The sequence below is a fragment of the Pinus tabuliformis genome, chromosome 1_1, assembly GCF_031772625.1.
Source record: "Pinus tabuliformis cultivar Carrire ecotype Pingquan chromosome 1_1, CPIR1, whole genome shotgun sequence".
Taxonomy (NCBI): domain Eukaryota; kingdom Viridiplantae; phylum Streptophyta; class Pinopsida; order Pinales; family Pinaceae; genus Pinus; species Pinus tabuliformis.
This window is the reverse complement of record NC_142297.1, coordinates 891,995,521-892,067,609: the sequence shown is the minus strand read 5'-3', so window position 1 is coordinate 892,067,609 and position 72,089 is coordinate 891,995,521. Positions and strand designations below refer to the sequence as shown.

Here is a 72,089-nt window from a genome sequence, read left to right as displayed (position 1 = left end):
AAATCAAAATTTTTCATCTTCCAAAATACATTGTGAAAAAATATCAAAAATTTATGGTGCATTATGTTGGCCTGTCATCTTTAATGGAAAGTTTTTAGATTTTTAGTTTTTAACTAATATGATGAGAAACGTGGTGCTTTGTTAAACATATTCAAAATATGTAGTTTTTTCATATTGTTTTAATTCAAAAAATTCTTGTAATAATGATATGCATATGTTGGTTTTGTAAATATAGCCATACCGAATTAGAGTTTGTCTAGATTATTGCAACACTTTGTTTTTTCAAAAATGGAAGGTTAACAAAGAATACATTGGGCAAAAAAACATGACTTTTTATCAATCCATTGATTTTTTAAAAACACAGTCAAACAATTGCTAAGCTCACATATCAAATGTGAATAAAAAATTTCTAAAAAATAAGCAATAGAAAGTTAATAAAATTTATGTCAAGTTTTCTTTGAAAATTTTATTTTTCTTACTAAAATTTGAAAAAGTTCTAAAAATGATATTTTTTTCTCAAAAAAGGGCCAAAGTGTAACCCACCTTCACATTTTCACCCTCAAACCCAAATACCGCGGACAACATCGAAAGGAAAGAAGTGCAAAGGGTTTGTTAATACTTTTTCCTCCTGAAGATCAAATAAATTAAAGGAAAAAGGCTTCCAGGTATACAATTTTTTTCATGGCTTTTTTTATTAATGCAACACCTTTATCCATAAGGCCATTGTTTTTGAATCTTATGTAAAAGGAAGCTTGAGAATGTTGTTGGGAAAGAATAGGTCATTTTTGGATAGAAGTAGCAGAAGAGATGAGTCCTTCCCTCCTTTCCTTGGTCACATAAAATGTTATAAATGTGATAATTAAGGCCACAAAGCATTATATTGCAGTTATGGAATGTTTAGATCTCACTTTCATTTCAAGAAACCAAAAGAGGAAGCATTGTCCATGAAGGATAAGAATCAAAAGAAGAATTCATACCATTTTTTTGTTACCCCCATCATAGTATGTCAAAGCAGCTTGCCAAGGGAATGTAAGAGAATTTGGAAAAGGAAAGAGGAGCTAGAAAAATGTGCACATATCAGAGTTAAAACCATTAAAGTTTGGAAGGAAAAGTTGCAGCAAGTGGCTTCAAAGAAAAATTGAAGCCAAATTGTTCTAAGGGGGAGCAAAGAGTAGAAGGTGCATGAGCTCAGGGGGAGCTGCATAAGGACTTAGAGGTTTGCATTTCATTTTTTCCTCATCTTGATCTCAATCTATTATCATATGTCTATTTTCAGTAGTATATGGTTCGAATTCATCTACATCATGGGTATCAAGAGAGTAATCACTAAAGACCTAATGCTATTATATGTGATCTGGCCTACATTGTGAAATAATTCATTGATCTTCTCTTATTTAATGTCAATCTAAGTGATGGTCAATGGTGATGATCATCAAACTGGTGCAAATTGATGCGATCAATTCTGATGTGGATCCATGATCGATATGTTGTTAAGTGTTGGCCAATGGTAATGTTCTAATCTAATGTAGTGTGATCTATGTGATATTTCATCCTTGTTCTGATGTAATGCATGGTAGCAATTGGATGGGAGAAATTTTGACTGATTTTACTCATGGTTCGAGAAATGATGTGAAGCAAACAGTGATGAACAAGTTCTTAGTTAGTGATCCTGCAATCGATGGAACTTTTTACAGTAGGTATCTATGGAATCGATGCCTATGCCTGTGCAATCACATTGTTTTAATATCTACCTATTAGTTTTGGTGTGTTGACAAAAAATTGTGATCAATTGGTGTGTTTGATCCAAAGCATAGTGCATTCATAAATATGATGGTCATCGGCCAATAAATGAGCATGACGGCATTGATCTAGTGTCTAAAACATTTAATAAATATTTTTTTAAGTTTGTAATTGGCATTTTTGTACAATGCAAAAATGCTCTACATCTTCTGGAGCATCTTGATTCGGTTAAGTTTAACTTGTTGATTTGGTCCCATGAGAATAATTCAACGAGTTGATTACCTAACACTCTGATTGATCTGAAAATTGTTTGTTGAATCATTTTTCTAGAGGTATGGATGCAATGAATGTAGTAAATATCTTTTATGTGGTTTAGAATTGCGGGGGCTTAGTGGTTGGTGTGTTCGTGTTGATAATCAAAGATTTGGCTTCATAATTGTATAAAATCCATTAATCATTGGGGTGTTTAATTGATCTAGTCTCAAACTTGAAGCATTATTGATCCTATCTATGGTTCAACGCCTTCCATAGTGTAAACACATTAATTTTGGTCATGTAGTAACACATTAATCATCGACCTAGTATTCAATGTATAATTGATTTGGTATTTCCTGCTCAACACTTTGTTTTGGTCATTGAAATTAGTCATTGAGAAATGAATGAATATGTGGATTTGGTCAATACATAGAGATGGTTGGTTGGCCCAATGTGAGTATTGGGCATCGCTTGTAAATATCGTTTTTTGTGGATCGATCTAGTTTTTAGTGTGTAAGAGATTGGAACCAATGGAAATATTTTTGAGAAATGATATAATGGATGAAGGATCGTCATACAGAGTTTTTTGATCGAGTGTGTCTACATATGGAGTGAGAAAAAGAGATTGTGGTGTGCACCTCAGTAACAAAAACATAACATGTTTGAATTTTTTACGCATCGCTTAAGGAGTGAGTTGATCAGATGCATTCAGTAATCTGGTTTGTATAAAAAAAAGGTTCAAAAAGAATGGTTTAAGGGCAATAAGTGAAACTTTTAATGGAATATGTAGATGTTGATAATAATGGCATGTTAGATTACAGTGAATTTGTAGTTGTCAATTCATTTGTAGTGGATGGACAATGATGATCATTTGCATAAGGAATTTAAATTCTTTGTGAAGAATGATAGTGGCTATATTGAAGTTGATGAGCTTAAATAAGCCTTGATTGATGACAAAAAATGTTTTAAGGGTGTTGAATGACATTGTCTGGGAAGTACATACAGACAAGGATGGCCACATCAGCTATGAAGAGTTCGTTGTAATGATGAAAACTGGTACTGAATGAAGAAAAGTCTCCCAAAATTATTCACGGAACAAGTTCAGTAGTATCAATATGAGATTGGTGAAGGACGACTCGTTGCAACTGGATAATGAAGATAAAATATAAATGTAGCTCTAGAAGGATTGTATAGCATAAGGGTTCCAAGGATACTAGTAGTTTCCATGAGCATTATTAATCATGATTTGATGTTAGAATTGTATTTCATTTTGTGCCTCAACAATCATGTTCTTGATATTGTTGTGAGGTTTTTGTGGTGCCAAGGCTTTGCGTAAGTTCTAATGCAACTTGTGTCTACAAGGCACATGACAAACAATTTCATGTTTAAAGGTTGTCCATTTATCCATACCAAGCCAATCCTTGTGCAATTGGAAGCCAATAATTCAACATGAAAGTTTGTGATATGCAAGGAGAATGTAGTCATGGAAATTGACCCACTATGTGCATGAGGCTATAGGAGTGACCAATTCCATTGACAAGGTGAACTAAATTTGTTGTATGCATATTGAGTTAATGTGAACACCTGCAACAGACTAGAGGTTGAGCTATTAGCTGATTGTCGAGATTCAATTGATGGTAGAACAGTGTGCTAGTGTGAGTGAAGTTCAAGCATTAGAGTAAAGATATATTTTTGGTGCAATTAACATGAGAACCACTGTGCATTCAACAAAGAATGAAGTGATGTGTTATAATGCTCAAATGGTGATTGGTCTGTGTTGAATTTGGGCAAAGTATGTGGCTTGATCTTAAGGAGACAGAGTAATTTGTGTACCCTTGCACATGTTGTGGAGTGCATCCCTTGTATGGTGTTCCATAAGAATGAATTTGATGGAAAAGTTGAAAATAGAGGCCCTCCCATGATTATGGGTCTAGTTGTTTGGCTTAAGAAGTATGAAGATGTTGAATTGAAAGCTTGGCAATATTTTTTTGATGGGGGTGATTCTATTGAAGAACCAGAACCATTTGTAATTAAAATGTCAAAAGGGGTGAAAAGGAAATCCATATTTTATCAACTCGCATATGAGAAGGATCTATTAATAGAGAACCTATTAGATTCCATTCACATCTTCAAAAATGTCCCAGATCCAATTTTTCGATATATAACGGGCAAAGAGAAGGAAACCTTGTCTTCAAGGAGAGATATTGCTCTTTCATGTACCAAATTGAATAGAAAACATTTATGGCCAAACAGGGAAAACGAAAAATATGCATAAGCTCCATGGAATTTGAAAAAGAAAGAGTTAGACCAACTAAAAAATGTCATACGTTTAATAAGGACACCTACTCGATATGAATCATCATTAATAAACGATTTTACAGTTGATGAACATATCACAGGATTTAAAACACATGCTTTTCATAATTTTATGAAGGTATTACATATCATCATTTAAAATTTATTGGTAAAATTGATTAAGTACTAAATATATTATGATATTCTATTGTGTGACAAAAATAACTAATGATGATCTTTGATAAATGTGTTTGACAACATATCATGCAATTGGAAATTTGGGGGATCCATGTCTTACCGTCGACATGAGGAATGTCATATGTCGATTGTGAGCATTTGCAAGGTATGTGATATGGAATGTTCATGTGTGAGAGACATAGAGATATTGTATTTCATTTTATTTTTTTCCTAAAGGTTCATACTAATTTACTATTCTTATATTAGGTGGGCGACATCCAAGGATATCTGGGAATGTGAAGTGCGAAAATGGAAGAAGGAAATTACATAAAGTGTATGTGTATTTTAGAAAGAGCTCCCTACAAGTTTCATGGACCTACAAATCCATTTACTTATTCACCTAGACGATGACATTGAATTGGCAGGGATCATATTGACGAGCTGGATGTTTTTCTTTGAGAGGTATACGAAAACTCTAAAATGATATGTCCGACAAAAGGCACATCCAGAGGGTTGCATGGCTAAAGGGTATGTATTGAATGAAGAATTTTTCTTCGTATGTGAATTATTTGGTAAGGAATTCGAAGATGGGCCATGCTTTTGGGATGAATAAATAGCATTAGATATTATTGATGGAGAAAAACCACAATCTAATGGTGTTCAAGTAGAAATTAGTAAGTAAACTCATGATCATTGTGGTTTTCTTTTTATTGTGATTATTAATTCCCTATAATTTATTTGTCAAATTAACAACATGGCCTTTGGAGTTTGAAATAAGCATGTTGATATGTAATAGGTGCAAACAAAAGTGCGATACTCCACAAGTTCATTTTGTACCACATGGACTTTATGAACAAATGAATTGATTTGTTCAATAAAAAGAGAGAAGAAGTGTTAGAATCAAGGAGACAATTTAAGACACTGAACCCAAGGAACACCCCATTTCCTATTGATCTGCAAGGGTAATGGGCCAAAGATTGCAAACTAGAATGGGTTACTAAACCAATTCAAAATCAAATAGAAGATGCACATATAGATTCAAACATAACAGAGGATGAAATCAACATGTCTAGAGAATGTGAAAGAAAGGTACAGTTGGAATTTTACAGAATGTTGTTTCCTTACATTTTTGACACTATTAACTATCTTAATATTCGTTATTACATTTGTTTTAACCGAAATAAATGGTCTTTCATAAGAAAGGAAATATCCAACAATCGGGGCATATGCTCTACATTATTGTGTAGAATGTGTAGAAGTAAAGAGACAATCCTTCGATTGTGGCATCATGGTTGACTTCAAGCAATCCAGTCAATCAAGCTCAAAAGATAAGAATATTATTGAAGGGAATCTACAATATATTGGGAAAATAGAAGAAATTATTGAGTTGGATTGTCTCTGTTTTAAAGGTTGTATTTTTAAGTGTAGATGGTATGAATCATTTGAGAGGACACGAAGACATGATACCCATAGTGGATTTTTTTCTATAGATTCCTCAAAGTTCCTATCAGAGGATAAGGAGCCTTATGTTCTACCAATTCATTGCGAGTAGGTACTTCTTTAACTCAATGAATTAGAAGTTGTAGTGATCAATAATATATTAATACATTGTTTATTGAAAATATATACATGTGTTTATTAATCAATAAAATTGTTATAACATATATCTAATATATGTATGTACTCATTCATGTGAAAGTATTTTTCTATGAAGATATTCTGGACCCGAAATGGATATTTTTCATATATTATGATCTAAGATTAAGCCATGTATTTGATGATGCATTAGTGGATACTGAGAAAAAAAATGATGGCCAATAAAATGAGAGAGATGGAGTAGATAACATCTAAGAAATTCATGTGTTTATTAATCAATAAAATTGTTATAACATACATCTAATATATGTATGTACTCGCTCATGTGCAAGTATTTTTCTATGAAGATATTCTGGACCCGAAATGATATTTTTCATACATTATGATCTAAGATTAAGCCATGTATTTGATGATGCATTAGTGGATACTGAGAACAACAATGATGGCCAACAAAATGAGAGAGATGGATTAGATAACATCTAAGAAATTTACATCCATGATGATGCTGAAGATCATTATGTTCAGGCACAAGAAGACAACATTAATACAAACTTAGTTATATGATGTTACAGAAGACAACAATATGGATGGTATAGAAAATGATGATTCAAATATGTATCTGGTAACAATATGGATGGTCTACAGTTAGATTTCAATGACGATGAATATGATGCAAGTCAAGATGAGGATGATGATAATATTAACCACTTGAGAGATCATATGTAGATTGACAATGATACACTGGATAACGTTTTTGTAGGCAATGATGTTAATGACCAAGGTTTCTAAATTTTTAGAATTATTTGTAATCCGTGTTTAAAAAATGATGATTCTTATAGCCTAAAATTTGAAATGCTTTAGTATTATTTGTGTCAATACAAATTACCTATTGCAATAGCATTAAAATGTTCAAGATATGGTATGAATTGTTGGTAGAAAAAATTAGGATTACTTGAATGCTTCTTCAATTCATTTGTATCAACATATGTTCGTGAAGACATAAAAGTTAATAAAATATTAATACTTCTATCTCACAATGATTTGAATAAGCAACTTTGTTAATTTCAGTGTTTTTATATTGTTTGCATTTTAATGTTGGTCTACCCACTCTTACATTTAATTATTGATCCAGGTAGGCTTTAATTTTTACAAGATTGTTGCATAAAGTCTATGCTAAGGCAAATGATGACTAGCATAAAATAATCTCAACCCAAAATTGTTACACGCACACTCTCAGCAATCAACAAAGTTGTTACACACTCCACACATATTTAATGAGAAAAAATACAATAGAATAAGCTACTTTGTCATTCAGCCACTCTCATAGAAATCCTGGAATTCAATCTGCACACGTAAAAGGAAGTGAAATCCATACTATAACAACAAAGAAAATAATTCACTGCCACACTAAACTGAAGGATCGACCCAGGGCTTTAGTTGTCACACCATCCAAAGCTTCTACAATTAATTAAATTACACAGAATTAAATATAATAGTAGCAGTAACAACAATCACATAAATGAGAAATATTTACGCAATTTGTCATTCAACCACTCTCATAGCACTCCTAAAAACCATCACTCATTCAATCTGCACACATAAAAGGAAGTGCAAAGAAAATAATTCACTACCACACTAAACTCAGGGAATGATCCAAGACTGAAGTTGTCACACCATTTAAATATTAATGCAAATAATTAAATTACACACAAAATTAACTGTAACAACAATAGTAACAAGAATCACATAACTGAGAAATATTATGAAATTTTTCATTCAACAACTCTCACAGCACTTCTGAAACCATCACTAATTCAATCTGCACACATCAAAGGAAGTGCAATCCAAAATTTAACAACAAATCAAATAATTCAGTGTCACACTAAACGTAGGGACCAATCGAGGAATTAAGCTATCACTCCATCCAAACTTTACTTCAATTAATTAAGTTACACATATAATTAACTATAACAGTAGCAGTGCTAACAATCAAATAACTGAGAAATATTTATGCAATTTTGTATTCCACTATAACTAACCAGTTATCCCTACAAAGAAGGAGGGCCCTTCCTCCTCAATAGGGGCTGGTGTACTAAAAATCACACAAACTACTCAAAGAAAATCATTGAACCACAAAGTTGAGATTTGCATTAATAAAAGTATTAGGATTACAAAGCTGTGTTGTTTCCCCTTTCCAATCCTATAATCCAATTCTTTACTATAGCCCTCGTGGGAAAACAATCTTCTCTTTTAGAGATCTTAATTACAATGAGAATATCATCATGAGAATCTTTCGATTCTCATGTGATCTTAAAATAAAATGATATCTTAACACTTACACAACGATTTCCATGGAAGTTGTAAAACTATAACAATTTCCTCTAATTACAAATAGAGTTATAAAAGATCTAAAACATATGATCGGGATGCTCCACAAATATCTCAAAGTGATGAGCTATTTCTTTTGACTTTGACGCACTCATAGATCTAGTATGATTAGGAAAGAAACACCTGCTTCAACAAATATTTGTGTATCAACAACAACTCCCGAAACCTTAATTAATCCAAATCGGTAAAGGAACTGAAATGTAACCCTATAACAACAACCTTTGATAGACCATCAAAACCTAAAACAAACCATACATTAATTTTATGATAAAAAGAAACCTAAGAAAGTAGTTCTAATGTCAAGTTATAAGTAAAATTGGACTAAGAAAGTGACAAGTGAAAAAGGACATACTTAGGTGAATAAGGGTTGTTACAGTAATAATATACGGTCCTGTTGTTCAAAAAGCGATAAGAGAAATAGGAAGACAAGTAGGAAAAAAATGACAATTTTGTGACCCAACATCTCCCCCCAGCTTAAGCTTCTGCATGTCCTCATGCAAACTCATGTCACTGATGCTTGACATGTTGAGAGTGAAGTTGTGTGAGGTTGTATTTTCCTGCAATGTCTTCACCTTTGACCCTGTATCCTAAAAAATAAACCAATTATGCCTCCCAAAATTTATCAGTAATATTGTATGGATTTTGATACCGATAGGTGGGTAGCCAAACAAGAGGGAACTTCAATCTAAGCCTTATCTAGCTTGCACCAATCCTCTTAATACAATCAACATACTAATGAACTCTAGAAAGGGCTTGGTCAAAATTCTTATAACAATAGGGGTCTCCCTTCTTCAATTATTGTCGGGAAAGATCCCATCTCAACTTGCTTCCTTCTAAGGCATCAGTTCTCATTCCTTCTATATTTATCTTGCATCTTTGTAGAACTAATTCTCGATGGTCCATTAGTAGTGTCTTAATGGCTGGAAGATACCATATTTTATTGTATTTGTGTGCAACAACTTCAACTAAACCAGGTTCTTCTCTAATAAATAGTTCTTCCTATTTTTCATTAATTGTTATGTAGTATCATGGGAAACTTTCTAGCCTATTTGATTTTACATAAAAGAAACAAAAGCCCTAAGTTGCACATCTCCCACATAGGGTGTCAGATTGAATGAGTTTCCCCCAACACAAGTGAGATCATGCAGGTACAACTCGCACAATAAATGTTGTTCTAAGAAATTAGCAATTTTAAATGTTTTTAGGAATTTGTGTATCTCCCTTGTCTTCTATGGTTGCTTTTCCTTCAGGGCTGTTAATTGGAAGAGATAATGTTTTTCTTGAAAATATAAAGGATAAAAAGGAGAAGGAATCCTATCACACAATAAGCCATTAATGATCTCATAAATGAGATCCTTTTCTTGTTTTAACAACTTAACCTCTCCTTGCAGTTCCTTCACCTGTTTCATTGCTTGATTCTTCTCCTTCTGAATTTTCACAAATTCTGCGATTCTTAATTTTTCAGCCCACTCCTTCTTAAGATTATTAACCATTTCTTCTTGCTACTTTAGGAATATGACTTCATCTTTGGGAAAGAGTGTTAACTTCTCCCACTACTCTAGTACCCTCATCAAATCTTCAAATTTAATTTGAGTTGTTTCAGAATCCTCCTTTTGATCCCTTTTCTCCTCCCACTACACTATCTCAACTGTTGGTTCTTGTGTAATAACATCATCATCGATAGGTTCTTATTTTACAACAATATTTTTATTTTCAGCCCTATTTGTTTCAACTGATGGTTGTTGTGTAACAACAACATCGTAAACATGTTTTTGTGGATTAGCAGACTATTGTTTTCTTCCTACTCTGCTTTGACTTATAGTTCTTTTGTAACAACAATGTCATCAACAGGTTCTTGTGGAATAACAAGTTGAACTTATTTATCCTATTCCCCCACTTGTACCCCAAATAAAATAGTAACAGTCTCCATGATTTTAGCCTCCTCAAGGATTTTTCGGAAGCCCTTACAAAGTTTTTATGAGACAGTAGAAGATGCCATTTCTATAGCCTCTGCTAAAATGTCTAATCTAGTTTCATTCTTAAAATGACATTGTTCTTTAACCAAGGCAAGTTTTTTCTTCAAGTCCTCATTTTCCTTTCTTAGATTATCAATTTGAATAAGAGGGTCAATTTTTGTCTTACATGGTGAAGTAACAACATCTTGTTCTTTTGTCTGTTTTTCGTGTTACTAGTCCTTCTATCTCCCGTTGTTTCTCTAGTTCTTGTTAAGGCTTTGGTGTAACAACCATGATTTCATATGTAGAGGGGCCTTCCTTTGTAGACTTCTCCTACTTTTCTTTGTCCTATTTCTCCTCAAACCCATCAAGTCTAGCCATATCAGCACATTCCCCCTCAGCTATAGCAATAGGTTTTTGAGTCTCTTATGGTATAACATCTTCTCACACCCTTTTCCTAGGGGTTCTTCCACCAATTCGATTTATCAATTTCATTTTTATTACCTTCATTGATACTCCTGGCCTAGTCCCTTTAGGTGTATTCACTTCCTCAGCTCCAGTTTCAGGCATAGTTGTTGTTCCAACAATTTCTTCCTCCAACACATCCTCTAGAATCAAGCACCCACACTAGCTTTCCTCTGATGAGTCACTAGACACCACCACAGGTTCTTCTATTTGTGTCTCCTTTCCTTGTGAAGATGAACTAGGGGCCTTTCTAATGGAACTCCAACTCTTACGGTCCTTTAGAGCAATCATAGGAGGTGTATCAACCCTACTTCGCTTAGAGCCTGCGGTTGTATTTCTCTTGGAAGATGTAGCAGTTTTAGCAACAGGTGTTGTTTTAATGCTAGGTGTTGTTTTAGCGTTAGGGGTTTCTTTAACACTATGTGCTACTTCAACACTCTCTTCATGATCCTCATTCACACCAGCACAAGGTCTCACTATTAAAGAATGCCACAATCTTCCTTGTCTTTATAATGAATGCATTATGATTAATTTAATGAGTGCATGGTTAGTGATGCAAGTTTCTCAATGTTTTTCCCCTTTTACAACCTCTTCCATGTATTGTAATGAATTCAACAAGTAGTATGGTAAATTAATCAACTGCTTTGTCCTCAGGTGTGCCAACAATTGAAAGTGATAATTGAAAATAATCCCAAAACGACCCTCAAAAGTAATGAATTTTTGGATGAAGAGGGCTACACCTACCCAAGGGTGAGGAAGATATGTTCTATCAAAACCCCTATGCTTGGACATCAATTATTCTCCCTCTTGCAAGAATAGATCCTTAGATCGAAGATTGGCCACATTCCTTGGGAACCACCGTTCTCCTGTTCTAGTTAGCCCTGTCACTTTTGTAATAACTTCTTTTGTAGTAGAAATTCTAAAGCCCTTGGCCATAGATTGTTGTTCAACTAAGGCTTGGGAAAATTCTAAAGCGACCAATTCATTGAAAACTTATCATTTTTCAAAGTAACTAAGTCATCCATCCCTTCAAAAAATTTCCATTGCTTCCGGATGTTGTAACAACACATTAATAGAGTTAGGTTCGTGTCTCATCATTGATCCACCCATAGCTTCTCACAAACACACTACTCAACAATGTTAGTAACTTTTTATAGAGTTTCTTCAGTGCACACACATGATTTCCTAGGGGAGAATGTCAAAGTGTTGCAATTATAGGCAGTTACTCCTCCTTATTACCTATTCAGAAATTTTAAATCAAAATGATTTTTTGAACATTTGCACTGATCTATAGATGTAACAACACAAATAATAAAGAAAAAAAGTAATAATGATGGAGGAAGTTACATCAGTTTAATTGTAAAATTTAATGGTGTCAAAACAATTTAATCACGCATTATTATTGTAGGGTGAGGTATGTATTAATTAGACGAATAATTGGATTTCTTAGATCTGGTCTCATTAGGAAAGGAAACACATGTTTAAGAAACTGCTTGTGTAACAACAACAACTCCCCAAACTTTAATTGATCCAAATCAGTAAAGAACCTAAAAATGTAATCTTGTAAAAACAAGCTTCAATAGACCATCCAAACTTGAAACAACCCAAACATTAACCATTAAACTACCTAACCCATAAGCACCAAATCCCTTATCTCTTTACCCCTAATCCCGTAGACCCTAACCCCTAAACCCTTAACCCTTAATCCATGTACCCTAAATCCCTAAATCCCATAATCCTCTAAGCCCCTATCCACTTAACCTGCAACACCTCAATTAATTAACTATTTAGGCACATTCGATGCTAATTTAGGGGCTAAAAAGGGAGTTAACCAAGGAGGTATTGTAGGTGAAAAAAATGAGCTAAATTTGATGTTATCACTAGATCTATTTATGGGAAAACTGATGGCACCATTTTCAGTGTTATTTAAGATGCTACTTTCGGTACTAATTTTTGACGCTATTATTTCCTGAATTAATGCCTAAATGTTTTGCTCGAGAAAAGTAACACCAAAAATTGTGCCACCCCAATAAATAGCACCGACTTTTTCAAAAAATTGGGGAAAAATACACTAAAACGGTCCTTGGAAGCAAAAAAAAGGAGGTAATCACAAGGATTTGTTATAGTAAAGCCTCATGGATTTCATAGCAGGATATCATTAGAGTTATGCTCTCCCTGAATTCTTTTAGTCCTAATATTCTTGTATGTTTGCTCAATTATTCATCTTGACCATCTAAGAGCCTAATGGCCTCCATTTTTTCTTGTTCCCTTCTCTGCTTGTGCATATGAGTCATGGGTATTTTCCACAGTCCTTTTAATCTCTTATTCTTCTTTCTTCAACATGAGCCTTTTGACCTCCTCAATTCATTTTTCTTTCATATGTTCATCTTGTCTCTTCCTTCAACGTGTGAGAGAATGTGCATAGGCAGAGTACCCCCACTCCTCCCGTCATTTTTCTTTATAACTTCTTGAAGGAGTCTGCCTTACATGCTCTACCCAGACCAATAATGCTAGGCAACGTGACCCATACTCCCCATTAATTTTTGTCATTTTTTTCTTGTACTGTTTCTTGAAGAGAACACGAGAATGTCCTTGTTTTTGTAGCTGAGTTAATACATAGTTAGCTCATTCAAAACCACTCAATCAACCCATGACTGATATTTAAAGAAACCAAGTCCTCAAGCAATGGAATCTATGTTCCTCTCTCAACCATTTAAAATTTTATTTTTACATAATTACAAAGAATTAATTTAAATGTTTACAAGGAGTATTAACCTGTAAGGGATGTCACAAAAGGAAATGATGTCATTTTTTGGTCATACAAGTGGAAGGCCATTCACAAGAAACAAAAACTAAATCCTTGGATGATTTGGAAGTTATTCAAGATTACCAAGATGTATTCCCAAATGAGATTCATGGTTTTCCACCTAAGAGAGACATAATTTTTTCTACAAAATTAATACCAGGAGCTGCACCGATATCAAAAGCACCTTACCAGATGAGTACTAGAATTAGTAGAGTTAAAAATGGAGTTACAAGAGTTATTAAATAATTGGTACATTGGACCGAGTGTTTCACCTTGGGGTGCACTAATCTTATTTGTTAAAAGGAAGGATGGAACATTCAGATTATGCATTTATTAATGTCAACTGAATCAATTGTCAATTAAGAATCAGTTCCCATTGCCTAGAATCGACGATTTATTTGACTAATTAAGGGGAGAAACTATTTTTTCTAAAATAGAGCTAACGTTTGGTTATCACCAGCTAAGGCTTAAAGAAAAATATATTCCTAAAATAGATTTTTGAACTTGATATGGGCATTATGATTTTACATTGCTTCCCTTCGAACTTACAAATGCACTTGTTACCTTTATATGCTTGAATGATAGTGTTTTTAGCAAATTTATGGATAAACTCATACTAATTTTTATCGATGATATATTGATTTATTTGAAGACACTGGAGGAGTACAAACAACATTTAGAAATAGTATTACATAATTTAAAGGAACATCATTTTTATGCTAAGTTCAGCAAGTGCAAATTTTATCAAGATAAAATATAATATTTAGAACATGTGATATCTTAGGGATGGAATAGTGGTGGATACCAAAAAGGTAAAATCCATTCTTAACTGGCCAACACCTAAACATCTGGTAGATGTTAGATTGTTCATGGGTATCACATGATACTATCAAAAATTTATAGAGGGGTTTTTTAAATTGGCTTACCTCATAACCTCTCTACAAATGAAAGGGGTTAAATTTGAGTGGACTCCAAAATTTCAAGAGAGCTTTGAACTGTTAAAACATTTACTTACTATTGCACTTGTGCTAAAAATAACATACCCTAATAAAAACTTTATAATGTGTATTGACACTTGTTTGGAAGGTTTGGGAGGAGTACTCATGTAGGAAAATCATGTGGTAGCTTATGAATCTCGTAAATTAAAGGATCATGAAATAAATTATGTAGTTTATGACCTTGAATTAGTTGCAGTCATTCACACACTCAAGATGTGGAGGAACTAATTAATTGGTAAGAAATTTACCTTAATCACTGATTTTGTGTTCAATTTTTTTTTTAGCCAACCTAACATGAATTCTAGGCAAGCTAGATGGATGGATGTCCCGAGTGAATATGACTTTGATATTAAGCATATTAAAGGGAAAGAAAACAAAGTAGAAGACAAAATAAGTTGAAGTCTAAATCAGATTTGTGAGGTAACAATAAGTAGTGCTAAAACAAATTTCCTAGAATGGATTAAGGCAACAACATTAGAAGATAAAGATTATAATGAGATTTGTGAAAGACAAAAAAATAGAATTGATCATGGATAATAGTTAGATTATGCAATTAATGAAAATGGATTAATAACATTTAAAAACAAAATCTATGTCCTTGATGTGGCTAGGGTTAAACAATTGATATTAGGTGAGCATCATAAAAGACACTTTTCAACCCACCCAGGTTATCAGAAAATCATTACAAGTCTTAAAAAGGAGTTCTTCTAGCCTGGTATGAAGAAGGAGGTAGTCGAGTACTTGGAAAAATTCCAAGAATGTCATCAAGTAAAAGTAGAGCATCAACACCTAGCATGATTATTGAACCCCCTGTGTATACCATAATGGAAATGGGAGGTATTTTCGTTAGAATTTATTACTGGTTTAACAAAAACTAGAAATCAACATGATTCAATTATGGTTGTTGTAGAAAAAATGTCAAAGGATGCTCATTTTACACATGTTCAATCTACTTATAGATCTGCATAGGTGGCAGAAGCTTTAATGAAGGAAATTTTCAGACTTCATAGGATACCAAAGACTGTCATATCAGATAAGGATACAAAATTCACTTCTAACTTTTGGAAGGAATTTGTTACTAGAATGGGCACATCGTTGAATTTCAACACTGTGTATCACCCACAAATATATGGGAAAACTGAAAGGATCAATCAGGTCCTTGAAGGCATGCTACACATGTATGTAATGAACTAACCCATTAAATGGGAGGACTATCTACATTTAGTTGAGTATGCCTATCAAAATAGTTATCAGACATCACTCAAGACGAGTCCTTTTGAAGTTATGTATTGAAGGAAATGCCATATCCCCTTAAGTTAGAGTTTACCTTAAGAGAGGATTATGTTAGGACCATATCCGCTACAAGAAATGGAGAAAATGGTGAAGAAAATTAGACAGAACCTAAAATAAATGTAGGATAAACAAAAGAGTTACGCATATTTAAAAAGGACACATAGAGAATTTCAGGTGGGGGAACATGTATATATTAAAGTATGATCGAAAAATAGTTTTTTAAAATTGGAAAATTGTGCAAAACTAGCTCCTCAGTTCTATGGGTAGTTTGAAATACGAATCAGGGTAGGGCCAATGGCCTACCAACTAGCATTACCAACCCACATTAGGGTTCATAATGTATTTCATGTGTCTCTTTTGAAAATAAATATTCATGATCCTACTCATATTATCGATTGGAATGTTTTACAGGTCGAACTGGATAGCGAGTTCCAGCTTGAGCCTCTACAAATTTTGGACCGGAGAGAAATTGCACTCCGATATCGAGCCATTATCGAGGTAAAATTGCAATGGAAGCACTTTGGCTTGAGGAAGCCACCTAGGAGATGCATGATGAAATTAGAGAATATTTTCGTATGCTATTTCAAAGGAAATGAGAGTGTGAAAACACTGAGGATGGTGTTCCCTTTTAACGGAGGGGAGATGTAATACCCCTGGTAAATTAGTTTTTAAATCAATTTATGATTTTTAATTGGACAAGTGGCTAAAAAAACAAACAGTAAAAAGTAAATATTTATTTTGTGAATAAAAAGGAATTGTTTTACTTATTATTATTTTCGAAAATACATTAGAAGCTATCATGTGAGAGATTAGACTCCTAACCATTAGGGAAAGAATTGGAATTAGTTATCTTCTAAGAAGGGATAAGAAAGAAAGGCAGTGAAAATAAAAAATCATCCATTTTGGCCACAAAGGGTACTATTGGCTAAGAAAACCACCAAAAAATACATGACTATAGATAAATGTCATGGATGGAAGCTATATGAAAAATAGCTATGGGAGATAAAGGTAGTTTGAACAAAAAAAAGTGCTAGTGGGAGAGAAAGACTGGACTTGAACCTAGAATTAGCAGGATGTTACTTGTGTTAAGGAGGTGTAAGTTGTGAAAGGCTACTGAGTTTCTTTCCTGGAAGGAATGAGCCTAAATCTCAGGGGAACTACTAGAATTGTAGTTCAATGGTTGGGAGGAACATGGCATCCTCTAATCTATTTCTAGGAATTCTATATAAGTATATGAGTATTTTGGATCTTTATTTACTATGTTTAGTTTAAAGTTTAGAAATAAGAGTGTATAACTTTTTATGTGTTACCATTATGTGTGTTAATGAATTAGAATGGTTAAGATAAACAATGATTTTTGTGGATTATATATATATATATATATATTCTTATGTAGGGTTCTATGGAAGAGTGTAGATTTTCCTGTAGATTCACAAGCTCGTGCAATTTACTAAAGCATAGGACAAGAATCTACTTCTACTTTCAACCAACATAAGCCAATAGATCGATGAAAACAATATGAAAAAGAAGAAGACAAGCAATGGCACATAACACAATAAGTTTTCTTGGGGAAAGCCACAACTCAAAATCCCACGTATCTATATTGCATTAAATTAGAAATATGAGTGAAGATACAAAGCTTGTTCTTACAAGAACAATTCCGCACAAGTATGCTCAACTCTCTACCTCACAATCCTGCTATTAGCCAACACTTAGCCAATTTCCACTTCCTACCAAGCCCCTATTTCCTTGCACAATTCCTAGGATGAATAGCCTATATTTAAAGGGAATTCATGCTTCCAAAACTGCTCAATCAAAACATAAGTCCTTCTCTGATTGCATGCATGATATTTACAACTCAGTAAATCATACAACTGATAATACATTGTCCTTGCACTCTAGTCTCAACTAGGTATTTCTCTATATTGACATGCATGAGTTTCTCATGAGGGAATCTTCAGTTAACTGGAGTAACACTTGTGGATGCACTTGTGCACCAACTGGCCGTTAGTCCTCTATTAGTTCCACAAACAGTTATAACTAATTTAACTGACCATAACTCGATAAACTAATCTAATCTAATTACAACTCAAATAAACTCATCCTGGACCCCTAAAACTTAGGGAGAACATATACATGACTACCAAAATAATTCCGAATCGAAATTCCTAAGCTAATTAAGTCAATTAAACTTAATTAACTATTTACAAGTTGTTATGAGAACATAATTCTATTTTAATTCACAATTTAATTCAAGGACACATTAAAGCATAATTTCTTATTTCCATTTCTGAACACTCCCTCTCAGCAAGAAAGGGATTATCTGCTACCACAATCTTGTTGTTTTGAAACTCGAATTTACATCTTGACAATACCTTTGTCAAAATGTCAGTGTCTTTCTCCTCCATGGGAATGTACTCTAACAACATGATCCACCTCAATACACAATCTCTAAGATGATGATATCGGATATCAATGTGCTTAGACCTATCAAGAAAAACTGGATTTTTAGAGAGTTTGATACAACTTTGATTATCGCAATAAATCACAGTCGGATCCATCTACTATCCAAACAAACCAACCAAAATCTTCCTCATCGAGATGGCCTCACATGTTGCCTCACTTGCAACTATGTACTCTACCTTTGCCGAACTAAGCGCAATCAATCTTTGTTTTCTACTGTACTAAGAAATTGTCGATGACCCAATATTGAATATCCCTCCTGATGCACTCTTCATGTCAGATGGACTCCCTTCCCAATCTGCATTGGTGAAGCCTTGAAGCTTCACTCCCCTTTTCCGTTTGTACAACAATCCGTACTGAGTAGTGCCCCTGAGGTATCTCAATACATGCTTTGTCGCCTTCCAATACAGCTTGGTAGGCCTAACCATCGCTTGACTAAGCTGGCTAACTGCATAGCATAAATCCGGTCATGTGTTCACCAAGTACATGAGTGAACCCACAAGCTACCTATAAATAATAGATTCCACTACATCTCTCAAAGTAGTATCCTCCTTCCTCCAGTTACTAGCTAGAGGAGTTTCCATAAGCTTTCAACTCTCCATGTGAAACCTCCTGAGTATCTCATTGGCATACTTTCCTTGAGACAAAAACAACTCCCCATCACCCTGATATACTTACATGCCTAGAAAGTAATGCATGAGCCCAAAGTCCTTCATCTCAAACTCTCTTCCAAGGTCCTCCTTGCAATATTTGATCAGATGATCATCACCGGTCAATATGAGATCATCAACATAAAGTACAATGATCAACAATTTACCTTCCACCACTATGTGGGTACAAGTTTGCATCCTCTTCACTCTTCGTGAAGCCCAACCTCGTGAAGTAGCTATCTAACCTGGTGTACCAAGCATGAGGTTCTTTCTTCATCCCATACAATTCTCTCTTGACCCGATACACATGCGAATCACGATCGAAGGTTTCAAAACCTTCAGGATGCTCTATGTGCACCTCTTCTTCAATCCTGCCATTAAGGAAGGTTTTATTTACATCCATTTGATGTATCTTCCAACCCATTTGCACTGACAGTGCTAATATAGATCTGATCGACGAGTACCTTGCAACAAGAGAAAATGCCTCATCATAGTCAATCCCCGCTACCTGTGAAAAGCCACAGACCACAAATCTATCCTTATACTTATCCATACTACCATCTACAACTTGCTTTACCTTGTAAGTCCAATGGGAGCTCACCATGGACTTATCCTCTGGTCTCGGGACCACATTCCAAACATTGTTACGAACTATGGAGTCATACTCCAACACCATGGCATCAACCCAAATCAGTTGTTGCACTACCTCCTCAAAGGAAGATGGCTCTGCCACAACACATCCGCTCATAAGAGCCATGTATCCAGTGTACATGTTAGGTGACCTCCTCTCTCTGTGTTGTGATGTGGGTGCTCCCACATTCTCTATAGCATCCGACAAAAATCTATCTACCTCTCTCCTGCACTTTCTCCCATCTCTGGAAGACTATGCCTGAGTGAATGTCTCCACTCCCAGATCCTCTGGATGTGGCTCCTCAACATTAGGAGCTAAAAGCTCCCCAATTGCATGTATCTGAAGCTCCCTCTCAAGGGAAACTTGCATAACATTCTCCTCATCGAATCTAACATCCCTGCAAACCACTATCATCCTGTTGGTCAAGGATAATTTTAGGGGCGAATGTTCGCCCTTTGGCTAAATTAAGGGGTTTTAAATTTTTAGTGGGCGAATATTTTGTATCATAGTACATTTTTACAAATCACCTCAAATAGCCCACCTTATTTCAAGGGAGAGGGTAAAAAAGGTAAATTTAGCCCTTGAAATTAGGACTTACAACCTTCCATTCGCCCATTTTCAAGAATAGGTTTTATTTAAGTGAATCCATTCGCGCATTTTCAAGAATAGGTATTATTTAAGTGAATCCTATGGGCCAAATACCATATTTATGAAATAGGTATGGTAAATTAATAAAAATATAAATAAATGAGAGGTATGGTAAATAAATAAAACATTTTTTTATATTTACTCCATAAGTCACCTTATATACATGTAAGGGTGTAAACAAATAAAAATATAAGTAAAGTGGAGGTATGGTAAATAAATAAAACGTCTTTTTATACTTACTCAAAAGGTATGGTAAATAAATAAAAATATAAATAAACTAGACGTATCGTAAATAAATAAAACCTCTTTTTATATTTAGTCCATAACCTTCGTTCTATTTATGAAGGCTCAAGAAAGAGGTTTTATTTAAGTGAATCCTATGGGCCAAATACCATATTTGTAAAAGAGGTATGGTAAATTAATAAAAATATAAATAAACGAGAGGTATGGTAAACAAATAAAACATTTTTTTATATTTACTCCATAAGTCACCTTATATTTACGAACACTCAAAAAATGGGTTATATTTAGGTGAAACCTATGGCCAAAATACTATGGGACAAATACCATGGACTAGATTGTTATTAATACCATGCAAAAAACCATTATTAACCCTAATATTAGAATTAATAAAAATAAAAATGGCACATGGTATTGACCCATGGTATTCACCAAAATGGCATATGGTATTGACCCATGGTATTCATGCCTATTTAAATGGGGGAATTAAACCAGCATGTAGCCTATGCTAAGATTCACTAGGACTTTACAAAGTTTTATTATTTAGTGAAAGACTCGCCAAGATCTTACAAGATTTTATAATTGAGTAAAATATTCGCCATGCCTGGTGAGAGATTCGCCAAAAAATTATATATACATATTATATTATTGATAAAATTGCCTTCCATTTTTCCTATATACCATGGAGATTCGCCCATTTATTATATTTATAAATTTAGGGGGGGTTCTTAAATTTTCCCTGCTGTTGGTCGGCAAGTACACCCGATAGTTGTGAGGTGTATCAGTGTACCCCACAAATATCCCAAACTATGTTGTGGACTCAAGCTTCTTCTGTGGATCTTTGGTCACATGGAAATATACTGATGACCCAAAAATCTTGAAGTAACCAACATCTAGCCTCTTACCAAAATAAGCCTCCTCTCGTGTCTTCATCCCAAGTATCCAATGTGGGCTACGACTCTGAACATATACTGTTGTGTTACATGCCTCGACCCGCAAGTGTAGTGGTAGACCTTGATCATGCAACATCACCCTCACTACCCATACTATGCTTATTTTCTTCCTCTTGTCCACCCCATTCTACTGAGGGTTATGGGGTGTCATCAACTCTCATTTAATCCTTTCCGCTGCATAGAAGTTCTTCAACTCATTTGAAACATACTCACCACCATTATCAAGAAAAGTCATCAAAAAATATAACATAATACCTGTGTTTGGCTATGGATGCTGTCGAGAATGGTCCACATACATCTGAATGGACTCGCTCTAGAATAGCCTCTACTCAATTGCCTTTATCGTTAAAAAAAGACTTGGTGTATTTACCAAAAGTACACCCCTTGCATGGATCAACTTGCTCTAGTGTACCTTTGGGCAAACCGGTGGAGATCTGTTGCATGATCTTCAAATCCCCATGATGCAAGTGGCCCAATTGCCTGTACCACAACTCGCTAATGTCTCGGCTCTACACCATCTCTTCTTTCTTTCTCAAAGCCGCACAATCTTCTACCTCCAACTTATAGAGATTCTTAAGCCGAATCCTTATCTTCTTTACTTCACCCATGGCTATGTGTCGAAGGAACGCCTTTCCTTTTGATAAGATCACATCATAGCCTCTATCCTCAAGCATGGAAACAGATACCAAGCTCTTCTTCAGCCCGAGAACATACATAACATTATTCAAGGTGAGTGGAGGCCCATGCTCCCTCTAAAACGTAACCATGCCCAATCTAGTAGCATTATACCTCCCGTCATCACCCATCTCGATATGCATCGGGAGATCTTTCTCCTCCAAGTCACTGAATAACTCCTTTTTGCCAGTCATGTGGAATGAAGCTCCACTATCTAAGTATCATACACTTCCCATCATTTATGACACCATGCATGCAATGAGGGAAAAGTCAAATTTGAATTGAGAGGCCAAAGCCTCACCCGTCACTCCTCTTGGGGACTTCTTCTTAGACTTCTTGAGTGGAAAATTTGTAGCAAAATGGCTCAACTCATGACAATGAAAGCATTTCACTTTCGTCATGTCTTTCTTCTTACCTCCATGGAAAGAATCTTATTTGTAATGGGAAGCTTTCCCTTTCCCCTTATTTTCCTTAATCACTAAGACATGGTTCTCTTCATCATCAGTCTTTGATGAAGAGCCATCCTTGGTGTTTCTCCTGATCTCCTCTTGCATCAAGTTCGACCACGGTCATTCCCAATCTGGAAACTTCTCTCGACCATTGAAAGGGTCTTGATAAGTATGCCAACTCTTTGGGAGTCCCAGAAGAGAAAGACTCACCATATCATCCTTGGCAACCATGGTTCCAACACTTCCAATTTCATCACGACATTGAGTGAACTTGGTCAAGTATTTTGGAATAGTCTCGCCTTTCTCCCTTTTGATTTTTCGAAGTTTGTCCTTTGGTGCCAATTTCCTTTGGTCACTGTTGTTCTGATACAATTCCATCAATGATTTCCACATAGCATACGAAGTTTCCTTGCCATGGAGACTCGAGACAATGTGGTCTCGAGCTCCCTCAAGGATTATCTGCCTCACCTTCACCACACACTTCTTCCATTCAGCGAGACTCTGTGCATTTGATGTTGCTAGCTTAGGAATGTCTTGATCAACGAATTCCATCTGAAGTATGTATTACAAACTCGAACTTCACCTGTAAACTAAAACTCAAAACTTCGAATTCTCCTCTAGTATATTGAATTCAGCTCCCATACCATGTATATTTTCCGGTAGATTCACAAGCTCATGCAATTTACTAAAGAATAGGACAAGAATCTACTTCTACTTTCAAGCAGCGGAAGTCAATAGATCGATGAAAACAATATGAACAAGAAGAAGACAAATCAATGGCACATAACACGATAAGTTTTCCTGGGGAAAGACACAGCTCAAAACCCCGCCTATCTGTATTGCATTAAATCATAAATATGAGTGAAGATACAAAGCTTTTTCTCACAAGAACAATGTCACACAAGTATGCTCAACTCTCTACCTCACAAGCCCGCTATTAGCCAACACTTAGCCAATTTCCACTGTCTTCCAAGCCCCTATTTCCTTATGCAATTCCTAGGATGAATGTCTTGTATTTAAAGGGAATTCATGCTTACAAAATTGTGCAATCCAAACATAGGTCCTTCTCTGATTGCATGCATGATATTTACAACTCAGTAAATCATACAACTGATAGTACAATGTTCTTGCACTCTAGTCTCAACTGGATATTTCTCTGAATTGACATGCATGAGTTTCTCACAAGAGAATCTTTAGTTAACTAGAGTAACACTTGTAGATGCACAAGTGCACCAAATAACTGTTAGTCCTCTATTAGTTCCACAAATAGTTAGAACTAATTTAACTGATCATAACTCAGTAAACTGAGTTAATCTAATTACAAGTCAAATAAACTCATCCTGGACCCCTAAAACTTAGGGAGAACATATACATGACTACAGAAAAACTTCCAAATTGGAATTCCTAAGCTAATTAAGTTAATTAAACTTAATTAACTATTTACAAGTTGCTGTGAGAATAGAATTCGATTTTAATTCACGGTTTAATTCAAGGACAAATTAAACTAGAATTTCTTGTCGTCATTTCTCAACAAAGAGAACTGATAGTTGGTGACAGAAGATTTAAAATGGGGTATCTGAAAATTTAATCTCTAAATGTTCCTCTTACTATAGAAATTTGAGTGAGGGAACACCACCCAGGAGCCAAGCAATGACATCTATTGTATAGGTAAATATTAGAGTAGGAAAGCCAAATCAACCTGGATGGATTAGGTGTTACCCATAAAACAATAAAATAAATACATGTGAACAATTAGCACTAGATGGTTATCATTCCACTTGCTTATGAACTAATCTGCATATCTAAGTTGTAGAGAAAGAGAAAGATTAGAGAACAAAAAAACTATAGCGAAGGTTGTCATATCTTGGGCTATTAACGAGGAAATAAAAACCTCATCAACCTACCAATAACATGCATTCATTGAATATAATAATATTAAGGCTCTAAATAAAACCCTAAGTAGAAACCCTTGACAGGATTCTATGAGACCTTTCGACCTATAAACTTACTTCTAAACCAAGATAATAATCGTACTCTCTGTATAGGTATGTGATGCATAAAAAGACTGTAACTATTTATATTGACAAAATGGCATAATAAAATCTTAGTGCATGATGAAAGCGTCTTAGAAAAGGTCATTTTACACATGAATAGACAAAAGTAAAGAACTATCAAATATTTCCATAAAACTCATAGTCCTTACGATATTAAAGTTTACATTAGAATAAAATAAATGTGTACAATATAGTCATTCTTGAAAAAGGAGTTATAATAGTTGGCAATAAAAGTCTCAGTCGTAACCAAAACTAAAAATATATAAGAAATTTTGTCAACATTAAAGTGGAAACCCTTATTTAAAAATTATAGCCACTCTAGCTATCAAAGTTGGGTTCTCTTCCCTGTGTCCAAATGGAACCCTCAAGGGATTTACACAAATTAAATAAGAATTAACCTTTATAAAAATAATGCAGTTTGACGGGACAAAGCTGAACACATGAGTAATTGCCTCGAGACCTGCGAGAAGCACAAAGAAAAATGAGTACCCAGAAGAGCTAGGATGAAAATGAGCAACCTCAAAAGCAAATGAACCCTGTATGCACCTTTTGAATGAAACCCAAAATATGGGTCAAGGGCTAACCTATAAGCATAAACCCTTAGTCAAACTTTGGGCCATGAAGAAATCTATACAAGAATAATTATAAATGAAGTTTTTTTTCAAAACCAGTGCCTTACCTTGGAGAGGGGTAAGTGAAAATCCCAAGATTACTTCCAAATCTGAAGGGGAATCACACCCAATTAACATAAAAAAAAATAGAGGGAAACCCAACTGGTAAGAAGGCTGAGCTATCTTTAAAGATTTAAGTTGTCGGTTAGAGTGTTTACCTACCATGAAGCCATGAGAAAGGGGAGGTGAGGCCAGAATGCCATAGAAGGCCTAGATTCTACAACTGAACCCCAAAAAGAAGTCACGATTTTTCCCTGCCAAGAATAAAAATGTCAATAATTAGAAGTTCGACTCTATGCTAAAATTCATGCCAAGAAATTAAAAAGAAAACCAACTAAAAGAGGAAGCACAAAGTCGGTATGGACATGGTTCGAAAAACCTGTTTTTGTCGGTGGACATAAACTTGGTCTTCGTCGAAAATCTTTCAAAACAAATGAAACCATGGAGGTAACCTTGAAAGCGTGTGGCTTTACCTTCTATTTTCCCATGTTTCCTCCAGAGTTGCAGAGACCAGCTCTCGTGTAGGAAAATGCAAATGACACAATGCAGAGAGAGCAGAGGGTATGTGATTTACCCTAATGGTACCAAATTTCATCCCTATCACCAATTAACACTAAGTTGACCGTTGCCATCAAGAGTACGAGATCATGTGGATGGGCGTGGTCCAGCATTCGATCTCCTAGCACATGGCTCCTTCACATCGACTATGAACCATAGTTACCAAGTTCGGTCGTTCCGACAATTTTTTGTTTGTAAATTCATTGATTCGGTTTGGTATAGTGAATAATTCATCCCATTCGGATTTGATATTGTGTGTTGCCGCCCATAGATTCCAATTTCAATGGGCTCAAAGCTTTCCACCAGCTGGAGTGGGTTGTCACCTCCGACATTCACAATTCTAGCGGCCACTACAATTCGTGCCTCTGCCAGTTTGAACTCAGAAAAGAGAAAAGGCAAAGATCCAACATTTTAATGGAACTCGGTAGCCTTCATGAAAAATTAAAATAATGGAAAGACAAAGTTAATGTAACTCCATAGCCTTCATGAAAAATTAAAATAATGGAAAGACAAGTTAATGGCAGGATTAGTAAATTAGTAATTCTAATATGAAATTACAAAAACATGGTAATTTTTATAAGGGAAAAATTAAAAACAATGATTTCTATATTAGGAAAAATTATAAAATGGCAAATTGCTAAAAAAAAGATAATTCCTAATTTATCAAAAATTATAAAATAGCAAATTAGTTGCAAGTCAGTAACTTTTCTATAAAAATTAAAGAATGGTAACTTTTATATTGGAAAAAATAATAAAATGACAAATTTTAGTGCAATATTAGAAAAAATTATAAAATGGAAAACCTTAACTGCAAATCCATATCTTTGTTGAGGAAAATTTAATGAATTTTCATTAAAGTTTGAAATATAATGATTTTTCATATAAATTAATATATATATATATATATATATATATATATATATATATATATATATATATATGAGATGTAATATCGATTTTTTTTTATTAAATTTTATAAAGTCAAAATCAGATTTTTATCTTATCTTGAATTGGAATTTTGTCCCTAAATAACTGGGTGGAAAATTATACAATTGAGTAAATAGTAATTTTTAAAAAAGAGTTAACAATCAGTTCAAAAACTGATTCTTGATTTCCTCTAATTCAGAATAAGGATGCATATAGGCTTAACCGCTACTAAGAACGCGGGGGAAGTTATGAACATTCAGCATGGTATCCAGTGAGGACTGGCGGGAGGTTGCAGTGGTTTTTACTTATGAAGCGTTAACCTATTATTATTTCTCTGCCATATTTTCGCATGCCTAGGTTGCCGACCCAACCTTTTGGGTGCACGTTACTTATCCCCTTGCTCTGCTGGTTTAGAGGTTCAGGGATCGATCCTGTGTGAGGGACTGTCAATGTCTTCATGGGCAAAGATTGACAGTGATAACATGACAAAGATCGAGGGCACTGCTGCGGATAGCGGCGACGACTCTTCTTTAAGAAATACTGTCAAGAACAAGGGTTCTAGACGAATGAGAAATAGGGTCAAGAAGGAGCGTTGTTTTTGTTTTGATAGCAAAGACACCAGGCATGCCGAGAGTTATTCATGTCTCTGTCACAGCTCTTTACTACCATAATTTTCTTAGTTTAGCTGATGGTGTTACCATGAATTCGCCCATCCACTGGCACGCTAATATAGTGGTCAAGCAAAGAGAGTACCTTCCAGGGCAGTATCGTTGGCAATTGGTTTAATGCCGCATAACCTGAAGTATAAATGGCGGTGGGCGACAATTCTGGCGAGGGTTTTCATAGCCCGCAGAAGCCCCTGTTGCGAAGAGGGCAGGTGAAGGCTGCCATTGCCGCAGCTCTTGTGCGCTCCATATCTACTGTCGCTTCAGCTTGATGGTGGTGCAACTGACAAGATAAGTATCTATGACAAATCTTGGAAAATATAGGAGCTTGTGTTAGTATTTGAAATGAATATATGTTTATTTTTCTCATAGAAATAGCTATTTTGGGTAAGGAGAACACATATTCAAACAATAGCTATTGCATTTATGAAAAAGAGAATGCATATAAAAGAAATAGAAGTTAAGTTGGATTTTATCGAAAAGGGATATATGCTTTATTGCATTAGCATACTAATTAATTTTGAAGTTTCTTGTGAAATAATTATCCATCGCATGCAAGATAGAAATTGCTATATGATGTGCTTCTAGGCACATAGATAATCATTCTAACTTTCTTGAAGGAAAACGTATGTTTTATATACACAAATATGGTTTCTTTTTAGAAAAAGAGTGCATTCCTCATGCATGAAAATAATGACTTTATGAGAGATTTCTTGAAAACAAAGATAGAGATTCTTTCCTTAAAAGACACATATGAAAAGCGTTCATGCAAGAGCAAGAATCCATACTTGTTTCAAGAAAAGTTTATGTGCATTGAAGTAAAAGTAATTGTGTTAGTAAAAACACATGTTGCATGCACGTAAGGGTAGCTATTGTGACTTTGGAAATATGATTTTGTGTGTACATAGAGAAAGTGATTATGTTAACTTTCTTGGAAATAATAAATCTCTTGGAAAGATTGTCTTGTTAGATGAGTTGTGTCGATTTCTTGATTTTGATGCACAGAAGGGTAAGTTAACCTTGTTATTGTATCTTGATTTTTATGCATAAAGATGGATATCTATAATAATTTCTTGAAAGGGAAGCATGAGAAACCTTCATATAGGAAGATAGAGAAATGAGGTTATAATAACTTACTTTAATAAAGAATTATGTAATTGTTTACATGAAATGTTGATAGAATTCTAGAAAAGGGAATATGCGTTGCATACATTAAAGGAGGGCTCTTATGATAAGCTATTGGATGCGCAAAGAATAGTCATTGTGTTCTAGAGATATGTTCTTTGTATGGGTAGCAGAACTATTGGGCCATACTTCTTTAGGAAAATGATATGTGATTACTGTTATCCTAACATAACTATTATCTTAGCTTCTTGTTGAATGAGATGTGTATGCACACGAGAATTGTGTTAGCTTTCATTAGAAAGGATATATATTCGCATGCGGGAAAAGACTACAGGTTGTGTGATAATGCTTTATATATTTGCATGCATCAAAAGTAATAGCTAAAGGACTAGATCTTTTGATAAAGTTTATGTAAATTATCATGTAAGAAGGTTATAATTGATGTTTTAGTTAGTCCCTTCAAAGGAATGCCTTAGTGTTTTTCCTCTAACAATATGTGCTTATGCGAAGGAAAATGTTAGTTAATAAGATTATTTATAAATGTAATCATGATGTCAATGTTGATAGTGATAACAATGGCAGGTAAAGTTGGATTACTTGTGCAAGGCATAGATTATATTTAACATTGTGGCAGGAAAAGGATTAATGGTCCATGCAAATGAGTACGAGTTGCGGGATCATACATTGCTAGAACAATCATGCCACAAGGAATGTTGCATGTGGCGGTATGCAAGTAAAGGGTTTCATGGAAACTGTATTAGCTTTTAGCTAGTTATGTGACAACTTAATGGTAATTTATTGTAATAATTTTATAACAATGGTTAAGGGGTGGAATCCCTTATAAGCCATTGAGTGAGGGGTGAAAACCATCACGAGCATTTAATAATAAGATTAAACGTTTGCTGGTTTTCACCCTATGGGGTTTCCAAGGTATATCGGTGTTTAATGGTGTGATTGCCTTTTGTGTCAGTTTGATGATGTTGAATCCTTGATGATGATGATTCTTTATTTGATGTGATAATCATAATGTCCAAAGTATATGACTAATTAATATGTTTAAGGAAAATAACGAAATGGACGCAAGGTTCATGAGACAGTTTATGTTGTTACACTACCACAGTGGTGGTTACTGGTTATGCGAATGGTTCTGCAACTTACTGCCTTCTATTGCAATTTACTTCATGTACTAATGAACATTATATCTAATGTTTAATGAGGAATGTGGAGTTGTGAATTGGATAATTAGTATAAAAAATTCTAACTCCCTGCTTTTACATGTGAGATTACTAGAATATGTTACAAATTTAGTAACTATACTACCTCCACGTAAAAGCCAAAGCGCCACAAAGTCATTCAAAACATTTACACTTCAAACACAATTCATATATGTATATCAAAACCCGTGAACGAAAACCAAGGAAAACAAAGTATCAATGATATCTTTTGGGCAGCGATATAGGTATTATAAGGTTATCACGATGATATGATACGTGTGGGGGCATAATATTAGAAGGTTATCACACTGATATGCTCAACATTATTAAAAAGCTAATAATTATTATTTACAATATATGTGTGAATTTATGTTAGGTCATTTACCTAGCATAACCACGACCTTGAGTCTAGCAAAGGTGTGTTGTTATGAATACAAGTACTAATGTGTGGCCGAGAATAACTCAATACTTTTTTCCAGTGCAAATTGGGTAAAAGATATTACATTGTTTCTTGATACAGGAAAACGAAATGGACATTGAGACGGTGATAAAATGGTTTCTCTTTAAGTAAATTCTTGGTTTAACCTTTAATTATAACAAGTAATTTAGATATTCATTTAAAAAAAATTGCCATGTATTTAATAATTATTTGATAGGGTGCTTATCGGAAATGTTACACTTATTTTTAGACTAAAAGGGAACTCAACAAGCTTTCTTTGGCTTTTGAGCTATTTCACTGGTTTTTAATGTTAAAAATTTTAACTTGGAAATCAAAAATTTATACTAAATTAAACAAAATAATTTTAATAATGATTTTTTTGGGTAGTTTAAGTGTCAATGGTTGTGAAAATTTTGGGTTCAAATCATGAGATATCCCCTCTTATTGGGGTTAGAAATTGGACATGATGAAAATGTAGTCTTACCAAATTTACAAAAAAAACTTTAATATTAAATTATATATCCCTAACAATGGATGAAGTATCCACTTTAAATCAAAATACAAATTTGTAAATATATATATATATATATATATATATATGAAGATTTCCAATTTTTTAATTTTGATAAATTAATAGATGGATGACATCTCCACTAAAAAATTCTCATAATAGTAGATAATAGTAGAAGTAAAGGATTGATATTTATGTCAAACATAGTTAAAAATTTCTCATAATAGTAGAAGTAGAGGGTTGATATTTAAGTCAAACTCAGTTATACCCTCTTTGCTTTTCAATTTAATTAAAAAAGATTATAAAATTAAAGTAAACTAAAATATATATTTTTGACCACGGTGGATCTATGAGTAATCTAGGGAAGACAAGAGTATATCTAGTTCCCAGTAAACCTAATACCTAGAGTATATCTAATTTCCTATAAACAGAATATAAGGAGGCCTCATGTATTGACCACGAGCCAAGTATTCTTCTAGCTTCATCAACAATAGACTAAACATGTAGTTTCGGGAATCAAACACTCGTGGTGATGGAGTTAAGTTCTATCGTTGACATATAAAAAATATTTTGACTGTAAAATGACATAATTTTATCATTTTATCATTTTATGGACATGTGGTATTGATTAGCCATGATATTGGCTCATAATGTTATAATAAATCTTCTTTAAAAAATAAAAATCTATTTAATAAAATAGCCATATATATAAATGTTAAAATCTTGTTACATGTTTTATAATAATAAAAATAATAATTTAAAATAAAATAAAAATTTAGTTAAATTTCATGATTTTTTAACCAAAATGAAAAAAATAATAAAATAAAATAAATATTTTAATGTTTATGATAGATGAACTCACATGTACCAATGAATTCCTTTTTTGGTTGATATGTGGGTGAATCTTGAAAATCAAGCTTCCCTGTAGCTCAGGGGCATCTAAGCCATCAAAATGGCCACGACGCAGGGGCATCTAAGCCATCAAAATCACTCGGGGATCACACCCAGCCTGAGCCGCACCAGCAAAAACCAAGCTAAATTTTTTGGTATTAGCAAGACTAAAACCGATGACCTTTACTTACGGAGCGCCTTAACAACGTGCTCCTTCACCAACGATTCTAAATCTCTTTGATACATTTACCAATGAATTCAATATTAAACTCGGATGAAAATTAAATTGCCAACGAAAAAATAGTCAGAGAAAGGAGAAATTCGATCAAATGAAATTGTCGTTCGCTGCTGCGTCAAGGCGAAGAGTACTGACAAGTGCCACAAAAGAGGGAGTCCCTTCGCCAGGTCAGCTGGTACAGAACATGGCGTATTTATTGGACTTACATTGGGTGCCTTTTGAATTTCTACATGCGGCGATTGAAGTGGCGGCAGCGACCGGCACGTCTCTGCGCCGGCCAACTTTTTGTTTTGAAACGCACTGAAATTAAAACGAAATGAAATATTTCGACTTCGGGTTAAACATGGGCGGAGGTGGGATTTAGTTTATGGCGAAGAATGCGGTGTCTATGTGTCAGAGGTTGAGATAAAAGAGACGCGTTTATCAAGGCTGTTTGAGGGAATAATTGAAGAAACATGTGGCCTCTTTTACATGGGAAAGAACATTTCAATTAATTTATGATTTAAGTGGTACTTAACAAATATTTTAAGCTCCAATATTGATAGTACAAATTTGTAATTTCTTACATCTCCAACGTGCAATGCTCCAATGCCATTAATGCAAATTTGTTTTATTTATTTTAAATTTTTACAGTTAATATAAGTTTATTTAAATTGTTTTTATTTTCAATTTTTTTGAAACGGCAAGGTTGTAATATTTTTGCTAAATATATTTTTAAGACGCGATTGTTTTGTAAGTAAATGTTAATGAATGTAAGAGGCGATTGTTTAGTATGTAAATGTTAATGAATGTTTGATAATAAATTTATTATTATTTATTTTAAATATTAATAAAGTCACTTTTATATTTAATTTACAATATTAAAATAAAAAGTAAAATATATTATTAATATTATAATAATTTTAAAATTAAAATTTAATAAGTAATTTAATATTATATCAAAATATATTTTTTATTATATATAATTTTATGTAAATTTTAGTTTTATTATGAAAGTGGTTTTTATTTTAGAATGTTAGTTTTAGATATTATTTTGGGATCCAATTACCTTAAGTAAGTCATTCATCTATGACCATTTCCATAGATGAATGACTTAACACAGTTGAATCCCAAGAATGATATCTAATACAACGCAATGAGTAAACCCCTTAATACTTAAATGTTAGTTTTATTTATTATATTATTAAATTTTGGAATATGATTTAAAAATATTTTTAGGGTGTTAGTTAGAAGATCATTTTGTTGGAATGTAAAAATATTCAAATTTATTACATAGGTTTTTTTATAATATTGATGAGTTCGCTAATATTAATGGAGTTTAAACTATTTTTATTCCTACTTGTTAGTTTTTTTTTTTGGTCAAGTAAGAATGGAGCTTTCTATTAACCGAACAAGTACATTACATATGTTACAGGGTAAACCAAAGTTCTTTCGTTTACCAAAAAATGGTCCACATAACCTATCAAAAGCGTCATTGGCTTTAAACCTCTAAAACTTGGAACCATTCACTCTATTACACAGGAAATACACAAAATCCGACCCGCAACCCATAAGGTTTGACATCAAAAATAATACATCCACGACCATAAAAAACTGCCATTCATCACATTCAATGATCCAACGGCTAAAGTCGAAATGCTAAATCACATATCGGCGAAACGCAGTTCCAACTCCACCTCCTTCCTCTGAACATCGAACAACCACTAGCACGACCGAACCTCCATTGTTGATCTGCCCTTCATGGATCCAACGGTCCACGCTGATTTCGGGTGGACAAGTAGCACAAGGCTTAAGCGCCTGAAAAGCGATTTTCTCTCTCCTCCTCGCTGCTACATGTCGCATGAAGAGTGGAATCAGAGGCCTTTTTCGAAAAATCGATTACCACTTAGACCCTGGCCGAAATACCACTTGTGCTTCGAGAAACCATTTCCACGTGAATTAATTTGTGTGCTCTTCCGCCAAGCGAAGACCGTCAATCTATCCCATCGGACAGTTCTCGTTCCTCCCGCCCTGTGCCGTTGATTTTCTATTGATCGCTGGATTTGCGCTTAAACCCACTGTAATTATTAGTTTTTACTTTCAAATGTGGTCATGAATTTTGAAAATTAAATTACTTACAAAGCAAACAATATAAATTTTAATAATTTTGCATTTTTTCTTGTAAATTTTAAATTTAATAATAAAAATTAAGTCACATAGTCAAAATCATTTTAGATTGTTTGGGCAATACTATCTCTATTATGGTAGGATTTTTTCATATGGAATTTCTAACTAATAACTAATTTTCCTATAAATTTTTAAAATCTTATGTTGTTTAAAATACATTTTTAAATGTACAAATAGATTCAAAACTCTTAAAAACTTATTAGGCACTCTAATTATGCAAATTTTTTAAAATTAGTCAACTTTTAATTAAAATTAACTTAAAAAATAATAATGAAAAAAAAATCCTTTCATCTATAAATTAAACTAAACCAAAACCAAATAATCTAAATATTTTTATAACAACTTTGATTTCTTATAACTATTTTAACTTAATTTCAATCACATATCTTCGTCACACCACATGTTCTATTAAAAAACTTTATAATTTATTATCAATAAAAAAATCCATCCAATCATACTAAGAGATTGGTATGCCCCAACCAAATACTATTCGAAATGATTTTAACAACGGACTTTGCAGCACCAGATTTTAGAGTCAGGCTAAAATTCAAAGTCGTATTCTTTAAATATTAAATATTTTTTACTCGATGGACTTTGCAGCACCATATTTCAGAGTCAGGCTAAAATTCAAAGTCGTGTTCTTTAAATATTAAATATTTTTTCCTCAATGGACTTTGCAGCACCCGATTTCAGAGTGAGGGTAAAATTCAAAGTCGTATTCTTTAAATATTAAACTGTTTTTACTCAATGGACTCTGCAGCACCAGATTTCAATGGTCAATCGTGTCGATTATAATAAGAGCTGGAGGAACGCCGACGGGTATTCTTTAAATATTAAACTGTTTTTACTCAATGGACTCTGCAGCACCAGATTTCAATGGTCAATCGTGTCGATTATAATAAGAGCTGGAGGAACGCCGAGGGGTAAACAACTGCTGCAACAAATTATTGTCAGGGCAGTCCAGAGAAAGAATAATAGTTATGAAGATGATCATAAGCTTGCCAGTACTATTGCAGTTCTTCATTGTCGTTAAGGGGAGCGGGGCCTCATGTCCCACGGATTTTAACTACGTCCACCGAATTCCATGGAACTCGGCTTGCTGCCAAGCAGATGATGCGAACTGCTGCCAGTCATTGTTCAGTTTATTTTCCGTAGGCGTAGCTCAGCACCTCAGAGACTCCTCCATGTTCGGGTTCCCCGACCATGCCTCCGCCGATGCTTGCCTCAATGAATTCCAGCAACAGGTTTCTTCACTGCGCAGGGCGGCTCTTTCCCCCACCTTGGTTCCCCGCTGCCTCAACGACACATCAAAGTTTGTGTCCAGACCTAGTCTGTGCGATGGCATACAGACGAAACGGGATTGGATTGATCGGTTGGGTTTCACAGCAATTGATTCGTCGTGCAAGGGGGATCTCTCCGACTTACGTGTTTGTAGTTTATGCGTTAATGGCATTCAGCAGGTCACCAGCAGGTTAGTCCGAATGAATAAAAATGCCACTGATACTACCAGTCACCCATGCTTCGACTTTGCAGTTCGCTATGCTGCGGAGGTGAATGAATTGGGGCCAAAGAACCCAAAAACCGCTTCCTGTGTAATCAGATTGCCCATTCTCATGACCAAATCGAAGAATAACAACCGTCTGGTTTTAATTTCCACGTCTGCGGGTGCTGTGTTGGTCATTTCTCTTTCGGCGTTTCTGAGTATTTATCTCTTGAGGGCGAGGAGGAAACGCGATTCCGCGCACAGGCAGTTCGTAAGGAGGAACAGAGACCTTTTGCGGGCAACCATGAAAGTGAAACCTACCACGGACTTAGTATGGTTCAAGATAGAAGAGATCAAGGCTGCGACCCACAATTTCAGCTCGGACAACCTCATCGGTCAAGGGGGTTTCGGGACTGTGTATAGGGGAACGCTTCTCAACGGTCAGCCGGTGGCCGTGAAGTGCATCAGAAACTGCTCTGCCGAAGGGGATGCAGAATTCTTAAACGAAGTGGAGATTATCAACCACATCAGGCACCGAAATCTGGTTGCCTTGAAAGGCTGCTGCGTTGCCAGTGACGACAACGCGGGGCACCAGCGGTTTCTGATTTACGATTACATGCCCAATGGAAGTCTGGATGATCATCTCTTTGGACGAAAGTCGAAGGATTCACTGAGCTGGACGCAACGGAAGAACATCGTCATGGGGACTGCGAAGGGCTTAGCTTATCTTCACGGCAGTGTTCAACCCCCGATTTATCACAGAGACATCAAACCTGCTAACATTCTGCTGGACGGCGAGATGAATGCCTGTGTATCCGACTTCGGGCTCGCAAAAAAATTAGTAGAGGGAGAATCCCATATGACGACTAAAGTAGCAGGAACGCACGGCTACTTAGCCCCCGAATACTCTCTCTATGGCCGCCTCACAGAAAAGAGTGATGTCTATAGCTTTGGCGCTGTGTTATTGGAGCTCATAAGTGGCAGAAAAGCTTTGGATACCTCCCTGGAATCAGCCTCCGATTACCTTATTACAGATTGGGCATGGAAGCTCATCAAGGCAGGCAAAGGTGTTGAAGTAATCGATGAAAGGATTCGGAACCGTGGGCCTGTGAACGTCATGGCGAGATTCGTTTCAGTGGGTATTCTGTGTTCCCATGTTATGGTGGCTCACAGACCCACGATCGCAGAAGCGCTGAAGATGTTGGAAGGGGACATTGAGATTCCTGAAATACCGGACAGGCCTTTGCCTATTTCTTACCAGTCTCTCAGCCGTGAAAACAGCACCACTTGAAGGACTCACAACAATTTCATTCGCCTGCCTTAGGGTTTTGGTTTATTCTTCACCGAAGCATTGTTGGCCGACATCAATTCAAGCATGCGAAATTTGTAATAGAAAGCATTTTTTTAGGTAACCAAATGACTGTGTATGTTCCAGAGATATTCTATCGCACTCCCATTGTGATTTTACTGGCATTGTAGTAACCAGATGACTGTGTATGCGAAATTTGTAATAGAAAGCATTTTTTTTTAGGTAACCAGATGACTGTGTATGTTCCAGAGATATTCTATCGCACTCCCGTTGTGATTTTACTGGCATTGTAGTAACCAGGTGACTGTGTATGTTCAAGAGATATTCTGTCCAACTCCTGTTGTGATTTTACCAAAGCTCGACGGATACAATCTCATCCCATGTTTTTTAACTCGGTGGATGGATATTCAGAATCAGATAGATAGAAGTGAGGTTAAAAGTTAACTTTGTACGGATGGATTGATTGATGATAATTTAATTTTCATTTTTTATCCGACGGAATTTCATAAATAAATTGCTTTTATATAAATGTAATTATTTATAAATAAATTTATTTTCAAATAAAAATTTACGATGAATTATTTGTAATTATTATTTTACCAAACAAAAAATTCTAAATTTATTAAATTAGCCAAACCTAATATTTTTTTTTGAATTCTTAGCATCCTGTCACATATATCTGTGATATTTTTCATAAGTATAAAAAGCAATTTTTTATGGATTAAATCTAGATGACTATGAGCTCAATGGACTTTATTATTAACCTAAACATATTTTATTTAAAATTTTGAATTATATATCTATATATATAATATTTTATACTATTTAAAAATATTTAAATTTGGAAAAAGACTCCTCTCATATAAAAGCAGATCTCTCCAGCGACTCATTCAATCTTTTCAACCGTCCTCCATAATTGAAATAAAGATACTCCATCTCAAGAAAAATGCTTTCCTTTTCATAGAGGGATATGTTTCTTGATCAACCGTAACAAGTCTACCCATTAAAAATATAAAAGTACCGGCATACAACTAAAAAATTTAAAAGTACCGGCCTACAACTAAAAATATTTAATGATTTTTATAATAGTTAGTATTTTATTTATTTTATTGATTGCATAGCTAGTGTTTCCTTGAATTATTGAATTTTGAAATGTATGAATTAACTATTGTATTTGAACAAGAGCTACTTTGTAGATATTCTTGCTTATTTTAACTATCCTTAAATTAAAGCTCCATGTCACAAATGTTATCAAATGTATTATTATAATAAACATACATAAATACATGTTATAAATGTTGACTAAGGCCAACCTAATTTTAAATATTAAATTAATTTGTTTATACGTAGTGCCGTAATATAAGTAACGTTATAATATCAAATAATAGATATTAAATAATTTAACGTGAATGTTAGTAAATTAACCATTAGTTATACATGGTTGAGGATAATATGTAATTTCGCTGATTTGTACATAAACACAATAATATTATAATATTATTATCTCGATAGGCTATTATATGCGTTTAAGTATGGAATCGTCTGTCAACTTAAAGGCATTATTCTTCATGATGTATACTCTATTATGCTTGCCTCTAGCAGGTATTATGCATTAGGTTTTTGTTTTACCATCTATTTTGGTAAAAAATGTTAAATAATTTTCAATTTTATAAAATTTTAACAATTACTTTTTTATTTATTGCAATATTTTTAATTCACATTTATTTGTTGTAATTTTAAAAATCTTATTATTCCATACTTCTTACTTAATTCGTGATTGCACAATAATAAATAATAACTTATAAGTAAACGGTTAATAACATTTACCGTTATTTGTACCTGAACAGTAATGGTTCCACTAAAACACAGATTTCAAAAAATTCCGTAAATTTGAAACACTAATAAATTATTGTATCTCAATGAGTACATTATTAAAGATTGAATGCTTATTATGCATGCCCTCTCTAAGATTTTTGTATATTTCCATAGTTGTTAGATCACATTTATTAGGATATTTGTCCTCCTAAATAGAAAGGAAACTTGTGGGCTATGAAACGTGTGCCCATTGTAATTTATCGAACTTTGCCATCACTTTTCTTGGAGTACATGTCCTTAGAACTTGTGCGCATTAATGCTTATTAGACTCTATGACCAGATGTTCAGAATCCGTGCGATAACCCTTTACCTTTTGGGCGATCTAATATTACACTTGGTTAGGATATGTGAGGTCTTACTACAGAAACAAGATGGGGATTCGTAAAATATGAATTATATTAGTGATGGAGTACATATGTCATTTTATAGTGGAAATTGTACAATATTAATTAATAGTGAAGTACATCTGCCATCATTACATAATAAGAGGTGAAATAATTGAACCAGTAGTATGTTAGATAAATGGATTTAAATATGGTTTAAAAATAATAAATTTTAATTTATAATGTTAAACTTTGGAAAATTTTCATAAATTTTTGGACAATTTAGATTTAATGTCAACATCAATTTTTATCCTGCTGCAGGGAAGAATAATAAACATACAAATAATCCAAGAATGTGCTAGAAGGTGCTCTTTCCAAAGTAGTTTATTACTAATTTAATTAACCTCGTAAAATGGTGCATGCACGGAGACATGGAAAGTTTATATTCTAATTTATTACTCCAGTACGAGCTTGTTTGGAATTAATCATAGAGGACACTTGGACTTATCTCTATTGTCCATCTGTAGGGTTTCTAGATCTACATTGTTAGTTCTTGGGACTTCGAAAAAAGTAACTGATTCCACCTCAAGCCTTGAAGTCATCGGTGATTATGCACCTTTCCTATTAGGAGTATGGCTTTGCAACTTTTTTTCTAGCGAGACATTTGCACCCTCTAAGCATAATATCCACTAACATGCTAGTATGGCTTTATGATTATTCTCTTTCGCTGATGAGTTCACTGTGTTGTGGTGTATTTCGCTAAATTTATCTTCCTTCTGCAGGGTTTCGTTCTCTTTTCTAGTGATGGCGTCCCCTCTTCTAGCAGGATCCAAAATTGGCTACATATGGCCTTCTTCAGGTATTGCTACTTCGAAAACTCTTCAATTATTTCATCACATTCTATTCTTGATTGCACAGTCATTCTAATACCATAGCCGTCTAGGACTTGATGGCGAGATGTTGGCATACTTGTTTTATCAGGTAAGGCTCAAATTGTTTCATTTAATTGTAATTGTATTAGATACTTCTATCACTTAGCAGGTAACAGTTAGGGTTTGACTGGTTTGTTTCCTTGTTGAACATGTGTGAGCCTCATTACTGCTCCAGTGGCAGCGTTGTGACACCAAACGTGCTTTAACAATCACTTTCCCTTTGATTTCCAGGTTTTTACCTCTTCTTCTTCTATATGGTTAAAGAGTTTATACCCTTTCATTCTGGGTTTGTCTAAAACAGGGTAATTTGACAAGTTCCTTACTTTGGCTTCCGAGTGTGCTCAGATTCTCCTAAGTTGAAAGATAATTGCTCCATCTGAAAGTTTTTTCGACTTTTCGAATTGGTGTTTTCTTTTGGGAAAGATTGTATATAATTGAACCTCCATAGGCAGCTAGACCTTCTATCTATTTTCAGTTGTATACAATTATCTTTAATTAAAATCTCATTTTGTTCATAATTATGTGTATTGATTTGGTTTTTCTTTGTTACGGAGTTGATGGTTTATGCATATCGTTATATTCATTTGCTTCTCGGATAATAATTTTTGTTTACAGAGTTGTTTAGAAGAAAGAAATAAAGGGTGACTGTACTAGTGAAAAATCGTTCATAAGGATATCTAGTAGGTTTGAATCTTTGCTGGGTTCTTCTTCAACCCACACAGTCCTACATAAAATTGTTGGGAAAGGGACTGTTTGGTCCCTTGAGCTCTGCCTGGGATCGAACTAACCCAACCCATTATGCCCCAGTTCTCAAATCTTCTTTGTGTACCAAAATTTATTATGGGAATTGCTACTATATCTTGCAAAATTTATCATCTTATTTACCGAAATGAATAGAACTGAGCCTTTTGCAGTATTTGTCATTTTGTTTATCAAAAAGGATTATCGCAGAGTCATTTTTTGGTTTAAAAATAAGAACATGCATCACGCCCTTGTAATTTCTTTAGTAATGGTATTCCTTCATCTTGCTCGAGTCCGTTCAATTTTAAAGACTGGCTATCAATATTTCTTTCATGACAAGAATATATATATATATATCTTCAAAGAGATTTGCATCATACAATTTTCAGTTATTGTTATAATAAATTTACATAGTCTCTTGTGATTTCCTAGGTTATAAATCAAAAATTGTTTTTGGATTTAAGATTTCTGTGGTTTATATCTTTTGAAATTACCAGAGAATCCACAGTGAAAACCATTTTTTTCGTCAACGTTTCAAATCCCAACTAGGATCCATCAAAAATTGTTTTTTTTCAAAAGAAGAGAAACACAGTCGATTCCCTATTTTTAATATTAACCTACTTGATATTTCTGCTCCCCGACTGTAGTTAAACCTAGGTTAACCAGGACCAATTCACTGCCCAAGGGGGTGTTTCTAATAGTTATGTTGGGTTTGTACTGCCTATGAGCAAGTTTAACATTGCAGTCCAAGAAGCTTAACTGATATCCCGTTGTTTGTTATAAGTCCTACACTAAATTTACCTGTTTAGTCAAATTTACCTGTTTAGTCCTCAAATCTGAAACAAATTTTGCTCATAAAATTCTGGTTGAAGTTATATTATATAGAGGTCCAATTATCATGCTTTTTTTTAAGGAAGACTATTTCCTATGTCAAATAGAGTCCTGCTTATTTTTCTTTTAAGAGTAAACACAAAACTCTTCTCTTTCACATACATAAAAGAAACATAAAAGGACTCGTTTCTTTTTTCTAGTACAACAAAGAAGAAATTAAACAGTTCTAAAAAAACTAGGAGGTATACTTATCTTTTCGAATAGATTATAATAATTATCAGCAGGAAAGTCTCACCACCCAGCTTTGAAACTAGAAATTACGTTCAACAAAGTCAATGCCCTATTTTTAATATTAACCTACTTGATATTTCTGATCCTCGACCGTAGTTGGACCTAGGCTAACCAAGACCAATTCATTGCCTAGGGGGGTGTTTCTAATAGTTATGTTGGGTTCGTACTACCTCTGAGAAAGTTTAACATTGCAGTTCAAGAAGCGTAACCGATATCCCGTTTTTTGTTATAAGTCCTACATTATTTTTACCTATTCAGTCCTCACATCTGAAACAAATTTTCCCCATAAACTTCTGGTTGAATTTATATTATATAGAGGTCCAATTATCATACTTTTTTTAAAGGAATACCATTTCCTATCTCAAATAGAGTCCTGCTTATTATTATTTTAAGAGTAAACACAAAACTCTTCTCTTTCAAATACATAAAAGAAACACAAAAAGCCTCTTTTCTTTTTTCTAGTACAACAGAAAAGAAATTAAACAGTTCTTAGAAAACTAGGAGGTATACTTATCTTAGATTTTAAGCTTCTGTGGTAGTTTTTTGCAGTGGTATGATCCGGATTATCCACAGTTTCATGTTCATTCCGTCGACGTTTCAAACTCCAAAGGGGGTCCATCATCAGGACTAAATCAGAAAGAATATGAATGAAAACTTATTCATATTCTTTCTGATTTAGTCCTGATGATGGACCCCCTTTGGGGTTTGAAACGTCGACGGAATGAACATGAAACTGTGGATAATCCGGATCATACCACTGCAAAAGGTATACTTATCTTTTCGAATAGATTATAATAATTATCAGCAGGAAAGTCTCACCACCCAGTCTCGAAGCTAGAAATTACGTCCAACACAGTCAATTCCCTATTTTTAATATTAACCTACTTAATATTTCTGATCCTTGACCGTAGCTGGACCTAGCCTAACCAGGACCAATTCATTGCCTACAGGGGTGTTTCTAATAGTTATGTTGGGTCTTTACTGCCTCTGAGAAAGTTTAACATTGCAATCCAAGAAGCTTAACTGATATCCCGTTTTTTGTTATAAGTCCTACACTATTTTTACGTGTTCAATCCTCACATCTGAAACAAATTTTTCCCAGAAATTTCTAGTTGAATTTATATTATATAGAGGTCTAATTATCATACTGTTTTTTTAAGGAAGACCATTTCCTATGTCAAATAAAGTCCTGCTTATTTTTATTTTAAGAGTAAACACAAAACTCTTCTCTTTAAAATACATAAAAGAAACACAAAAAGCCTCTTTTCTTTTTTCTAGTACAACAGAAAAAAATTAAAAAGTTCTCAGAAAACTAGGAGGTATACTTATCTTTTCGATTAGATTATAATAATTATTAGCAGGAAAGTCTCACCACCCAGCCTCGAAGGTAGAAATTACATCCAACCTCTCCCCCGAGCCTTTTCCACACGTGATAGTTTGGAATTTCAAATTCCATTTCTTGAGGTAACCTGTACCTGGGCCTCAAGACTACTCCAGTACAGTCCAATATTGTACGCTCATGAATCAGTTTGATGATTCCACTAACTCTAGGTTCATCTCAAGAATACCTCCATCTAGCAGCATTTTTCTTTTCCAAATTGAATCTCTTCAGTTTCAACATATCCTCCAGCCTATAGATATCCTTGGATTTTTCCCACTGAGATTTGGGGTTTTTGGTCCCCCTTTAGGAAAAGAGGAAAGATTGATAATTGATTCTAACTATCTAGGAATTCAAGATTTTTTTTTTTATTAACTATTCTTGGTTCACAACTGTAACCTTCCACACATCATATCATTGCATTATTTAATTTTCATCCACTTATCCTAATGTAAAGTTTTCTTATCATGTCTTATCGACAATTATAAATAACTTTGTTATTCAAAATAAAAATAATTAACTGTGAGCAACTACTCATAGCATCGAGGTGTTACATAAACTCATCTTATCCTCAATGGGATTGTTTCTTGCCATCCCATCTACTCAGGTCTTGCTTTCCTGTCAAAAAACCAAAACCTTGGTGTCACATCTCCCATTAAGAAAATCCATAAAAAAAATAAATAAATAAATAAATAAATTATCTAACACAATACATTAGAACTAGTTGAATACAGTCACGCCAAATGTTAGCTATAAGCAACACAAAATATATTAATTATTTTACAAGCGTTAGGCATGTTATCATTTTTTTGTTAATTAAACACCCTTACATCTTCATGCAAAAAATTACACGACCTAACAAATAGCACCAAACTTACCTTTATGTTTATGTGCATTCTAACTACACATAATCGTGGGTTAGGTTACTTTGGTAATAGGATAGGTAGTGGTTAATGAGCGAACTCTTTGGAAACTGCTTTATAGCCATACACCTAACACTACAGATCTCGAGACCTCAGAAACATCTACGACTCTCCTTCTAACCCTAAAGATCGACGGTCTGGATTCAAAGAATTCAATTGACGTAATTGACTTCCCTCCCCAGCACCACAGATGGTTCATTCTACATTCATCGTTCCAGGAAACTAGCTCTGCAACTCAAGGTATCTACGAGGTTCCAAGGCATTCTTGTATCTATCAGTTATTTCCATATCAAGTAAGTTACTTGTAGAGCCCCTTTTTTATCAAACCCTCTATCAACAATGGTAAATTCTCACGATAAATTATTTTCCTGTTCCACAAAACTAGGATGAAGTTCACTCGATGTTTCCAGTGGTCGCGTTTTAACAGTCGACCTCAATACAATTGGCTTCTTTCTACACAGGTTGAGCAATTCATATGGTTTCTAATTCAACTTATTGACTAATATGCCTTTACTTGAATTCTGATTTGATATCCATTTCTGTTTCTACTTGCAGGGTTTGCATGAGATTTCTTTCCCTTTATTCAGGTAAAGGTTATTATTTAATTTTTATTCTTTAATTCATTATTTACTCTACTTATCATTAAACCCACAAAACTTATGGCAACCTTTGTTTGATTTTGTTTACATGTGAGGTTTATGTTCGGTTGCGAGTGTTGTTTGTAGTTGCAGAACCATTGGTCACATCGACTCATAGTTCTTTCCCTTCCAGATTATCCATTCAACCTCCTCCTGTTAGGGTTTATTTCTGATATCACTAGTTCAGTAGTACTTTTACTGCTACTGATTTGTTATACAAACTTGAAGGCAATGGAAAAATTTGGAAGTAAAATTTTATGTATTTTAGGCTATGGATCACTTTGCAAAACACATAAAATAATGGTTTTAAAACTTAGTTAACAACATAAAATAGAGACAAATATACCATATCAGAAAAACATGAAAGAAAAATGATAAATGAGTTCACCCCTATTAGGCTACATCTCCTGGTCCAGCTTCCAATGTTGGGCCTCTTTCATTAAGTGTTAAAGTTTATGTTTACATGGATTTACAGTGCTCATAATTTAAAAATTATGTCTCCAATGACACCATAACAATAAAAAACCCCTAGTTGGGCTCTTGTTGGTCTCAATTTGGCCAAAAACTGAAGAAAATATTCTCTCTAGAAGTTTTTTTGCTAATCACTCTACAAACTGCACGGACCTGCTAACCATTCTACAAATCTTCCTTTTCCGGAATTGTTAAGTGATAATTTCGCCTAGTGCTGGCGAGATTCATGCTGAATTGGGTGCTATTTGTTGCCTCATTTAAATGCTCAGTGGCCCTCGTGAGCTGGAAATTTTCCTTCTTGTCCATCATTGGATCTAGGTTTGGTATAACTCCACACCAACCATTATAACTCTACTCTGCACCATGGTTTGGTTATCATGCCATAGGGGTGTATTAAACCTCCTCGAACCGTGGTAAATTGATATGCTATCAGTGCTTCTGGGTCAGGGTTAATCCCAAGCCCTTGGCTCCCTTGCCTGTGGTCTCATGGGTGTGGGGGTGACCAGCGACTACGGCTTAACCCTGGCCCCATCCCCCAAACACCAATCTTAGAAACTTTAAAAGAAAGTTTGGAACTATAGTGGTTAAGATCCACCCGAAAATGAAGCGGTAAGGCTTTGTGCTACCACTCCATAGGTCTCGCGTTTGATTCATCCAAAGGCTCGTTGGACCATAAAAAGAAATTGCAAACCTGTTGGGAGGCCACGTGACTGGTCACCATTCACCCACGTGGCTCCCATCCATTGGGCCAACAAACCACAAATTCGACCAATACGGTGAGGCCACTTGGCAACTTGTCATTGGCCCAAGAAACATAGTAAACTTGCCCAGTCACCCTGCCCAATCAACATACGGACCACCTAGTCAGTGTAGCTACATCCAACCATAATTTATTTAGCTTTTTAGGAAAATGATAAGAACTTGATATCGGGAGCATACGATATTAGTTTTGAGCAATTCAAGTTGCGTTGGATTCAAGTCATCGAGATCTACATTTTGGCAATGTTTTCGAGTACTTTTGAACACTTTGAATTTTGAGCACTTTACTGATCCCTTGGATCACTCCTCCCCATTGGAAGCTTTTGGACCTCCAAAAGAATATTTTTAGTCAATAAACAGATGAGGGTATAGTTCCCTCACCCTTCCAATCTCAATCCATTTGGATTTGCTTGGATTTGTGCCTTTGAGCCCCAATGCACGAAGGTGCTCCAAGTTCCCTCTTTTTGAAGTTTTTTTTTTTTTGCTGTCAAGGATAGTATCCTTATGTAATTCATCAAGAAATTCAAGAGAGAAATATTCTACTGAAGGAATCTAAACATACTCTCCTTCATATTCAATCAAAGGAGGCTCATATAATCTCAAATTCTCAACATTAACAACTGCATACCTTTTCATTTATGGAGGAAAATCCAACCAGAAGGCACTATTACCAATCTTTTCTAAAATATTAAAAGGTCCATACCTTATTGGATTCAATTTTTTACCTTCTCCTTTAAGCCTCTCCTTGCTAATGTAAATCCAAACTTCATCTCCAACCTGAAAAATTGTGGTCAACAAATCATGCCTTATCTTGTACTTGGCCTGATTCTTTTCCAACTGTTCTTGAACCATCTAATGCACCAATTGAACTTGTTCAGTGAATCATTGGCCTTATCAATTTCACTATGTCCATCAATAGCAACATCTTTCCCAAAGATAAAATCTAAAGGAGATTTTGGTAAGTACCCAAAGCATGCCTCAAATGGAGATGTTTGAATCGATGAATTCTTTGCCTGATTGTAAGTATGTTGAATTTTGTGTAAGTGTTCATCCTAAAGCTTAGGATGTTTGCTGCAATAATCAAGAATAATATGTACTATTGTTTTTTTCACCACTCATGTCTGACCATCGTTTTGTGGATGGAATGATGTGCTCTTTTTCAACTTGGTGTCCATCAACCCCCATAATCTTGACCAAAATTTCTTGACAAATCAAGAATCTCGATAAGAAATAATGGATTTGAGCAACCAAAAATGTACCCATACATTTTGAAAGAACATTTGTGCAGTCCGTTCAGTTGTAACCTACTTCTTACAAGGCATCAAAATACACATATTGTTGAAACGATCCACCACAACATAAAGATAATCATGATTTTTTTAGACATACGTAGCCCTCCTAAAAAGTCCATAGAAACACTTTCCCAAGGACGAGAAGGAACCAGAAGTGGAGTATACAATCCTAACTTTCTATTGCACATAAAGAACATACTCTTACATATCGTGACACAATTTCATTCATACGAGGCCAATAAAAATACCTTTGTAATTGTGCCACCGTCTTGCCTACACCATAATGGCCAGCAATAAGAGAAGTATTCACTTCCTTTATGATGTTGCCTCTTTCACCCTGTGGAATGCATAACTTTCCAAGATGATACAAAATTTTATCATGAACATGGTAATATAATTCCTATACTTGGTTTCCTTGACACAAAGTTCTATATACATCTTTAAAATCATCATCTAAAGCATATTGTTCAACATAACTCTCATGCATGATAGAATTATGCTTAAGAATAACTGATGCACTAACATCTAGTCTAGAAATCATGTCAATAACTTTGTTATAGATACCTTTCTTATACCTTATCACCAATGGAATTTCTGCAAGAAACCCATCCATCTGAAATGCCTCGCTTGTTGTACCTTAGTTTGTGATTGCAAGTATTTCAATGGTTGATGATCAGTGTGAATGATAGTTTCCTTTCCCATCAAATAGTGTTTCCTTTTCTTCACACTTTTCACCAATGCATACAATTCTTTGTCATATGTAGGATAGTTAACTACTGCACCATTAAAAGTTTCAAATTGGTAACAAATGGGCTTATCATGTTGCATCAAGACCGCTCCCCTGGCATAGTCACTTGAATCGATTTGTATCTCAAATGGTTGTCTTAAATCAAGAAGTGAAAGAATTGGAGCTGTATTAATTCTCTCTTTCAATGCATCAAAGGATTTCTCTTGCTTTCCTCCCCACTGACATGTTTCACACTTGTTAAGGCATGTAATGGAGTTTCAATTGATGGGAAGTTAGAAATAAAATTTCTCCAATATTGGGCTGCTCCCAAAAAGCTCTTAACCTCTATTACATTATTGGGTTTAGGCCAATCTACAATGACTTTTACCTTTGATGGATCTATCTTCAGTTCATCCTATCCAACAATATGTCACAAATACACTAACAAGGTATTTCCAAATTCACATTTAGACATCTTTAAAAATAACTTTTCTTTCTTAAAGACATCTAAGACTTTCCTAGCATGTTTGACATTTTCTTCATGAGTTTTGCTAAAAATCAATATGTTGTCTAAGTAGACAATTACAAATTCATCAAGAAAAGGCCTTAATACATCATGCATAACTCTCATGAATGTTGTAGGAGCATTATAAATCCCAAATGGAATAACCAACCATTCAAACAAACCTTGCTTTGTTTTGAAAGTTGTCTTCCATATGTCTCCTTCAGCAATCATAATATGATGATAACCACTTCTCAAGTACAACTTAGTGAAATACATAACATTTTTCAACTGATTAAGTAAATCATAAATTCAAGGAAGAGAGTAACAATTCTTTACTTTAATCTTGTTCAAGGATCTGAAATCCACACATATGCACCATGCACCATCTTTATTTGGCACTAAAACAATTGGTGACCCACATGGAAATGTGCTTGGTCTGATGACCCCTTTATCAAGCAACTCTTGGATTTGTTTCTTGATTTTTGAATTCTCCATGACTAACATCTTGTATATGCCAATGTTTGGAAGAAGAAAATATTGCTGCAATTGGATCTCATGTTGGATTCCTCTTTTAGGAGGCAATCCTTTGGGTTCCTGAAACATCTCATGCTAGGTGTTAACAACCTCAATGAAATCAGATTTTAATCTTTCATCACATTCATGGAAGGCTTCATTTTCAACATTCATTTTGGGTTTGATCATCAAGAGTACAAAATTATCACTAGCATTAACAAGCCTCCTCATTTGTCCAGCATTCACAAGTGATAAATTCAACTTCTTTCTGTGTACTCTAACAATATACTCAATCCCATCTTTAAACAAATGATATTTTTCTCATGGCGATGAAAAGTGGCTCTCCTATCATATAGATATGGGCTTCCCAAAACAATACCACAAATTTCAAGTGGAATTACATCAAGTTATACCTCATTTATAAAGTTTGCAGTGATGGAAAATATCAGTTTACATCTTTTTGTCACATGCAATTTTGCATTGTCACATATCCAACCTAAAGGATAAGGTTTGGGATTAGAAGTGGTTTCCAAATTTAAATTCTTAACAATGTCTTCTGAAATAAGGTTTTATTGTGATCAAACAAAGTATCTATCTTGGTATGTTTTGAAATGACTCTAATGTGGAAAATCTTTATTCTTTCTTTTTCATGTTGAGTTTCATTGAGGCTACTTGAAAAACTAGTACTTGCAATAGAGTCCTTACCTTTAAATTCCATGGTTGCGATCTTTGTTTCATGCTCAGAATCGGATCCTAAATCATGTTGTGTAGTTGTAGCAATCTTTTTTTTCCCTTTATTGTTAAACTTTTTAGGTCTCATTTCAGGGTGAAGTTTCCAACAATGGTCTTCATCATGGCCATCTTTTGAACAATGTTTACATGTGATATTTTCTCCCTCTTTCTTGACTGAAGCATTCTTCTCCCATTTTCCTTTGTCTCCACTCTTGAATGGATTTTTTCTACCTTCTTGGGGAACATTCTTCCCTCTTGTTTCTAAACGAGTTTCCTGTACACAAACTTCATCTAGTTTTGTAGGGTTAAACATGAAAATTGTGTGTCTCAAATAACTATGTAAACCTCCAATATATTTGAGTAGAGTGTCTTGAGAGGATAAATCTATACCGAAAATCAAAGCCTTTTTCCTAAATTATTGAGTATAGCTTTGCACATTTTAACCCTTAGCTTGCTTAAAGTTTTTCCAATCCATTATAGCTTTTTGCATGTATGCTAATGGATAAAATTGTCTTCTTATTGCAACAACAAAATAATTCCAAGAGGTTGAAACCTTACCACTTTTCTTCGTGTCCTCTTGAGTTTTGGCCTCCCACCAAATGAGTGTTGCACTTTCCAACCTAAGGGAAGAAAGCTAAATTTTGGTCTCATCATCTTTGATTCTTTGTAACTTGCAATACAATTCAATATGATGAACCCAGTTATCTAATTTCTCAGCATTCACCTCTCCATTGTACACAGGAAATTCAAACTTTATGTCAAGCTTTAACAAAGAAGTTTTACCATGTCCCTTTGGAGAATTTGGAGGTGTTTGTGAAGGGGTAGAAGTAGAAGAAGATGAGGATGAAGATGAGGATAAGGATGGAGGTGAAGGTGGTGGCTTGTCACCATTCCCTCCATTCCAATTTGGAGTTTTTTCGAAGGATCCGTTGAGTTGGACGCAACAAAAGAACATCGTTATGGGGATTGCAAAGGACTTAACCTATCTTCACAGTAGTGTCCAACCCCCGATTTATCACAGAGACATTAACCTTCTAACATTTTGCTGGGCAATGCAATGAATTCCCTTATGTGGACGGCTTCAGGCTCGCAAAGATAATGAATAAATTAGTAGAGGGAGAATCCCATATGATGACTAAAGTAGCAAGAACGCACAACTACTTAGCCCCCAAATACTCTCTCTATGGTCGCCTTACAGAAAAGAGTGATGTATACAGTTATGGTGCTATGTTATTGGAGCTCATAAGTGGAAAAAAGGCTTTGGATACCTCCTTGTAATCAACCTTCGATTACCTTATTATGGATTGGGAATGGAAGCTCATTAAAGCAGGCAATGATGTTGAAGTAATTGATAAAATAATTTGTAACAGTGAGCATGTCAACATCATGGCGAGGTTCTTTTCAGTGGGTATTCTATGTTCCCATGTTATTGTAGCTTACATACCCATGATTGTAGAAGCGTTGAAGATGTTGGAAGGGGGCATTGAGATTCTTGAAATACAAATAGACCTTTGCCTATTTCTTACCAATCTCTCAGCTGTGAAAACAACACCACTTGAAGGATTCACAACTATTTCATTGGCATGCCTTAGGATTTTGGTCTATTTTTCACCGAAATATTGTTGGACGACATCAATTCAAGAATGCAAAATTTGTAATAGAAAGAATTTTTTTAAGTAACTAGATGATTGTGTATGTTCCAGAGATACTTGTCCCACTCTTGTTGTGATTTTACCAAAGCTCAATGAATACAATCTAATCCCAGTTTTTGAAATCGATGTAGGATATTCAGAAGTCAGATAGATAAAAGTAAGGTTAAAAGGATATACTTAGAATATTTCCAAAGTCTGAAGCTCCAAAGTTAACTTTGTGTGGATGAGGTTGATTAATGATAAGTTTGATTTTTTCTTTTTAATCCGACGAAATTTGATAAATAAATTGTTTTTATATAAATGTGATTATTTATGAATAAATTTATTTTTCAAATAAAAATTTATGATGAATGATTGGAAATTATTTTTATAATATAATTTTTTTTTTTATAAATTTATTAAATTATCTAATGCTAATAATTTTATTTTTTTGGAATTTGTACCATGCTTGTAACATATACTTGTGATACTTTTCATAAGTATAGAAAGCAACTTTTTATGGATTAAATCTGTTTGACCATGAGTTCATATAAAAAAATTTAAAGTAAATATAAAACGAAATTAACAATTAACTTTCTTATTAACATCAATATTTTATTTAAAAATTTGAATATTATATATATATATATATATATTTGGCATTATGATGCATATGTTGTACTTGATGGCAACACTCTCATAAAAGATCATCTCACTCATATACATTCAGATGAATCTACAGAAGAGATATCAGATGTGACATATTACAGGATAGCTCAAAGGAATCAAATGGCAAGCTCTTTGTAAGCAGAGGTTCAAATATTGTTGAAATTATGAAGGACGCAGGTACACCTTACAGAAAGTGCGTCCCCGCAGGTATACCATGCAGAACCCGCGTCCAGGGACGCAAGGCAGCCGTTCAGGGGGTGCGTCCGCCCAGTGCACACATATCAAGGCAGAGAAAAGCACGTGGGGGTTTCTTGTGTGGTATCTAGCCGACGGTTTTGCGTTTCTATGGTGTCGGCTCGTGGTATTGTTCCATGTTTTGGGGAAAAGCTTGCCTATATAAAGCAAAGGAGTTCATTTGGATTAAGCATCATCTTTGTTGAATATCTTTTGGTGAGATCTAGTCCAGATCTATGAAGGCGAATCTTCTAATGGACTATGATCGCTATGGCGCACGATCAGATCTGTAGATCTGACTGTTTGGGTTAGTCTTGAAGTCTTTATATCTTTCATATCTAAAGAGACGCAGGTGCAGTAAGGGTTCAGGTGCGTCCGGGACGCAGGAGCGAACCGGTTCAGGTGCGCCGGACGCAGGCGCAGAAGGGTTCAGGTGCGCCGCGACGCAGGCAGTTCAAAAGACTCAGAGCGTGGGACGCAGGCCAGCAGTTGAGCAGACTGCGTCCGGGACGCAGGCTAGCAGTTGAGCAGGGTGCGTCCAGGGACTCAGGCCAGTAGTTGAGCAGGGTGAGTCCAGGGACTCAGGCTAGCAGTTGAACAGGGTGAGTCCGGACTCAGGCTGGCAGTTGAGCAGGGTGCTTCCTTCTCTTAAAATCTTTGTTTATCATTGTTGTGTTCTGGGTTTGGTCCTATTATTGTTGATCTGGTTACTTCAGTTGATTGGGTGTTTCAGAAGGTTGTTTGAGCTTCAATGTTGTTGTTGGGTCCAGTATGAAAATTGGATGAAATGTGGCCTTTCAGTTTATGGGTTGTGCTTCAGTGTATCCAGTATGAAAATTGATGAAACGTGGTACTTGAAGGAGAGAAGATTGTAGGCCGGCGCCTACGTACTAGTATCTAAGCTAGTACAAGAGCTAAAGGAAATCTTTGGAGCATTGTAGCAGGTAGTAGCCTGCGTACTAGTAAATGGATCGGCTAGTACAAGAGCAAAGGGGGTTGTAGCTCCCGTACTGGTATGAGGCTGCACCAGTACAAATATTGTAAAAGAACTTTCTTATTAAGAAGAAGATTGAGATGACTTGCAGCAGGTGGTTTTCTCCCGCATTGGGTTTCCACCTTACATCATTGTGTTCATGTGTGTACCTTATGTGTGATGATCTACTTTATGTTACTGCATCTGTTAACTGATAATATGGTTGATAATGTTCTAATGCACTCATTGAAGATCGATTAACTTAATCATAAGAAGTTGTGGAAGTAGCATATATGAATCTGATTATGGAAATAAAAAAGTTTTATTAATATGATAATACTGATTCACCCCCCCTCTCAGTATTATTTCCAACATATATATATATATATATATATATAGATAGATAGATAGATAGATAGATATTATTTAAAAATATTTAAATTTTTAAAACTACTCCTCTCGTATAAAAGCATATCTCTCTTAGTCAACTCATTCAATCTTTTTAATCATCCTTCATAATTGAAATAAAAATACCCCATGTCAAGAAAAATACTTTCGTTTTCATAAAGGCATATGTTTCTTAATCAACTCATATTATCGTCAATGGGATTATCGCTGGCCATCCCATCTACTTAGGCCTTTCTTTCTTGTGAAAAAAAAAACAAAACCTTGGTGTCACATCTCCCATTAAGAAAATCTATAAATTTAAAAAAATATCTAACACAATACATTACAGCTAGTTGAGTCACACTAAATGTTAGAAATAAGCAACAAAAGATATATTAATTATTTTACAGGTGTTAAGCATGTTATAATTTTTTTTGTTAACTAAACACCCTTACATCTTCATCCCAATAATTACATGACCTAACAACTAGCACCAAACTTACCCTTATTTTTGCATGCATTGTAACTACACATAATCGTGGGTTAGGTTACTTCAGTCATAGTTGAGGTAGTGGTTAATGAATGAACTCTCTGGAAACCGCTTTCCAGCCATACAACTTGCACTATAGATCTCGAGACCTGGGAAACATCCACGACTCTCCTGTTAACCCTAAAGATTGACACTCTAGATTCAGACTCTAGAGAAGTTAGTTGAGATAACTGAATTCCCTCCCCAACGATGCAGATGGCTCATTCTACACTCGTCTTTCTGGGAAAGCATCTCTGCAACTCAAGGTATTTATGGTGTCACGTCCCCACACTAGTGGTGACTCAATTTCCGCTTGTGGGAAGTGCGCAGTACCAACCACCTTTTCATTTTCTTACTACTACAGTTCACGGGCTACGCCTATCACCAACACTTATATTATTTTTCGTTAAGTGTTTACTTCTTCATATAAATGCAACAAAAATGCATTCATCAAAATTCACTTCAAAACATGTGCAATCCAATATAAACATAAACACACATTTACGAAGGAAGGGGAAACTCTCGAATAAGTCTGCCCAATACACTTATAAAATTCTTAAAATAATGTACAAGTACAATTTTAAAAGTTTGCAATACTTTGGCAGTTGTCTGGTTGCACCAACAACTCACCCACAAATTTATGCCCAAATCATGCAGCTTGCTACCCACACCGGTGACTCTATCGTGTTGTTTATGCACCATTCAAACGTGCCCAACATTGCCCACACTAATATTTCACCCATGGTGCACTTACCAACACTTCCGGGAAACCTCAAATTTCAGTCCCGCAAAACTCCATTTTGTCTACCCTGGGAACACGACCCAACTATTTGGGTGGGCACCCCGCCGCACCTTTGCACAACCCGAACAACTCACCCAACATAGATTTTATGCACAACTCACCCAAGTGAGTTTCCTACACGACCCGACCTAAATGAATTTCCTGCATGACCAAACCTGAATGAGTTTCCTTCACGACCTGACCAGAGCGTGTTTCCTACATGACCTGACCTGAACTAGTTTCATACACGACCCGACCCGAACGAGTTTCTTGCACAACCCGTCCTCAATGACCCACATGGGTTATGTGCACAACCCGGTCACACGACCCAAACGTCTACACATGACCCACACGACCCGATTATGTACTCAACCTGAACAACTGAACACAACCCGAACTTTCGCACGACTCAACCGACCCATTCACTCAACTTCTACGCAAAATCCATTTGTGGTTGTCTTCAGTTGAGGGTTGGTTACTTAAATGAACTTCCCTCACGGTTACTTATACACTTTACTCCAAACTATTCTCATCAAACGACACATCTATTCAACCACATCCAGGTCAACCTTAATGTGTTTCCCATCCAACACACCCAAACACCCTTGAATGTGTCTCTTGCCTGCACAAGCTAACCCGTCCACTTGGGAGGGAACCCACCGTCGAGTCCACACACCCACATGTTTGTAAGAATTCACCTGTCACACCACCTGGTCACACATCGTGCACATTTAACCGAACACTCCTACCCAAGTCGCCTTTAACCAAACACAGGCACTCGTCGTACATCATGGGCATGTACATACTACGTAAGCATACCTTTAACCGAACTCCTTGACTACACATGCCTTTAATCGAAGTATTCCATTTTTTGACTCTTCGCCTACCAGTGGTTGTCAAGGGTGCTCGACCAACTCAAGGCTGTGACATCCTCCCCCATTATAAAAAGGTTGTGGTCCTCGACAACACATCATCTTGGAAAAATATATTACCAAGACCAAAATGTCGCAAAGTATCATCATATCCAACATTGAATGCTCATGTTGAATGTACTCCCTACTCTCCATTGCACAAACCTCAACCAGGGCCCATGACTCAATGTATGGGTAAGAATCCTCAAGCCATGGTCATCAACCACAAATGTTGTAATCCTCCATACTACTCCATCATGTGGAAGGATGCTCCCTCCAACTTGGTTGCATGCTACAATTGCAACTCATATCCTGATAACCCACCATGTATTGTCATCATCATGTGAACTGCTACTAAGAGACTCCAACTCAAATAAAACACATCTCAACACATTGAGATCCCCTATGACTCGAACTAGTTAGGTGATCAGTCCAACTGTCGCGTTCAACCCATGAGAATTCACCTCCTCATGCCTTCATTAGTTGTTTCTCCAACATTTCGTCAGATCCTCAACTCGATGAAGAACTCTCTCTGTCAATCGAATGTGCCATTCCTAGGTCCATGAAGAAATATCCATCTCCTTTGCGGTAATGTTGTCTATCAATGTTTTCAATGTGGCAAGTCCACACCTACTTCATCATCTCATCCATGTGTTACCCATGGTCATAGACCAACAACCTACATGCCCATAAAAAATGACTAAGTATCAACTTAGCCCATGCCCAAGTGCTTCCACTAAGGCATATCCATCGCCATGAGCTACGATGAACCATCTCCATCCAACTCTTCATCAAGAACACTTGTCTTAGTCTCAAGTGCCATCGCAAGCTGCCTCACGAACAAAACCCATACCATGTTCCAAGGTTTGCGTCCCATACCACATCAATGTCAAGTACAACATCTAACCTCAGCTCCTCAATGATCCAGATAGTCCAAGACCACCGTAGTATGATGTCTTCAACGACTGCAACTCTCTCAAGTCACCATGAGCTCCCATGAAGCATATCCATCCAAAACTTAGGCAAGCATACTTGTCTCGGTCTCAATTTCCATTGAAAGTTGCCTCTACCCTCTCTGTCACATGAATACTCTCATAGGTTTCCCATGTATCCTAAAAAAAACCATGGCCTTGTTGTGCAAATGTGCACAACATCCCCATCGGTCCATTTGTAAAATGTCTCCATGTCGCACCAACAATTTCATTCTCACAACATCCCTGCCTTGGTACTTCTCCTTTGATGCCCATAAATAACATCTTTTTAAGTACTCCCGCATAATGTCCCTACATGAAGTCTACCATGCACCCATCTATCCAACTCTATGCCCATGACTTCGGTTGCCTCTCTTGTCCACTCTAGTAGACTCAACACAACTCTTGTCATCACATCCTTACTATTTTTCGGGTTAGTACCCTCCATCACTCTACCCTCATAATGATGTCACAAGTCTCTTCCTCCAGTGTTGCCTCCCCCACTAAAGGTACATCAAGAATGCCTCTTGGTCTCAACCACGAAGAAGTCTACCCAAGTATTATGTATCATAACTCTGGTGTGCCCTTCCTTCATTCTGTCCATGAGTCATGCCAAACACTTAGCCAATTCTCCACTTGTTTAAGAATGACTCATCCATTGCAAAGCTCATCATGTTCCACCCTTATCATGAGCATTTGCACCTCCTGCCATAAGGTCAAAAACTACCCCAACAAGTCTTGCAACAAACAATGTTCTTTGTTTCCTCAACACACAAGGTCTCATCGTAATCATCCATGGAAAGGTTATCCATCGCATTGGAAAACTTCCTTTTCCCATCCCTGCATATGGCCCATCCTCCAAAAGCTCCAATTAAACACAAATCATGACAATACTTATATTTTCATGAGGTCTTTCCATGTGAGTGCATCCTTCCATCAATGGCTACATTATGCACGAACCTAGCTTAACTTGGGAAAGTAAGGGTGCCCTTATGAAACACATATTATAGCTTCTTCCTCTTTGTCACAATTGGTTGTCTCATCCTGCTCCACTTCTCAACCAAGTCGAATAAGTTCCACTATAACATTTTCTTCCAAGACTTCAAGTTCAGCTTGAATTCCTGGTCTTTCTTCCTTCATGTACCTCAACCTGTACAATATCTGCACAAGTCTCTCACAACAGTCTTCCATCGTTCAACTTGGCCCAAGCTTGTTGCTTTTCCCCTACTCAACTTCCTAATGTCACACTACGATCAACTAATGCTTCAGTTTCAATACCAAATGCAACCACTACTGTTGTATTCTTGCTTCAAATTCAAATCAGCTTGGTCCACCCTGAACTAAGTTCTGATACCATCTGTCATGCCCCCACACTAGTGGTGACTCAATTTCCACTTGTGGGAAGTGTGCGTCACTAGCCAACCTTTTCATTTTCTTACTACTACGATTCACGGGCTACACCTATCACCAACAATTAGATTATTTTTCGTTAAGTGTTCACTTCTTCATATAAATGTAGTGGAAATACATTCATCAATATTCACTTCATAGCATGTGCGATCCAATCTAAACATAAACACACATTTACGAAGGAAGGGAAAACTCTCGAATAAGTCTACCCAATACACTTATAAAATTCTTCAAATAATGTACAAGTACAATTTTACAAGTTTACAATACTTTGGCAGTTGCTTGGTTGCACCAGCAACTCACCCACAAAGTTCTGCCCAAACCATTCAGCTAGCTGCCCACATTGGTGACTCTATCATATTGTTGTCCGCACTGTTCAAACATGCTCAATGTTGCCCACACTACTATTGCACCCATGTTGAACTTGCCTACACTTATTGGAAACCTCAAATTTCAGTCCTGCAAAAATTTGTTCACTTTGCCATGGGCGCATGACCCAACTGTTCATGTGGGTGCCCTGTCGCGCCTCTGCATGACTTGAATGACTCACTCGACATGGGTTTTCTACACGACTCACCCGAATGAGTTTCTTGGACGACCTAACTTGAATGAGTTTCCTGCACAACCTAACCTGAATGAGTTTACTGCATGACCTGACCTGAACGAGTTTCCTGCATGACCAGTCCTTAACAACTGACATGGGTTTTGTACACAACCCAAATGTCTACACATGATCTACACAACCCGGTTTTGTACACCACTTGAACGACTGTACACGACCTGAACTTTCACACGACACGACCAACCCATTTCCCTGACTTCTACCTAAAATCCATCTATGGTTGTCTTTGATTGATGGTTGGTTTCTCAAACAAACTTCCCTCACGGTTACTTATTCACTTCACTCCAAATGACTTTCATCAAACAACACGTTCGTTTAACCACGTTTAGGTCAGCTTGAACGTGTTTCCCTACAGACACACCTAAATGCCCTTGAATGTTTCTCTTGCCTACATGAGCCGACCTGTCCACCTGAGTGGGCACCCACTATCGGGTACACACACTCGCACGTCTGCATGCCTTCACCCATTGAACCACTCGGTTGCTCATTGCACATCGTGCACCTTTAACTAGATTCCTTTAATAGAACAAAGGTAGCCATTGCACATCATGGGTGTGCCCATACTATGGTCGCACGCCTTTAACCAAACTCGTCAATTGCACACGCCTTTAACCGAAGTCTTTGGTTTTTCGACTCTCTCATCCGTCAGTGGTCTTCATGAGCGCTCGATGAACTTGAGGCCCTGACATATGAGGTTCCAAGGCGTTCTTGTATCTATCGGTTATTTCCATCTCAAGTAAGTTACTTATAGAGCCCCTTTTTTGTCAAACCCTCTATCAATGATGGTAAATCCTCAAGATAAATTATTCACCTATTCCACACAACTAGGATGAAGTTCACTGGGTGCTTCCGGTGGTCCCATTTTCACAGTAGGCCTCAATACAATCGACTTCTTTCTACACAAGTTGATCAATTCATATGGTTTCTAGTTTAGCTTACCGACTAATATGCCTTTACTCAAATTCTGATTTGATATCCATTTCTGTTTTTAGTTGCAAGGTTTGCATGAGATTTCTTTCCCTTTATTCAGGTAAAGGTTATTATTTAATTCTTCTTCTTTAATTTTTTCTTTACTTTACTTATCATTAAACCCACGAAACTTACGGTGACCTTTACTTGATTGTGTTGACAGGTGAGGTTTATGGTTTGTTGTGGGTGTTGTTTATAGTTACAGAACCACTGGTCACATTGATTTCCCTTCCATGTTAGCCATTCGGCCTCCTCCGGCTAGGTTTTATTCCTGATATCATTGATTTAGTAGTACTTTAGTGCTATGAGGAGTTAAGATCTCAAGAGAGATTTATAGTTAGGGTTTTTGAACTTGATGGGTAGTTTCAAAATGGAAATTTTAACTTCTTTGTCAAGAAATGGCTACGACCTACTTGTTTAAATGTATAAATTGAAATTGTTTATACAATGCTTGGCATGACCATACTTTATTAGGCCACTAGACTCGCTATATATGTAATTCTATATAATAGTTTGTTATGGCTTCTATTAATTTTGTTTATGCACTATGTAGTTTTTAAAGAGCTTTGATGTGGAACAATTGTAATATAGTTCTTGTTTTCTCCAGGGTTTGATACAGAGTTCCATTAATCGATATTATTGTTATTCATTCATTTATTTTCCATAACTCTCGGCATACTTTTCTAGTATACTCGTTTTTTGTTCATATATTATCTTAGAATATTCCTCCCTTCCAATGAGACTAGTCTCAACACTGCATATCCCCCTGAGATATCCTCACAAGAAGGGTGTTTTAATTCAATAGTACTGCACAAAATAATATTCCAGTGACTATCTAGTCCCAACTAGGCTTAACCAAGGACGATTCCAAACTCAAGAGGATTCCTCTAGCCAAGCAACAGGAAATTCGTCTCTATCTATCAGTTCTCCTCAATTCTTACAGTTCTTCTCCTTCAGGTCACCTAAGGTTTGTTGTACCCTCTCAGTTTCCTTTTTTTTTGAAAAAAAAAAAATCCCAAGGAGAAGTTTGGGCAGGTAATTTCCTGGACCATAACTGTCCAACTACCCTAACCAGTGGGTCTCTTTGAACCTTACTCTCCTATATGGTTTGCCTCGTAATCCTTGCATAAGCATTCATATATTTTATAATAAAACTAAATATTTCTTAATTATTATTTAACATTTGTCTGGTTTACAAAGTGACACGATGTATTCAACTGTATTAAATCAATATTTAAAAGTTACTAGAGGATGTTACACTTGGCGTATAAATATAAGAAACATTTTAATTTTAATTTATTTTAAACATAATAAATATATTATTTTTATTTTATAAATATGTGATTAAAAAAATTATATCAAAGTAAAAACAAATTGATTTATTATCTTTACTAAAAAATAAGAAAAAATAAAATAATTTATTTAATTTAAATATATTTTAAAATAAAATAATAAAATTATATATATATATATATATATATATATATATATATATATATATATATATATATATATATATATATATATTATACAATAATACATTATAATTCATTGTTTGAGCAATAATATGTTAATATTATTTTAGTGTACATATAATCTTTTAAATTTTTTATCTTAACAAATCGTAATTATTACACCGTATGGCGTTCCCTTTGGGATGAACTCCCCTCTTGTCTTTAGTGTCTTTGCATAGGTTTTTAGATGAGTGTTAGACGATTGAAATGTTTCCCTTGATTGATCCCATGTGAAATGTCAACTAACTGAACTCCCATCTCATTTATTTGTTTGGACACGCTAGGGTTCAAGACTCAGACTTTTGATCAATTTTTTCTTTTTATTACCAGATGCATCTCTTGGAGAGATTTTCATATGGGATAATATGCATGAATATTATGCCTTATTTGAAAGATTTCTAGGTATCCTTGAGCAAATATTGTTATTTTGTAATTTTTATTATTCCATAGGGTATCACTGTGCAAGAAAGTTGTCATAGATTCTCATTCCTGACTAGATCTCTAGGCAGTTCAACACTTTATTTACATATTTTTTTCCTCTACCGGTGGTTAGAATCTTATACTTCTTTTTCATCTGTACACAAATTACCACTACTCGTTACATAATTATTCCTTCGCATTCGTTTGCACGAGTAATGGGGGTTCCTTATCAAAATTGTCGAGGGTTATTCAAACCCTTAGCACAACTTGATGTACTCACCCAAATTCTTGTCTCAATGAGAATGTTTCCTGGAAATTTACCTAACCACAAATAATTTCGTAGTTAGCTACAACTGAAAGTTCCTCCTTGCATTTAACATATTTCCTTTAGTAATTTAGAATGATGGGTTCAATTGCTTTTTAGAAACCTCACAGAAACTATCGAGAAGGGTGACCAAGTCCAAGTAAACTCCCTTTCTTAATTACTCCTTACACTAGCTCATTTATTTAGTTTCAAATTTGAACAAACTTTTCTCTGACATTTATTCCTTGGTTCCATAGCATGTATTTCTCTGAAATCTGCCAATATTTCCATTACTTCATCATAAGAAAAACAGGTGCATCACACTACACTAGAAGTCACTAAATTTGGCTCACTAGCCTCACTATATTCACCGATGGCACAATTCATCAAGCATTAAAATTTAAAAACACTAATGAATCTACTACAGATTTTTTCATCTACTCATATTCTTCGCAAAAACTACAGAAACACAAAAACTCACTAAGAATGACTAACTAACAATAGCTTAATAAAAAAGATAGCATAAAAATATTGTTGTTAATCTCGCTCTTCTTCGGCCAACCCTGAAATTGTGATGGAATAGTCTTATTATTGGTCTCCTCTAGCTTCTCGATCATCCTTGACTTGATTCCTCTCCATTTTGGTAGTTCTTCCATCTTTGCTAAATGTTTATATCTTCTCTGACAACTTCTCTCCAAGTGTCCCATGTTGTTTAACTGTGTAGTAATGCCCGTTGAAAATATCTTCTACCAACTCATTAAACCATTCCGTTGATTTCTTTCCCTCTGCAAATATATTCATATTCTTCTACCATGTCAACCTTCCTTTATCTCTCCAACCATTCCAAACTCCTAACTACCATATTTGCTTGCACACGTTCTCTCTTGCTCGATGTTGTGGTCTTCCTCGTACGGTGCCCTTCTACGCCATATATCCCTTTCCTATGCTAGCATTTATACTGCATGTTGGACACTCCTCTTTTGTGCCACTCTTTTTTGTGTTTTCCCCTGCACTAATACAACAAAAAATTCAAAATATTTCAACCTCAAACACCTAATATTAAATACAGGTTTTAAAATATAAGGTCTATACTAATGGGTTTAATATTAGGGTTTAACATATATAAGGTTTAATATATAGGGTTTAATATATAGATTTTATGCTATTAGGGTTTATAATATTCGATCTATAATATTGGGTTTAATATTAGGGTTTATAATATTGGGTTTTGTTGTCGCTATGACAAACAACCTCCAAAAATTTTCCTACACTCGAATTTTGGAGCCTACTGTGGATCTTGCAATTGGTCGTTCCGTAGTCACTTCATGGTCAGTTGATGCTTTTGAGCTCCCTTCTTGGATTGGAAGTTTCAAAGTCACTTACTCACATATGCTCAATCTGCGACAAGTTCATGAGCACATTCTTTTATGCAATCTTGAACAAGCATATCATGGTCCATCAAGATTGTGCATGTGTGATGTCCAATCCATGTTGACAGTCAGTGCGTACTGACATCAACAGTTTCTCACTTCTAGCTAGGCAGTACTTATATTTCGATGAGTTTTGCAAAATGTTGCTTCACACACCTTTGTTTATGCAAGTGTCATTTTCATTTTTTCGATTGTCTCTTTCGCTTGCTTTTCCTTTAATTAGTGCCATTTTCATGTTATCTTTTCCCTGGCATGTGTTGTTTTCACCGTCGTTCGCATATCGCAAGTGTCGTTCGCACTTTTATTTTCATATAGCAAGTGTCGTCTTTTGGCGTGGGAATTGTCGCTTATCATGTAAAGTGGAGTTTTGGTTTGTTTCAAGGGGAAATATTTATGATAATGAGTTTTTCTTATCATGTAGACATTTTCCACACTCATTTCTAAAGTTTCACACACTGTCGCACAAGTATTGTCATTGTCGTTGAAAAGTTTATCTTTAGTGTCACACTTGGAATGGGCTGTCGCAATGTTGTTGCATCGAGGAAAGTGTGATTTTCATTTTTTTTTAGAGTTTCGTGTTGTGTCATCAAGTGAACTAAGTGTGTGATGATGTTAAGGTCTTGCTTTTATTCAAATTCCTCTCACTGATTCAACACTTAGTCAAAATTGGAAAAACTCTCGACCGAGCCACTTAGCCTCATCCAGCCCTCCTGAACTGCGCACTACGCAGTCTCAGTCCTCAAGAAGAATATTTGTCTCGTGGCACTACATAATGCGCCATCTCTGCCTCCCAGAACTGTGTATTTTGCAACCTCAGTGCTCAAGCCCAGCCCTTGAGTCCCATAATTGTGTAATCTTTCTCCCCAGCCAAGCCAACACTAGGTATTGTGTAGTCTTAGTCCTCAAGCCTGAGTATTGAGCACCTGAAGTGCACAACTACAAAATCAATTGGCCTCCAATCCTTCCAGTACTATGAATTTCACAATTTTAGTGCTCAAGCGCAGGTCTTGGCCTCTAAAACTACACAATCATGCCCTCTATCTAGGCTTGAACTATGCATTGCATAGTCTCAAACCTCAAGCCCAGACCTTGAGCTCTTGATATGCACAAATACGTAGTCACCTGACCTTCTCTGTCTTCCAAATTCACGCATTTGGATGAAACAAGGAAAAACCCCTAATTCTGGCTCACTAACTCCCAAAACTGTGCAATCTACTTGCCCAGTCCATCCTGAACTACACATTGTGCAGTCTCAAGGATCAAGCTTCACCCCTAATTGTTTGAGTTGTGCAACTACGCAATCACTAAGCCTCTCTCTCAACCTGTCCCAACTTAGTCAGTGGAAAATAATGCCACATCTGAGACTAGGGGTTTATCCGAGTGATATCATCTTGTCATGAGTGGATTGCAGATGCAGGTACTCTATCATGCTATGGAAAGATGATGAAGAAGGAGATGGAGAAGGAGGACATGTTAGAAGACACATATGCAATTGAAGATATAAGATAATCATTAGATAAGAAGATGTAAGAACACTAGATTACAACAAAATATAAAAGATTAGGACTACATGAAGAATCCATCTAATTCACAACCCTTTGGAGGGCGGATATGAAGAAAAAAGCATATCTCTCATGAAGATGAAGCATTGCACATCTCCTTTTGAATACAAAGGAGCAACAAGAATGGATTGGCACTTCCATGTCATCAAGAAGTCCTTGTCAAGAGTTTCATGTCATGAATCGTCATATGCCACATCATTATCGTGGATTACGTAATTTACTATTCAAAAATGTATTATAAAGTGGATGTCGAAAGGACATGTACAGAAGATGAAGAGTCATGTAAAGTTTAAAAGTCATAGGAATTCAAACAGTCATGAGGGTAGTCAAAGAGTCACAAAGTAGGTGAGGCATCACCCCATTGGTTATATATACATGCTCATTGTATGAGAAAAGGATTTTTTTTCACCTTGGCCCCTCCTGCAAGGCATTAGAGAGAGAAGCTAGTTCGTTTGGGGAGCAAGGAGTGGCTCCAATGCTCCACTATTGAGGCTAGTGGTGTTCATTGTATACATTTGTCTTGCGAATTTTACTTAATATCAGAAGCCTCATGATTGACATGTTCTTCCTGCATGGATTATAAATATTTGTAAGACTATTCTATGGATGTTTGTAATTCATGTTTGCTTTCATTTGTGCTAAACTAGTTGATCTATTTCGATTATTTTAGTACTTATCATATTGAGGATGTGTTGTAATGGTTGTTATAACTATCACATACTTATGGACTATTCCATTGGATGTTAGACATATCTTTCCTGTTTATAATGGTTGCCATGACTACCACACCTTATAGATTATGTCGCTAGATGTTAGACATATATTTTATGTGTGTGTTACTTTACTAGGGTGGTACTATTACCTCTCTCCTAGAGGCTCACTTTCCTTTCCCTCCGTAGTAGAATAATATTGACATACATACAACTGAAAACTCACTAAGCATACTCACTTACTGATCCGATATCACCTGTGCATAAATTTCTTGCGTTGAAATTTGTAGCCAAGGAAAACCTATAAGAATACATGGAAATTGGGTTGATATCTCGAATGGTGCTCCTATTCCAAACAATGCGAGGTCTAATTGGGACTTCATATCAGGGAAACCCCTTGTTTGATGGATTTCCATCACCCTCAATAGGTTTATAAACCCTAAAATTATAATTCTTAAATTGTAAACCCTAATATTAAACTAAATACTAAATAACTAATGTTATAAACCCTAATATATATAAACCCAATATAAAACCCTAATATTATAAACCATATATATATTAAACCCTTGTATCGAGCACTAGTATTATAAACCCTATATATGTTAAACATCTTATTTATAAAACTAATATTATAAATCATAATATTAAATCGAATATTATAAACACACATTATAAATCCCATATATTAAACCAGTATATTATTAACCCAATATTGTAAATCCACATATTATAATTTTCCAATGTCGTAATGTGACATTGGATAAATTTCAATCTAATGTAACATTATGGAAATGATAGGCATATAGTGATAATGTTTGCCACAATGTGATGTTGGATAGGTTTTTGTTGCATTCCAATGTCACAACGTATTTGATTATTAATATTAGTCAATAATATTAATAAGTGAATATGTTTGATAAGAGTTGAGGATCGTTGATTGTCAAACATAAGTATTGGTAAATGTGGTTGATTAAATGTGTAATGTCGTACTGTGACATTAGATCAATTGCAATTTAATGTAACATTCAATGATTGTCACATTGGGAAAATGTTTGGAAAAATGGCACATTAGATAGATTTATGTACTATTTCCAATGTAGTTTTTCTTATTGGACATCATTTTCTCCATAATAGGCGAGCATTGATGCCTTTTATGCAAATAATGACTAATTCTTCATTTCATACCCCATGGTTGGCCATTCTAACCATGTTGATCTTAGAAGACCTTGGTTGATCATGATTGATCATGGTTGGCCATGTTTGACCTTGGTTGATCATGATTGATCACGGTTGGCCATGTTTGACCTTGATTGAGCATTGTTACTCATTGTTAGTCATGGTTGACCATGGTTGGCCATTGTTGACTTTGGAGGAGCATGATTGCTCATGGGTGGCCATCATTGACCATGGAGACCTTCATTCACTATTATGGTTGACTATGTTTAACTAATGTTTACCTTTTTTTACTATGTTTTTCTATGTTTGACTAATGTGGTTGACTATGTCTTATTATTAATATTAATCATTAATATTAAAAGGCAATAATGTTTAACTAAAGTTGAAGAGTGTTTCATTTTAGGAGGCCTATCAATCAACAACGTGGAGGGAATTTCAGTAGGGAACATGGAGGAGAATGGGAATGGAAAGGCATGTGAAAGATATTTAAAATCAAAATGGAATAAAAAAAATGTGCAAGATAATCTCAACCATCAATTTTGTATTTGACTAAGAATATTCCTCAACTTCAAATCTAAACTCTCCACCTAATTTCCCCTCCTAATAGAATTAAAATTTGTAAGCCCAATTTTGAAATAGATATACCTATCAACATAATTATTGTTAATAATAATAATAATAATTTTAAACAATGGTGAAGTTTATTAAATTGTAACACCCCCTCCCAAGTCTACCCAAAGTAACCATGACAACTGGGGTAAACATGAGACGAGAGGCTACTATGATCATATTTGACCTTCTATCTGACCTTAAGGAAGTGGAATCAACGGAACATCACACATAATCATCAAACATCATCAACAAACTCCTTAGGAGACAAGTCAGCCACTCAGACAACCCATCCCTAGGTCCCATTCTTGTTCTATATCTCTTAGGCCATAGTCACTCTCATGCTATGGGAAAGGGAGTGATTAGAAACCTAAAGTTGCTCTCATAGGCCTGCCTGCTAGTGATTGTGGACCAAAACTTCCAGTTTTGTGCCATCGCCCTCGGGATTTAAGCCACTTTTCTAGCCCATAATCCAAACCTCTGCCCAAAACTTGCTACAACCTTTAGAATTCATTAAGGACATGATAAAAATGTTGATCAATCAAAATCAACCTCAACACTAGGCCTGAGCATCCCTAACCAGGACTAACATTATGTCAAACACTTGGCATCAATGCAACCTATAGGTCTAGGATACAAGACATATCATAAATGACTAAAACAACTTATGAAACATAACCACAAGGATCACCTCCTTCTCCATTGAACTACTACATCATCAATTATGTCTTACATGCATCCATTTAATAGTTACAAGTAAATACATGAATAACCATGATGTGAACTAGTCATTTAACCATGCTTATAACTAGCATAAAACCATATGACTATCAGAGATAACACAACCATTAAATCCAGATACAAATTAGTGCAAAAGTAAGAGAAGCTAGATTTTATTAATCATAGGTGAATCTGACCAGGTTCGGGACTTCCACATACCACCAAACCATAGACATGGCTGAACCAAATCTCTCTTTTGACCAGTCACCCTCATGCCATATTCCAAGCATGAACGTGGGATCTCATAGAATAAAAAATCCAAGAACAACCAAGGGAATACAAAGTTTCAACCACCTCCAACTTCATCAAACTGTGATCACACCAAAACCGGTGCTCTGATCACAATTGAACAGAACTTAAAATTCCATCCATAATCCATCACTATCCTTGAGGAGTTTTATGTCTCCTTGTCTCTCAGGCTTTACCGCAATCCAAACTTGGATCACTAATCCCTAAACTAAGACATCTCCCTTAGGCTTTACTGTGTATCCCGCCAAAACTAGTCAAGGTACTCCCAGGCCTTCAGGAATGGAATTTGAGACCACCTCGACCCCAGATTCTGAAATCCATCTGACAAACCAAATCTCAAAACTGAAATAAACATCCCAACACCATGGCATCCAAAAAAATGCAAGGCTAGGCTTAAAACCACTTCCATAACCCAGAAAAACCATGCCACTGACAACAAGAGAGCCATAACCTACATGCAAATCCATGCATGTCCAAACCAGCTAGGAAATCACACATGCAAAAGGTTACCTGCAAGTATTCCTGCTGAAGCTGCTTGATCCTACTATTCTTCCTTGATCCTTTCTTTCCTTCCTTTCCCTTTGCTTTCTTTTCCTTGCTTGATCTAAAGCTAGAGTGCTCTAAGAAAACTCTAAGTGACCAAGAGTGAGTGAGAGAGAGAGAGAGAGAGAGAGAGAGAAAGAGAGAGAGAGAATAATGAGAGAGATCCAAACTTGAACTTGAGAAAAGCCATGAACCAATCCTCAGAAGCCTTTTTATGCATGAGGCCTCTAATTTCTTCATTTTCCATTATATTCCTTCATTTTCCTCCTCACATGCAACTTGTGACCTTTTACCTTCCTTTTCTCCTAATTTCATTTATTTTCATAAATAAATGTGCCAAAACACCTTTTTCCCTTTTAATGCCTTTGCCTTAGCTTTTGCCAATTTTCCTTAGCCAAAACACACATCGAGTGATGCATCCTAGGATATCTTTGCCCAGCATTAAGCTTGGAATACGTGTCCCTTACTTGTGGTCTTATTTTTGCCTTTATTTACATTATTACATGAACTTTTCACCAGGGTTGTTACAAAACCCTCCTCATTGGGAAACACCATCCTCGGTGTTAAACCACACCAAGACCTCAGGAAGACTGCTCAGAAGAAAACATACTTCCCATGAAGCTTTATAACTTAGCTCCTTGTAGTATTTACAATGAAAGACCTACTCAAAAGAAAAACATCATGACAACATAACCAAATAATAATCATACTGCATACTGGAGCTTTATAACACAACTCATTACTATATTTACAGTAACCCCTATACACATATGTACATTTTCTAAACCAGAAAATAAAGGATATGATGCCCATATCAATCAACAAGGGAGTCCAGAGGCTCAAACCTCCACCCTCAAAGTAATACCAGGATTCACCTCCTACCCAGGAAGTCCAAAATCCACTACCATAGTCAAACGCGTCTAATGTCCAGCACTGCAATCCTACGCCACTTATCCCCTCAGAAAAAATTTACCATCTCATTGTTCCAGGGCGCACTCCCAATGTGCATTTGCTTATGTTGGGAAATACTAATGACAAAAACCAATATATCTGCAACCTTCCCTTCTCTACTACATAGTCCCTCGAGAAATCCGGTCACCCCCTTCCATGCAGTCACTCACCTTCCAAGTTCCCCGACATCCCCTATCTCGGGCGATCCATCCCTTGGCAAGGCTTCCTCGCATCGGAAGATCAAACAAACAAGGCATATACCTGCCTCAACCATCATATTGGTCATAGAATGCTCATGGAAATCAATGGACACTATTGGGTACCAGTGTCCCACAATGGCCCTACTCCTAAAGTACTCTACTAGCATACTACTGCATGTTCCAATTTCTTTTGCTGTTGCTGCCCATTCTTGAAGTCGATTTCAACCACCCAACCAGGCATGCTCAGGCATTCCTGTTCTAAGCACATAATTTCCATTAAATTCAAATAAATTGAAATAACCACAAATCATATCTCATTGGTAGCTCATCAATAAGCTATAATTGTAATCCCTTTTACTCTGTGTCACAACAAGTCAAACTAACATCTTTGATCAAATCATCATGTATAAACATATCACATCAAATTAGCTCAAAACACAACCATCATAGATCAACATCATGAATCACATGTAACCATCATAAACCATAATCATAGATCACATATAATCATCATATACCATAATAATAAATCAATTTCATGATAAAACTAAAATAAAATGTTGATACTTATCCTTTCATCAATCCTTAGCTTTTACCTTTGTCTTTATTCTGTACACACTATGTATCGATTTCCACACCAAACAAACACCCAATGCCTTCTCCTAAACTATGTGCACATACACATAGTGTGCATCACACGCATATAGCTACACACGTCATACAACACCATGCAATACATGCATCTACACCAGTACCATATGTACCACATGTACATAGTACCACCTATACACTGCAACCACCTGCACAATGTGTACATAACATCACACATACACGGAACCACCTACACAACGTGTACACAATGCCACATGTACACTGTACCACTGTACAACACACACACAATACCACCTATACACAGTACCACACACACGACATGTACGTGACACCATATGTACACAGTGCCACATGCATGACATGTACACATAATCACCTATACATAATGCCACTTGTACAACAAGTACACAACACCACCTGTACAATCATGCACACATCACCATATGTACATAGTGCCACATGTACAACATGCATGCAACACAACTTGTACATATCACTACATATCTAACATGCACAGAGCACCATATGCACACTGTACAATATGTATACAACACCGCATATGCAACAATCGCACAACACTATATGTACCATCTTATACATAACATTGCATAAACAACATGTACACACACTATATATACACAACACCACATGTGCACACATCATCGATGCAACATGTGCAACATATAAAACATATGCACAACAATAGTACCACACATCAACAACCACACTATATTTACCAAGAAACCTTGCTTCCAGTGTCTTATCCATGTTTGTCCAACATGTTGCAGAATACACTGCTTTCATTTCGCTATTGTATCCCTCAATATAACCTGTGCATAACATAGACATAATACACTCAAATAATATCAACTCATAAAAACATGATACTGACCTCATAGATTTGTCATGACTACTCTTCCGACTTGATTCCTCATAGCTAGGAACCTCTTCCTGTCGTTCGCTTATGTAAGCAATCATTCCTCCACAAGGACGATTTCTGATGACCTTGTCAAACAGTGACATAGATACATGGATACTATAGGTTTTAACCCCGTACAAAATTACCTACATACGAATTCT

At 35.5% G+C, this 72,089-nt stretch overlaps 1 long non-coding RNA gene and 1 pseudogene across 5 annotated transcripts; both read left to right on the top strand.

The window, feature by feature from the left end:
- Positions 1 to 35,091: 35,091 nt before the first annotated feature.
- Positions 35,092 to 37,274, top strand: LOC149217269 (putative receptor-like protein kinase At1g11050 pseudogene; annotated as a pseudogene).
- A 2,327-nt stretch (positions 37,275 to 39,601) lies between these two features.
- Positions 39,602 to 60,426, top strand: LOC149217268 (uncharacterized). 5 transcript variants are annotated; one of them, XR_016250654.1, is made up of 4 exons: positions 39,602 to 39,756; positions 39,909 to 39,985; positions 40,070 to 40,107; positions 40,290 to 40,576. It is a non-coding gene; the product is annotated as an uncharacterized LOC149217268 (long non-coding RNA). The 5 variants fall into 5 exon arrangements; XR_016250655.1 differs by lacking the exon at positions 40,290 to 40,576 and adding exons at positions 40,234 to 40,289; positions 60,110 to 60,426 and having other exon boundaries at positions 39,713 to 39,985; XR_016250653.1 differs by having other exon boundaries at positions 39,743 to 39,826.
- Positions 60,427 to 72,089: the final 11,663 nt, after the last annotated feature.